Source organism: Squalius cephalus, assembly GCF_949319135.1.
Source record: "Squalius cephalus genome assembly, chromosome: 2".
Lineage (NCBI taxonomy): Eukaryota > Metazoa > Chordata > Actinopteri > Cypriniformes > Leuciscidae > Squalius > Squalius cephalus.
Window position 1 is genome coordinate 55,032,936 of NC_137123.1, and position 71,688 is coordinate 55,104,623.

The 71,688-nt window shown below is 38.1% G+C and overlaps 3 protein-coding genes across 3 annotated transcripts; 2 read left to right on the forward strand and 1 right to left on the reverse strand.

Annotated features, from left to right (window-relative positions):
* The first annotated feature begins 251 nt into the window (after positions 1 to 251).
* ttyh3b (tweety family member 3b) lies at positions 252 to 33,814 on the forward strand. The gene is made up of 15 exons (XM_079853748.1): positions 252 to 701; positions 1,022 to 1,168; positions 9,696 to 9,865; positions 17,650 to 17,761; positions 20,160 to 20,380; positions 20,732 to 20,827; positions 22,589 to 22,661; positions 22,975 to 23,050; positions 24,281 to 24,336; positions 24,424 to 24,516; positions 24,639 to 24,731; positions 25,669 to 25,805; positions 27,851 to 28,030; positions 29,349 to 29,424; positions 31,811 to 33,814. The coding sequence occupies exons 2-15, from the start codon at positions 1,034 to 1,036 to the stop codon at positions 31,982 to 31,984; spliced, it is 1,692 nt and encodes a 563-aa protein (XP_079709874.1). The 5' UTR covers positions 252 to 701; positions 1,022 to 1,033; the 3' UTR covers positions 31,985 to 33,814.
* A 3,671-nt stretch (positions 33,815 to 37,485) lies between these two features.
* On the forward strand, positions 37,486 to 40,333 carry LOC307148809 (QRFP-like peptide receptor). Its single transcript, XM_079854663.1, has 2 exons — positions 37,486 to 37,733; positions 38,410 to 40,333. Exon 2 carries the CDS (start codon positions 38,785 to 38,787, stop codon positions 40,120 to 40,122), a length of 1,338 nt encoding a protein of 445 aa, XP_079710789.1. The 5' UTR covers positions 37,486 to 37,733; positions 38,410 to 38,784; the 3' UTR covers positions 40,123 to 40,333.
* A 22,484-nt stretch (positions 40,334 to 62,817) lies between these two features.
* LOC307149464 (uncharacterized protein) lies at positions 62,818 to 64,405 on the reverse strand (the record flags this gene model as incomplete). Its single annotated transcript, XM_079855808.1, has 2 exons — positions 62,818 to 63,715; positions 64,119 to 64,405. 2 exons carry the CDS (start codon positions 64,403 to 64,405, stop codon positions 62,818 to 62,820), a joined length of 1,185 nt encoding a protein of 394 aa, XP_079711934.1.
* Positions 64,406 to 71,688: the final 7,283 nt, after the last annotated feature.

Sequence of the window (71,688 nt, forward strand, 5' to 3'; positions counted from 1 at the left end):
ACATTTGATCACTAAATTAATGTCAGACATTTTTAAAGACCAAGGAGAAGTTGTTTTCATGGTTTCACCTCCAAACATTTGGTGTCTCTGAAAAGGCCTGAATGTGCTCTTTACAGACACCCATGTGACATGGTGTCAGAGAAATTCACTAAAATAATGTCCACTACTTTGGACGAAAGTCTATTCCTGGATCCCAGGAGGATATGATTTGAATTTGCGTAATTTGGCCACCAGAGGTCTGTAAGCACACTAATCCATTTGAGGATTGAAATAGATGGACGTAGATGATTGACATTAACGCCCGTTTGTAGTCTTCCCACAAATCACTAGTTCATCCTCGTAATGCGTGATATTATCGCGTATTTTATACATCTCAATTTTTAACGCAACAGAAATGCACAAGCGCTAAACACAGGCGTCTACTGGAAGAAAGCAGTGCGGGACAACCTTAAAACAAAAGCGCATTGGACATGAAAGGCGTTTAAAGCTCTGGCTTCAGTTCCTGTGAGCGTATCGCTGGAGAACATGCAGACGGCAGTGACGCAGGGCAGCGTTCGCTCGGTTCATGACTGCTGAGTTCAGATAAACCTGCTTTTGTTGCTTTTCGCCCAAAACATCGAAGGACAGGAGCCATTTGTCTGTTGTTGAGATCATCGCAGGTTTTTTTTTTTTGCTGGAACTATGGTTTAGGCTGATAACGGGTAAGAATGGATTCCCGATAACAAAAGCATGTCGGAGCAAATTGCGGTTTAAATCCTAGTATATAAACAATTATGTTAATTAATACAGTTAAGAACAAATCTGTATTATCATTACAAGGGGTGAGAGTTAATCACAAAATTCTAGGAAAATCTAGCCATTTGTTTGCTTGCTTGTCTTTGGTGCAGATTTTTAACCCCTGCTTAACTGCAGGTATGTTAGCGTGTAAAGAGACACTTTAAATGCATTTGATGCAATGCGACGTGATGAAACAGTCGAAGTCTAGAGTCGGCTGCTGAATGCATCATTGTGTCTTTTACAGTCAGAGATCTGGATGAACGCTATGGCTGCAGTGATGAATTATTCTCCGCCGTGGTGGGTTAACCTTTTCCATCGCCTTCCACACTTAAACCTAGAGTTTCAGCTGACCAGCAGCGATTTCCGCCCGGAGGACACCGAATATCAAAAGGTAGGTCGAGTTCAAGTGCTAACGCACATGATTTTTGGAAGTATGTATCATCAAACATCAAAGGCTGTTCTCAAGCATGACGTCACCCTCTGAAGGCTTTTACTGCATTGTGCCAACTAGTTTTGAGGTACTAGATTGTGTTGTGCCATTCAGAGTGTCACATATTTGACAGCTAGTTATAAATAATAAACACAAAATGTGCGATTCATACGTAATTGTGTTAAAACATCAAAGAGTTGTCCAAGAATAGACAATGATAATGCAGTAAGACAATGCATTTCTATTTAAAGCAGTACAAATACTTTATTTAAATAAAGCACTCCGGCTAATGCCTTACTATCTTTGGTCAACCAGTCTTTTTTATACTGGTTAGTAGCATGGTTTTGTTGATTAGGTAGCTTGATCAGTACTAACCAGTTTAAACTACGATGAAAATTCCTGCTGGTCAAGCTGGGACGTCTTTTACGCCTAAAGAGTGGCATTGATTTGTAATCGGTTTGAATGACTTCATCTTTACTGAGCTTCTCGTGTTGCACATGAGAACAGACTGTCCAATCACTGAGCAGTTACTGTTCAGAAATGATGTTATGCTTAAGAGCTGTGTGGAGATAGTCAGTGTTTGTCTATTTAACCACCCACAGAAATAGATATCAACACCCAGTAGGAGACATTATGAGGATGTGCATAGGCTGTAATGCATTTCTACATGCAACATTTGGTCATATAATGTAGAGGCATTTGAGATTACTGTATCTCAGTCACTGTATCTCAACTGTGCGTAGTTTCCCTTTCAGATGCAAAATTTATAAGAGGAGAGTATTTAAATGAATCATGCAGGGTGATTTACTAAGGTTTGCGCTCGTCAGTTTACTGATATTTGCGCCATTATTTACAGCCCCAAAAAAGCAAGTTTTAAACCAGATGCTAATTTGCGCTGCTCTTGGTAGATTGCGTTGGTCATCATGGAAATGATCCGGCTGAGTCTCTCTGTTTTTTAATTTGCGTGTTGTGAATAGATCATGTGCAGAACTTTCTCGCTTTTATGGTATTGCGCTCTCACGCTAATTTACAGTTTAGTAAATCTGGCCCATAGACTTCTTTCAGACAGAGATGAAGGTCACAGAGACACTTTTCAAGTTCAAATGTCCACTTCATAAAATGACGTTATTTTGTCAAAGCAGTCATTCTCCAGAGGACCAGTAGGAAATAGCATCCAGCTGCGTGAAATTGCAGCCATGGTTGCCTTTGCTCACCAGCTATAGCTGTCAGTGACCACATCCAGAGCACTCTGTGTGGTAAAAATGACCAACAACAGTCACTTGTTCCCAAAAAGAAATATCTGCAATTAAAAAGATACTCAGAGCTGCAGTAATAGAAATTGATCTCTCAGGTTCAATTGTTGTTTGGAGAAATCGGATGAATGCAATACAGTGCTGCCATGTACCATCAACTATCGTTTAAGAGAAATGGGTTCACTTATCACTGCAAATTCAGTTGAATACAAATACATTTTCTGCTGTGAATAATTTTCCATGGTCAAGACATATTATATGTGATTACATTCAACTCAGTGCTGAAAGACGAGTGAAATTTGTATGTGCTTGAATGTGAAGGTACTAACATCGTGGAAAACATCAATAAGGCCTGGTTTTCCTGGGATGTTTGTGGATGAGATTGGCCTAGTTGGTTGGCTTGGTAGGTACGAGGTCACAGGAAAGCCACGGGGTATGTGGGGGTAAATCTGTATGAGATGAGGTCATGACAAGCCCTTGGGTCTGTCTGGCCTGGCAAGAGCAGAAGGGAAGAGAGCGAGGGAGGGAGGGAGAGGAGAGGAGAGGAAGAGGAAGGGGGGTTGGGTGTTGTTATTCTCTTTTTTTTATAAAAGATGAATGCACCCCTTTCTGTGGGCTTCTGTGAAAATGGGGTTTAATCCCTAATGTATCCCAGAGTGCTTTGCTGGCATCCTTTTGTCAAATGGACACATAGTCTTTATGCCAGTACCCCTTCGCTCTCATTCTCACACTCTTACACATGCATGCTGGGACATATGGGGGTCTGCACTCGTTCACACCGACACATAGGGAGAGCAAGCAAACTACTTGATTTTAAGATCACATGCCAGTACAACAGTTCTAAATGGAGAAATGTAGCCTGGAAGTTGATACATAAAATGAATTCATAGTTTTAATATATTAAAATATAATTAAATAATACTATAATGAAATTGAATAGAATACATCAATGATAATTCATGTATATTATAATAAACATTATTTTAAATAGTCTATTATGTTGAACAAGGCTGCTTATTTGATTAGTTATATTATTTTAAATGTAATGTAATTTATTCCTGTGGTGGCAAAGCTGAATTTTCAGCAGAAAGGGACAAAGAGGCCACATATGCACCCGAATGAACTCGGACATACACATAGCCAGTGTCATTTCAACATTATTCAGCCCCCAAGGCCTCCCTTCAACCACCTTTAAAGCTGTGCTTACAACCTGGCACTGAGAAGAAGACATATATTTGCACTTTTGGATTGAAACCATCTGTGTGGCGGAGGGTTTGCTTGGATCTCAGGGCACTCAGTACAATTGTTTGTCTGGATCTGGCCCGCCAGTAGCTGCCAAAACGTGTCAGCACTTTGTCCTACTCTTTTCTTGGTACTTTAATGCCACATGGACCTTATCCACAACCAACAATGTGTTTTCTTATGTCTTTCTATTCAAAAGATCATCGCGATTGTTCGATTCGCTAATGGATCATTCATTTGAATCAGTTCTTTGTAATGATTTGGTCAGATCTATTCACAAAGTGCCTGTAGTTCACTTGACTTCAAGAGTTTTTACAATCTGTGTAACTTTATTGAGAACATGAATATAAACACTAGCATTTTACTAAATATTTAGGAGTTTCACAACAACACAAAAACATAACCACACAGGGACTTCTGGGAATGCTGTTAAAGGGCTAATTCACCCAAAACAAAAATGTACTCGCTCTCATGTCACTCTAAACGTGCATGATACTTTATCGTCTGTGAGGATATTTTCCAAGAACTGTTTTTGTTCATTCAGTGAAAGTCATGGGATCAAACACTGGTCTTCACTGACTGTCATTTGTATCTTTTAATTCAAAATCTTTTAATTTCATCTTTTATAGACCTTTTTCACAATATTTATATATATATATATATATATATATATATATATATATATATATATTATATATAATATATATATATAAAATATTGTGAAAAAGGTCTTCTTGAATGAGAAAATTTTCTTCTTGAATGATCATTTTTATCAAGCTTGTATATTTAAATTCAGTAATTTCACTTAAATGACAATGAAAATTACCTATTAATTGTCATTTAAGTGAAATTACTGAACTTAAATATACAAGCTTGATAAAAATGATCATTCTAGAAGAAAATTTCAGATGGCGCTTAGAGGCTTTTGCATCTGAACTCTACATATATATATTGAGGGAGTAAATAATGACAGAATGTTCATTTTTGGGAGAAGTAGCTAAACTAAATATGTAAATTTTCCTGTATTTTATCTGTATTATTTGTGTCCTAAAAAAAACTCCCTTTGTCCACCTTGGGCTAGCTGTCTACTTCCTGTAAATGGGAATAGCAGATGCTGTACATATGTTTTAGTTGGTATCAGGCTTCTCAGCGCTACTGTAATAAAGGTCTCGGCACAACTTTTGTATGTTCCGTGTCAAAAATGAGAGGTTTTTACGACTCTTTCTAACTGCAATAGTTTGAGAGGATTTCTGTTTGCTTGAGGCGGCTCGTACAGCTGTGTTGCTATTTCTTGTTTGACGTGGAAAAAAGCACTAGGGTTTTTTCTCAGCAGGGAATGCTGGGATAATTAAAAGCATATTGGGCAGGAAAGGGGCCCAGCTGGCAGGAAGTCACGAGTAGTGCCGATGAAACGATTTACACCAGAACACTGGGCTGTACACACAAAAACACACGTACTAATGACACATAAACACTGAGCTGAGAGGTAAATGTCATTGCGCTTAAATGACTGTGATTACTGTTTTAGCTTAACCATTATTCTCTTAGCACAGATTGAGGTAATATGGTGATTTACGTGTTCTGTGGTTTTGCCAATAGCAGTGTGTATTACTGAGTAAAATTGTGCTGTCATAGACCAGATCCTAAAGATCTGTCCTGTAATTTACAAGCACATGAATTAAATGATCTGGGTTTACCTTCTGATTCAATTGAAAACACTGAGCTGCACAATTAATTGTTAAAAGATTGAATCTCGCAAACACCCTTGCGATCTTATTCTAAAATGACAACGATTCGGCTATGTCTATTAAAACTTTGACAAGTACGATCACAGTAGATCATTAAAATGTGCCTTCATGCTATCACTGGGATAAACGTTTTTAGTTTGGATATAAATGCTAGCGTTCAAAATAGAGTAAGCCACTTCAAATAGTTATTGTATCAATTACATAATTACACCAGTAGGTGGCGACATGTGACTGTTAAAAATGTATAGACTATTTGCCATTGAATCATTCATTCAAGTTTCTTTCAATAACATTGATTCATCCAGTAACAAAATGAGTCTTTATGAGTGAGTTATTGAATCATTCATTCAAACCGATTAAATGAAATATTTTAAAATGAATTAAATGGTTTTTAAATAAAAAATTAACATTTTGTCAGAGCCTCTAGTATTATATTATTTTGTTTAGTTGTCTATTTAGAATTGTGGGAGAGTTCTGGGGCCGTATTCACAAAGCATTTTATCTTACCACTAGGAGTACTCCTAAATCGAACTAAAAGATTTTAGCTAGGAGTTTTCTCTTAAAAGTTATTTACAACGCCTTTCATACCTACTCTTAGTAAAGAAAAATGACAACTCCTAAACTAAGAGTGAGTCTTCGTTGCTATGGATGACGTCATTACTCATGCACGAGCTTGACTGAAGTGACCACCTTGATTGGCTGATGATTGTAACGCGGGAATGATTCCTAACACCTCCCCTACGATGATGAGTGACAGGTGACAGGTCTGAGAATGCGTGCGCTACACAAGTAGTGCGAAGGACGGAAGATGATGAATAACTGAATAAATAGCCTAAATGAATAAAGAGTAAGGCAACACAAATAGCCTAGTAGCCTAATGAAACATATGGATTGATGCAATATCTTTGCAACATTATTGAATTAATCTGTCACTATATGCCTCTGCCTACGTTTGCAAAGAGAAGAACATTTTAATTTGATTCACAATGAAACGTTACAATTAGTTTACATGCAATGAGTAGCCTAGTTTTGGTTGTTGTTGGTGGCGTTATTGCATCCTTATGCCTACAATGCAAAATTGTTCCCTCGCGATTGGAAGCTCCTGTAGCCGCCGCATACGCATTTCAAAACATTGCAACGTGAAATGCCACAAAAAGCGGTTTGTGAATAGGTCTTAGTGAGTTAGGAGTCCTCTCGACTTCTTTTAAGCTATCCCAGACTTAGGTGCTACTTTTAGGGCTAAAATGCTTTGTGAATTACTCTTAGTCAAAAAAATGAGGAGTCCTAAAGTTACGAGTGACACGCCCATTATTTTTAGGAGTTGCTCCTAAATTCGCCAGTTAGGAGCTACTTTTAGCCTTAAAATTCTTTGTGAATACGGCCCCTGATCTCTATTTAAAAGAAAATCGTGATCATTTATACTTGAAATTCACATTTGAGTTTTTTATTATTTGTATGAACAAATATTTTTATTTTATGCTATGCTATTAGTTTACAAAATATTTGCTGTAAATTCACATTTGAGTTATGTTTTCCTATTTTACACTATTTTAGACCGTATACACTTTTAATTAAACATTGTGAACAAAAATTAAAACAAATAATATAATTTAACAAATAATTTTTTTTTTATTATACATTTATCTAAACTATTAGTCTCCTAGGTACAGTAAGAAAGGATATGCTAAAGAAACAAATGTATTATTTCTGACAGTGCTGTTAATATTGCATATCCGCTTATATTTACCAATTCTGGTGCTTCATAATGATTATAGAAGACATTTGGCTTTAAAAACATATTGGATTCATGCATGCACATTCATGAACTATTTGGGTTTGGTTTTAAGGCATTCCTGTAATTAGATAGTGCCAACTTCCTGCCATCCTGCTCTTTATTACTACTGAGTCGCCCAATACAAACTAAAGTTCAGTCTCTCCCTCCCTGTGTGTGTCTCTGAGGGCTGCTAATAAGATAATTACATTTGAGAGTTTTAGACTCCCTCCCCCACTCTCATCTTCTCCTGGATTATTTAAACAGTCTCTTCTCTTTGGTCTTGATCACTGGTTATAGTCTCATTTTGTGATCACATTTTCTGTTGCCTAAACTTCATCACTTTTCTAAGAAATCTCAGCTTCATAAACTTGGGTTTGAGTTAGTGTTATAGTAATTATAATAAGATTTATATAAAAACACTAAAAGTCTCTGATATATCCTCATTTAGATTAGCTACGTGTATGTGTGTGTGTGTGTGAGGGGTGGAGAGAGAGCTGATAATTAATTCTCTCTAATCTCTTTACGAATGCTGTCAGTGGTGACTGACTCAAATGAGCTTTGACACATCAACAGATAGAAGCTGACATCAACTCGCTCATAGGTCCCTCGGTCTCACAGATGACCAGGATCGAATATTAATGTTTTAAATATCTCATGACACCAGCTCTAAGCCATAGCACTAACAATAAAGCATTTAAATGTAACTTTAAGGGTGTAAATGACAGCATTGTGTCAGCATCCTGCCGTGATGAGCGTCTGCACTGGGCCGGATCTGACTAGGTCACTCTGGGCATTTGAGGAGAAATTAGTGATCCTATATTTTCTATATAGGATTTTATATAGGATATAGGTTTGCTATATTTTGCAAACCTGGACTTGTGAATATCAACTGTTTGGAGCTCTTGCTTTTACTTTTATTCCCTGAACTGTCTTTTTAGTAAGGGTTTTAGAGCAGAGGTTATCAACCTTTTTGACTCGAAGACTGTCCAGCACAATATTAGAAGTCCCCCATATACTGTATGTGTGTGTGTGTATTTATATAATATTGTGTTTGTATGTATGAGCTATATTATATTATTTACAGAAACTATTGGTATTGGACAATTTATTTTGTTGCAAGAACTGGATGTATACTATATCAATAAAAAAAGAAGGGATTTTAGTTGATTTCAGTTTACATCTTGATTGTATGTTTTTTTTTTTAGTTTTTTTTTTAGCATTTTAATCAAGATTTTAATCATATAAGATTTTAATAATATAAATATTAATTATATTAGTACTAATAATTCATTCAAATAAATTTCAATCATGCGGCCACCTTGGATGGTTTCAGTAGTTTGTCACCTGGTTCCACTGTTTTAAAATATATATTTTTTGTAATTAGTGGTAGAAGAAACTCAGGGATGGGATGTTGACTTCAGTCATAAGCTCCTACCTACAGTAGCTACCTCTCAAACACCCTAGCAACCACTTAGCAACTATTGCAATGCCCGCAACCACCCTAACATGTTTGCATGAGCAAGCACCTCTCGATTTGACTTAAAAAAAAATAAGAACTATGGTAAGAAGAATAGTATTGATATGAAGATTGTACTGCAAGAATAACAATTTAAAAAAGAAATCCCCATTGTATTCCTTTAAACAAATGATCCTATTTGTATTCCACTGTTGGAATGCTGGAAAACACAACAAAAGATGTATTATGATGGAAAACACAAAGAAAAAGTCTGAAGCCAAACCCTTGTTGGCTATATTTTTAAAATGATTTACCCAAGTAGGACATGCTTCTGGATCAGCATCATTGTTAGTGCTGGATGAACATTCAGAAGATCATTTCTCTGTGATTTTAAATTATGGTTGGTAATACCTTTCGGACTGTGATTCTGATAGGAACGTTGTTCCAGGACTAACAAGGGATGTTGATTCAGTATCATGTCCTAGAAGAACTTGGCACCATGTTGTGTGTGTGTGGTTAAGCAGACGTGTATACAGTAGAACTTCTGAGCTCTTACGTCACAGCTCTGAGACCAAAAGAAGTCTCCCGTGTTCAGCCTGACCTACATTTGCTGCATATGGAGATTTTCATGGTACACGGTAGCCATGGATTAAAAAAAAAAAAAATCTAGATAATTCATGACACTTCTAGTGCAGTGGAAGAGCCTGTGGATGTAGATCTGAATTAAAAATGCACGACTCCTTCTGAAAAGGTCTTCTAGAAGAGCATATCACACAATCAATCAATAAATAAATAAATAAAATATTCTTAAAATGATGTTACTCCAGATTTCAATAAAAGAAAATGTGATACCGTACAATAACAAAAGATTGTGATTGGAAGACCCAGCCTTCAATAGCCTCACTGTATTCTTTATTGTTGTCGGTACATTTACGGTCTCTCTCTCTCTCTCTCTCTCTCTCTCTCTCTCTCTCTCTCTCTCTCTCTCTCTCTCTCTCTCTCTCTCTCTCTGCAGTCTGTGTTGTTGCTAGGTGCAGCTGCATTGGTGTGTTTGGCACTGGACCTCCTCTTCCTCCTCTTCTACTCTTTTTGGCTGTGCTGCCGTCGCAGGAAGAACCAGGACTCTCCCAATGCGGACTGCTGCTGCACCGCTTGGTGTGTGATCATCGCCACGCTCGTGTGCAGGTCTGAGAGTTGCACTCTTATACACTTCAACACAAAACACTCATCACCTCATAATGTGGCAATACACGTCATACATTCAAGTCAATCGGACTTGAACACAAATACTCAAATAAAACTGATTGCAATCCATTCATCTGGGTCTGTTCCAAACAGCTCCCTTGCCGTCCGCTGTCAAAATAGGCAGCAAACTGAAATGGAAGCTCGTAGTTGGCTAATCTTAAAAGCTCTTCAAGTGCGCGAGAGACTAAGTGCGTGTTCACACTTGGTTAAGATTAACTCTGGTGCAATTGCCCTGCCCTGTTAGTCCGGTTAATCTGAATAAGTATGAACGCTGCCATCCGAACTCTGGATTGAAATTCGGTTCGACTGAAATATGAACGCAATGTGATATCACAAGATGCAACCCTAAAAAGGACATAATGCTCAAGCATACCTGTTTTTCTCATCATATGAGCTACGTTGCTCATTACAGTTTGGTGCAGGCATTGGAAACGCGTCTCCTTGCAGCATCTTCGTTTGTGTGTAATGGAGGAATTCCTGGTGTTATTTTGACTCCTTTACACATTTTATAAGCTCTTTTTGAGTTCTAAAATACTGGTATAATGGTAAAAATACCATCATATGTACACACATACAATGAGCGCATTTAGCCCATAACACAGCATTGGTTTAAATGTTTGGTAAATTTCGTTGCAAAATATACGTCATAAAAGTAAAAAACAAATTTTTGTTTTGTATTTTATATTTGGTGTTAAAAATGACAGTGTGAACGTAAAGTGAACCAGGACAAAATGTATCATTTTCTTTTTTGGTCTGGACCAAAAGAAGCAAGAGAACCAAATTACAAGTGTGAACACAGTCAAAGGGTTAGTTCACCCAAAATGAAAATTGCTGTTCCACAGAAGAAAGTCATATAGGTTTGTAATGACATGAGGACATTTTTCGGTACGTTTACACGACAACGATGTGCTAAAAACAGAAAAGTTTTGTCTTTGTACAGATAACAACATTATCAAAACGATTCCCGTTCACACGGATCTGCAAAAACGAGTAATAATGCTGTATTATGCATGCCAGACAAGTAATTGGTGATGAAAGACTACGCACCTGCGGACATCTGCACTCATTTACCACAGTGCCTTTGAGCCGAACCCACATGCTTCTGAAATTACACAAATTTCACAAATTACATAATCTATTTTTTTTTTGTCCAATTTTCATTCTAATGATGCTAATCTCTATAATACTGTATAATTACTTTGTCTTCTGGGTGAATTTCATCTTCGCAAAGGCAGAAACATTCACTGTAATCCCATTTTTTGAATGTTCTCCTCTAATATAAAGTCGCTTTTTACTTGCTTCAAGAAAATGTCAAAACCTTTGAACACAAAGTCTTCGAAAACGTATATCATCTTTGAGTCTGTTGTAAGGAACCTTTAATTTTTTATGATGACCAAATGTTGTCCGTATGCCCCCCCCCCCCTATTTCTTACTGTTAATATCTGTATCCTTTCATTTGCACAAAAAAAAAAAAAAAGTAAAAATTAAAAGTAAAAGCCTAAGACTAAACATGTAATAGGCCTACGCATGTGCATGCCGTCACCGTTGTCACAGATTCACGGTTTTGTAGTTTACACAGAGATGATAATTTAAGAAGTTGCTCTATTTGTTAGTTTGATATATTGCATGTTCAGATATTCATACAACAAAATACTCTGGGAGCCATGAAAGATTTGTGACCAAAAATGACCAAAAATCCTGGCGATGGCTGGGAAAAAAATGCTGATGGGGAAAGAGTTAACAAAAGCCTAAAACTAAGAACAAAAGAGCTCTCAACTAATAGCTGTATGACACATAATTCATGCAACGCATATGGCAGCTTATTAAACGCCTAACCCACGCTGATGAGCGCCGGTGGCCATGATTCATATGAAATAGTAGGTGTGTGTTTCTCCTTGCGCAGTGTGGAATGGACGGTAACTCATTTGTATTTTTAGTAATAATCCATCCATGTCTGTATCTCAATGTACACCTGACAGCATCCTGCACACACTCGGTTGTGTTAACCCATTCTTGATTAGGATAGTTAGGACATTGCTGGAACATTTTTCATAATCCACATGCTGTCACATCTGACAGTTGACCTTGACAAATCACCTCAACATTTTAAACCATTTCTTTAGATTGACATGGTACTGAATTTCATCTTCCTTTTAAATGTTTAATCCAGTAAATATTGAGGTGTTTATGTGCAGTTTAGCTTGTTGTGTACATTTGGTCTGTGGTTAAAACGTCTTTAATTATTCCTGTCAGATCTCTTTAAATATAGAGAGAGTTGCGAGGTCAGATCAGGCAGGCAGGCGTCGCACACTGAACCCTGAACACCAAGGTTAAGTAGTTTAATCAAGAGTCTGCATTAGTTGGGGGTTAAAATGATGTCGGCTGAATTGTCCTGCAATGACCCTGTTTAATAATACCAGCTGCTATTTTCTGTGGTCGTGATGTAGAAATAGTGGATTGGTTTTTAAATAAAAGCTTCACGGAAATACTTTGATTTTTAAATGGGAGTCTTTGCTGTTCACACTTGGTCAAAAATGGGTTTCAAATTATTTTAGGTTCTTTCATTTATGTAAACCATAAATGTGCGGTCACATTTACAGTTGCTCTGTGAAATTACGCAGATGAAATCGGGGAATTTCAATAGGAATCCATGCATTTGGGTGTCCCCCATGCAGATTCAAGTAATCTACAAGTCTATGATTTTGTACATCAACGGCTTTTGGAAGTAATCATAATGTTATCAAGTTATGTTGAAAGGAAAACTCTTTTAAATCAAACAAAGTTATTCTAATTTGTGTAAATAATAAGCCATCATTTTGCATATTAATTTTACATAGTTTTGTTTTCGTTAACTGTTACTCGTTATTGTTCTAATTGCTTTTGGGTTTTTGCTTTCTTTGTCTTCTGTTCTAAATATTTTCTGGGCACTCCTCCCATTTATCCCCCCACAAGGGTCATCAGACGATCTCCTCCTCCCCTCTGTTCCACCCCTTCTGCCTTCCCTCCCTCCTCCTTTCCTCTTCAGCTCATGTCTGTCCTATATCTGACTTCATGCTCTGCCGTTCATGCTGCGATTGACAAACAAAGAAGAGATTATTTCCCTTAGCGAGAGATGGATGCAGAAGAACCAGAGAAAAGGACAATGACGACTGATTGATTGAGCGAGATGCAGATAAAGCTTAACGGAAAAAAGAGAGCGAGTTGCGGATCAGACTGAGTGATGGGTCCATGGCAGAGATGAGAGATGTCATGCTGATATGATGGCTCAGATGAAACACATTGTGCCTCATGCATCATTAAGTACATCAAATAGTGCACACACTCATGGGGTGCCGAATAACGAAAACACTTTAGCTCTTTCCTAAAAAGCTTAATCTCACTAATGTTTTGTGTTTTTTAGCTTTAGTAGCTCAATGAATGTTCAATCAGAACCATTCAAAATACTGTAAGCAAATCATTTTCATGACATTCAGTTCCACTAAAAGAATATTCCGGCTTCAGTACAAGTTAAGCTTTAACAATGTTAATCACCACAAATTTTTTTTGTGAGCTTTCCCAAAAGTACTAAAAGAACCGTTATTAGAATCTTTAAAGTTGCTCTAAGCAATGTCACGCGTTTTTTAGGCCGAACCATTTTTTGTCACATACAGCAAACATCTCCTCACTATCCGCTAGCTGCCTGTCCCCTGAACACACTGTAAAAAAACGCGGTCTCTGTAGACAGCCCAGGCTCCACAAACGGCAAGAAAAACAAACTGGCCCAGCCTGGACCACGAAACATAACAAACAGTGTTCCAGCCAATAACCGACAAGAATGATTTGGGGGTGGGGGTTGAGGGGTTAGTGCACGTGCACATGAAGGGGGAGTGTGGGGAATGGAGGAGAGAGAAGCATGAAGAGGGAAGTTAGCTAAAGGAGAGATGTCCTAGACAACGACAAACGTTGGAATTATATTCTCTTGAATTTTTATGTGGCCGACACACGGCCAAAGAGACAACGTTCCAATGAACAAATAGCAAAGAAGAGGGAAAAGGAGAAGGAATGCACAAAGTCCCGAATTTACATTGGAAAAGCCTGTTTCAGGAAGTACGGGGGGACGGGATGAGGAGGAGGAAGGGTCGAGCTAGCCTCAGTTTTGTTTGACAATACTTCGAACGTGAACAAGAAGTAACATCACCCAACATCGCTTAGAGCACCTTTAAGGGATCAAAGTTGCTAGTTTGCTTAATTTGAATCGCTTCAAGTCAGAAAAATACAGAAATGCTTCACTTGGTTGGTTGTTCCCTATGATTCAGATTTAAGGGCCATTTTCAACTAAAAACAAAAAAATTCTGCTTTTTGGCCGTTCATTTAAACAAGGGCCTGAGGCTACGTCTACATTTATCCGGATACATTTGAAATGGCGTTTTCATTTCAAAATGCTCTCCATCCACACTAGTGTTTTTACGTGTTTTCCAAAAGTTTCTCGTCCACGCTGAAATGTTGGAAAACGCAAAATTCACCTTACTGTGTATGTGTAAACCCTCATAAAAGCTCACTGAGATGCTACAGATGGAACAAGATATAAAGTTATCACGCAATTCTTCTGGCAGGATCATTTTATTTAGCAAAATATCTCACTATTCACTGATGCGTCCGGGTCGCACTCACTCACCATTATACTATGTTTAGTCTAAAACGCATCTGCTCATGTTTTGCCACAGGACAGCAAATGCGAGTAAATTATCTGTCATCTTTGTAGGACTGCGATATGAAGAGTGTACAAAGTAACATATTTTAGCAGCTGTGTGAAAGTGAATAGCATATAACAGGCACAATAGCAGTATAAAGACACATATCTATAGGTTCAATATGCGTCACATGACTAAACATTCTTCATCGTTTTCAAATACCTCCATTTTGACAGTCCACATTACTATGCGAAAATGGCTTTTTCAAATTTATCAACTTTGCAAAGCAAAAAAGCTTTGTTTTCGTTCATAAAAACGCCATCTTAGTGTGGATGGATGGCCAAAACCGGAGAGAAAAAGATGCGTTTTTAAACGAAAACGTATTAGCGTGGACAAGGCCTGAAAAGGCAAACTTTTGAAAATGGGTTTAAAAGTGAAGGTTTTTGAAAATGATACCGTTATCGTCTCCATGTTAACAACAAAACTACGAATTTGTGAAAACAGTGACGTCAAGCGCATGCGTATTACTTGTTCAGTCTATAGGCGCGTAGTGTTTCTTTATAAAAAATGACATCACCAACTAGTGGCCTGGCTGCAGAATACAGCGTTTAGTCGTTTTCGCGGATCCGTGTGAACGAGGATCGTTTTGACAACTTTGTCGTCTGTACGCGAAAAACGCAAAGGAAAAACTTTTCCAATTTTAGTACATCGTTGTCGTGTAAACGTACCCTTAATTTTGATATTTATTTTATTGTTTTATTTTATTTCCATTCATTTATTTATTCTTTTAATTTTATAATGTTTTTACAGTATGGACATTTTTTATATTGTTATACACTGCAAAAAATGTCTATTAGAAAATAAGAAATAAAATAATGCATTTAGTGAGGTTTATGCTTCAAACTAATGAAAAATATATTTAAGAAATATTCAAAAACATCTTGTGAATTCAAGTCTTATCTTATGCAGTATTGTTTCACAGATGCTGATGTTTTGACATGTTTACTGGAGAAAATAAGACAGAGCTACTGATGATAAGAATTGGTGTTTTTAGCAGTGTGTGTATGGTATTGTCCTGGGCTAAAGCGACCCGTTTCGGATAAAAATATTTTTTTCCTTTGCATTACATTCTCTCTTTTTCCCTCTGTCGCCCTCACGTCAGTTTTTTCCCCTTCTCTCCCTGGCGCTGCTCCCTCGGTTCCTTGGAGATGTTGCCATAGCAACAGAATCAGATTTTGAACATTGAAGCTGCGAGATGAATAATGCACTGCAGGTCTCTGCCAGTGTGTGTGTGGGGAGGCTCTGCATGTGTGTGCCGTAGCCGCATAGTCATTATTCAATATCTCTTATCTAACAGTGCCAGATTCTCACGAAGATGTGTCTGGTTGTATCTTTAGGTATTTGGGTTCACTGTTTAATTATTTGAAGTCATTTTGCCTTGGTTTATGTATAACACTTTGGCTCAGTAATTGACCCATCAAGCCAGAATCGATTCTATTTAAAGCAGCCAGGACTAAAAAAGTAATGGCTTATTTTCCACAATAATGACATTTAACTGAGTTGATCTTGTTAAGGTTGAAAGTCTAAGGCGGCTTGTCCTGACTTTTCACATTTATGTTTGAAAGTGACCCATATATGTCTGTGCCAACTGCATCTCTGAATGAACCTACATGAACTTCACAAAATTCTGTACTGAATTTCATGTACCATTGTGTTTATATGATACTTAAAAAAATTATTCTGCTAGTACCTTTGCTCTTTTTGGTGCTTTGTTTTTTTTAAGTGTGTTAAGTGTGATTAATAATTCATTCAATATCACATTACCATCTTAAACCAACACTGTAGCACTTGTGAATCAAATATTTTCATACTCATTATACTTTAACAATTAGCTTTGGTAACAGTTACTATTATCCTTCCAACAGAACTGTTAACATATGCCCACTCACACGATCTAACAGATAAACAAACAAGCCAGTGATTGTGGTCAGTGGTGTTAGAGTGAGGGTTTCTGGGTAAGAGAGGGAAAGCCTAGTTGAGCCACGTGACTCCTGACCTTAACAAAGAATGACAGCTTGACCTCTCTCTCGATATCTCTGTCTCACACACTCTTAAGCTTATAAGAGCTCTCCTGCCTAAATCCTCTTGTATTTGAGTGACAGAGACAAAGAGTAACACATGCAGGAAAATGTGCACGTGGCATCAGATAAAACCCTCACTCTTACACATTAAAACTGCCCTGAGAATAATGTACTTTAAATAAATGCGCCATTATCTCACATTAATTCCGTTGTGTTAAAGGGGTCATGAATTAAGAGATAAAAAATGTCCTTGATCTTTTGTAAGAGGTTATTGTAATATAAAAACATCCTGTAAGTTTCAGAATTTAAAACTTCCTTGTTAGTCCAAAATCAGCTTTTATATATAACGTTATATATAATATATATATATTAATTTCATGGCTTGGTAGAATTCTAATGTATGCGGTCTGTTATTTCTTGATAACAGACCGCTGCTAAGTATAACACACCGTTGCCATGAAAAACAGAGCGTTGCTATGGACACGGAACAGACTATTTTCTTTAGCGGAAGCAATACAATCGTTTTTAAATCAATAAACTCCTTTTTAAATCAATAATTTGTGTCAAATTATTGATTTATTTGGTAGGTAGCCATGTAATAAGCGGGATATATGTAGAGCGAGGCGGTTGTTATAGCGAATACAACCCCTTCAGGCTGATTCAAGACCCCTCCGCTTCGTGTCACTCTACATTATCCCTTATATATAGATAGATAGATAGATAGATAGATAGATAGATAGATAGATATGCAAGCTGGTCATTTTAGGAAAAGCCCATGGTTCTGTGTTTTAATGTCTTTATAAAAGCAAAGACCACAAGTTCAGATCTGCAAAACCTGGTCATTTTCAGGGTCTTCAAGAGTTTTTTTGTAGTCTTAAGATTTCAGAATAAAGACATTTGCTTGTGATAGTGTTATTACATTCTATATAAAAGAGTGTCACAGTCACATGAGCTAATTCCTATTTTCCCGCAGTGCTGGCATTGCAGTTGGTTTCTATGGAAACGGCGAAACGTGCGATGGCGTGACACGACTGACATATTCTTTGCGCCATGCTAACCAAACAGTGGCAGGCATCGACAAACTGGTGAGTCATTCACGATTTTGTTTGTTCTGAGCTGTGGACAATTTTCAGTATCCAAGTGTTTAAAAGAGACTTAAATGCCCTTCTGTTGCCAGTGATAAACACTTTGCTTAACACTCTTTACATATTTTCTTTTCGTTTTCTATTTTACAGCCGTAATTAATAGTTGCATGGCACACCGATACTAAAGTACTGTTGTACCAAAAATCTACCGCCGCCTCTACTAAGCTTCCCACTGCTGTTGCTAGAGAGTCCATTGCCCTTTGATGAACACTTTGAATAAACACTACTTCTCTTGCCAAATACTTCACTGCACCTCCATGGCCACAGCTACAATCCCCACCATGCTTGGTTGTTAAATGTTCATTATTTCATAAGGTCATGAGCGCAGACAGATGCGTTTGGCGAGTACCACTATCTAGTGGACTTTGTTTTCAGGCGCTCAAGTCACTGGCTTATGCGCTGTTGTATGTTGTTGTGCGCGGACCCTCCTGACGTGGTCAAGAATACGTCAGAGGACAAAGTTGGGCTTTAGAGAACCAGAGAGATCATTGAGACTAGTTATGCACTGAAATGATTTTTTTTGCTGAAACACTGAAACGGAAATAGTTTCCATTTAGCCACAAACCAAAAATTGTTTATTTGATATAATTGAATAATTAGTTGTAAATAAGCATTTAAATTGCTCACAATGCATTTTTATTAGTGCTGGGCAAAGATTAATCGCGATTAATCGCATCCAAAATAAAAGTTTGTGTTTGCATAATATATGTGTGTGTACTGTGTATAATTATTTTGGATATATAAATACACACATATGCATGTATTTATTTAAGAAATATTTGCATGTATATACTGTATATATATTTATACATAATTTATATTATATATAAATATAAATAATTTATATATAAATAAATAAAAATTCTTAAATATATACATGCATATCTGTGTATTTATATATCCAAAATAATTATACACAGTACACACACATATATTATGCAAACACAAACTTTTATTTTGGATGCGATTAATCGCGATTAATCTTTGCCCAGCACTAATTTTTATATAAACTTTATAATGACATGTTTGTACTACTATTTGTTGTTGAAATATATTTAAACTGTGGTTGCAATAACTTGTTTTCATGACAGATTTATTCAAAAAACAAACATACGATAAAGGCAATAGGTTAAGTAAAAAATAAAATGAATATGTAAATATACTGCATATATTTAGCAAAATGCTTCTCTCTAGAGTTATTTCTTTCTTGCTGACTAATGGACAATGAATGGCTTTCCTGAGGCAAATGTAACATGCCGGGACATATTGTTTACAAGATATTTTATTTCTTTGTCTTTCCTTGGTTGAAACACTGAGGGATTACATAAGACATTTATTTATACATGCCATGACATGAAAACAGCATAGACTGAGCATTTTTAGACCTGAAGATCGTTTGCTTTGCTTTGTTTCTGAAACAGGGACTTAAATTGTCACAATGTTGCATTTTCTTCTGGGTTCTGATCGATTTTACAAGGCAACATCTCAAAGCATACCAAAATGTGCTTATGCAAGTCACATGAGAGTAAAACTGGCCTCTTATTGGTCAGAGTTTCCTCTGCGTCATCCATCAAGATGATTGGACAAGTTCACTCAACAAGCTTATTGTGGCTTTATCTGTAACTGTTCAGACACACACAATCACTTATACGAATGTAGCGATCTAGGAGTGATTGTTTTAGTGCGGATCTGAATGCAATAGCCATGTTCATAAATGAACCAAACTAAGGGAGAAAACCATCAGGTTCTGAAACAAACGCTCCAAATGAACCAGGTGTAAAAATGCCCTAAAAGATAAGTTCATCAAAATGAAGATTGATTAAAAACATCAATATTGACATTGTCAACAAAACTGGCACATTTGCCTCTGGTAGCTTATCCACATCGTGTGCACGAAATGACACTCACACAGCCAAAACACACGTCGGATGAGCGCTAGTTAAACTTCACTGTATGTAAATGGGATTTTGGTCCCTTTGAACATAGCTATTTTTAGGCTTTTTTGCCTTTTATTTAGATAGGACTGTAGGTAGACAGACAGGAAATCACGGAAGATGAGAGAGGGGAATTGGACCAGGACAGGACCTCGAGCCAGGACTCAAACTCTGGTCGCCGAAGTGCAACCGTACCATATGTCGGAGCACTTGCACACATGGCTGTGGCACCAACTGTTTTAACATTTCTTATACAGTAATCAGCCAGGCATAAAATTCTCCAGGTCCTGGTCACTAATTATATCATTGTAATCTACCTATTTGATTCAGGTGGCAGAAAAAAAATATGGATCTGATGTATTGAGCCTAACGTATTTCCTTTTGTGCGCATGTTTGTATTTTAGGTATCAGAGAGCAGCAGCAGTCTGAATGAAACCCTGCAGGAGGGTTTGGTGCAGCTGGAGACTGTGTACTCCAAGCAGACAGACTACCTGTCCATCGTCCAGAAACTGCAGGGTCAGCTGGATGAGCTGATCAATCTGATGGTGGAGGTGCCTTTCTGGAGCGCTACGGATCTCTCTTTGGATCACTTGGCATCCATTACTGAGCAGTTTGACTGGTACAGGTAATTATAAAGTCCAGTCAAGTCATCTTGCTCTGTCTAAATTTGTTTCAAAGGTATTACAGCAGAGAGTGGTGGTTTCTTAAATCCTGTTTTTACAAAAATGTAGTCTAGTGTGATTTGTTTGCAGATTTGCTTAAAAAAAAAAAAAAAAAAAATTATTCGGTGGCTTTCAGGCATTAGAACGTCCAAAGACGTTACAAAGTAGAGTACACAATAGAGTTATTCAATAATAAAGTCCAGACCTGTTCCTACTTTTGGATAGTTATAAATAAATGTCCAGCCACCTGGAAGTGATCGTGTGTGTGTGTGTGTGTGTGTGTGTGTGTGTGTGTGTGTGTGTGTGTTTTGTAGGTGGTTGGGCTATCTGGGCCTGCTGCTCTTTGATGTTGTTATCTGCCTGCTCGTTTTGGTTGGTCTCATACGCAACTCTAGAAGCATCTTGATCAGGTGAGTGCAAAAATGATTAACACGTTTTATTTAATATCACACACAATAGCCACCCATGTAATCTATCACAAAAAATACCTTTTATGTACCTTTAAGAAGAAGTGACTTTTGGTCAAAATATAGCATTGGTTTTTATCATTTTTAATTTAATTTAGTTCCAAAAAATATGATAATTTTTTTTAATCCGAAAATGAAAATATACTATTTAACCCAATATATGTGTGTTGTATGTGTTTAATACTTTTTACAGTATCACTGTATAAAATAATTTTTATTAATAAAGCCGAGATAAAATAAAATATAAAAACTTAAACTAATTTCAGTTCAGTATCTCAGTTCTAATTTTCTTTTTCTAAGTACTAAAATGATTTTGAAAACTCAATTAATAAACAAAACTGAATACATTTTTTTAGAAAAAACAAAAGCTAATAAAAATCACACGCACATAACAAAATTACTGAAACTTAAAGTTGAAAACTGAAAAAAATAATCAAAATATTAATAAATATGCTACAATAGGATATAAATGCTACTAAAATAACACTTTGTTTTTTAATTATGTTTGTGGGCATTATTGAATTCAGCAGGGCGGTTTGAGTTGTGACATGACAATGTAGGGCAAAGAGCAAAATAAAATTGGAATATGACCCTGATTTGAACTCGTTTCAGTAGAACTTAAATAAATGTAACTGACTTTGACTATCACAACAAAGAAATATTGAAGTATAAGAAAAAAGAAAACTGGATATCAGTGTTGAGCAAGATCACATGATCTTTCAAGATAAATCATAAGGGCCTTTCTTGTTATCCTGGTGCATTGCAGGACGTGCCTCAGGATAAAATCCACTACCAGACTTTACAGTTTCAGTTTGGAAATTTCCAGGTTGAAAATCGTTGTGTGAAAATGCCTATTTTTAGCCTGTAACTATGCAAAATTGAGATCCATTCTCCGAAAGCCTTTAGAAATGGAGAGAGAGAGAGAGCACGAATCAGAGGGAGTTGTCAGTGGAGAGATGGATTCAGGCAAAATAAAATCTATTTAGTATACAAGGGAGGGTGAAGATCTCCCCTTGATTCACTCTGACTCACTTTCTCACTCCTTCTGCTGCAATAAGACACCTCTTCTGTCGCGTGTTGTGTACATGTGTGTGTGTTTGAGGGTGCATGTGTATCCAGAAGCACATTTGGTCGGTGGGAGGTTGTTTTAATCCCCAGAGATGTTTACTAACTGGGTTACTCACCATGAGCCTAAACAAGTTTAAAAAGAAGCGAACCAGAAAATATCCATAAATAACACAGATGTATTTAGGCTATGTTCACAGTAATAGCATTAAAAGATAACTCAAATAGCACCCATTTTTGTACAGTTTTGTGCATTTAAATGAGCCGTATCATGCCCTTGATTTTGTTTTGGGGGTCTACTAGAATAGGATTTCACGCTTGAATGTGAAACACATTATTCTCCACATATTTTACATTGTTGCAGCATCTCTAACGCTTAGTTTCGGTCTCTATGAAGCCTCTCCTTCTGAAAAGTACAAGGTGCTCTGATTGGTCGGCTGGACCAGTGTGTTGTGATTGGTCAGCCATCTTCAAACATGTTTCGGAAATGTCATGCCCCTTTACGATAACCCCCGAGTTTCAACACACTGCTGAGCTTCCAAAGTCTTCTATTGTATATGTATGACTGTAAACACTGAGGGATGAGTGCAAATTATTTTCTATCGTAATCAATAATCTTTCTCTATTTCTTTCCTTCAGTGTTTGTTTGCTTGGTGTGCTGACGCTGGTGATCAGCTGGGCTTCACTTGGGCTGGAGTTTTCTGTTGCTGTGGTGCGTAAATTAGCAGAAACATCTTCAATTCTTTTCACCTTTATGCTGATATTTCTGTTTTAAGCAGTCTAAAGAGAGTTTGAATCATAAAGTAGAGCCAAATTATGTGGAGTGTAAATCATAATGCCCCCAAACTTTTGAACTGTAGTGTATGTTTGAAATGAGAATTATAGATAACTTAACAAACAAGTATGTGGCGTTAGGCATTTAAATGTTCATAAACATTTGAATATTTGTGTCTTTGTACCTGAATTTGAGTGCTTGTGTCTTTGAGGGTGTGTAGACGTGCTTCATGTCTTGTTCTCTTCCCTAGACTGCCAGTGATTTTTGTGTTGCCCCTGACTCTTACATCACCAAAGTGACACGCGAGAACGCCGTTATCAACCAAGGTATGTACTCCCCAAGTCAAGGCCAGTTTATTTGTCTTTTGCACAGTTTACACAGGGTTCACTGGGCATTGAAATGCTTGTGACTAGGCTCAGATCACAAAAATAGACAATTATATGCAGACAGACGGTGCCATGCATTTTAATCTGTATTTTTTTGTGTTTTATTAATTACATCATACACTGATAATTCAATGCATATCAATGTGTATCAAGTCTTGAACTCAATACTCCTCAGAAAATGTGTATGCTGACAATCGCTCTCATTCATTCATTGCTTTAAATGTTCTGAAGCATTGCTATGCAGAGGAGGTTTTCTTAAAGGGTGTTTATGTACAAAGCAGGTTTTGTATCCTGCACTCAGACCTTGGCTTTCCTGGACAGACGTGAATGTCTTTGCTAATTAGTTCTCACAAGCTGAAAATTCAGCTTTTCATCACAGGAATAAATTACATTTTAAAATATATTAAAATAGAAAAGAGTTATTTTAAATAATATACAAATAGTTTGATATCATGTAATAATAGCAAATGATAAATACACAAAATTACCGAAATTAAAGTTAGTTTACACAATATTTATTCAAATTCACTCAAACATATTTTAAAGTGAAAATGATGTGGTTATATTGTTATTCTTACGGTGACTTTTCATGATTTATTCTCTATTTTTACATCTGCTCCTGTGATGATTTAGATCCTGAGGTTAATTAATCATTAAATATCTGCCTGAGGTCAATCCACTGCTGCTCCTCTCATTCTCTCCTTTTTCCTAGCACACAAACCTAATATTGTTTGCAGTAATGTGGTTCAGGTCGATCCAGCGTCTTTACAGTCATCTCTCTCACATACACTCATACTCGCATTCACACAGAAAACAAACTTAATATCCTAACAAATGAAGCTAGTTGGCATTGCCAGTAAAAACCAGCTGGCTTAGTAAATAATAAACTAGTGGGTCACAGTGACTCATGAGAGGCAGACGCATGTGCTGCTACCAACAGATTTACTGACAAGGTTTGTTAGTTTGCATCAGCTGTTTATTTTTTGGTTTATTTGTTGAATTATTTCAACAATAATTCCATATCTAATCTAGAATGATCTGTTTGTTGACCAACGGAAGATGAGAGGAATGTTGCGGAAACCTGTCGTTATGTGATGATGAGTAAAACAATTATCATATTTATTGGAATTCATATGTATTTATTATTATTATGCTCTATGTCTATGTTAGATATCCTGCAGTATTATCTGAAGTGCAGCATGGGACAGACCAACCCATTTCAGCAGGTACTTAATTAATCTCTCTCTCTGTTCTCTTTCACATTATCTCGTTCTCTTTCATGAATTATTATAAATGATTCTTCTGATTTGCAGAAACTCTCCGGGAGCCATAAAGCTCTTGTGGAGATGCAGGATGATGTTTCCGAGCTCTTGCGTTCAGCTATCAGAGAATTCCCTAAGACAAAGGTGTGAGATTGCGGATGTAAAGAGTAAAAATCGGATCTTTAAGAGTAAAACTGAGCATGGCTTTACTCCGTATCTGGATGTTTATCTGTTTGCTCTTTGTCTCTCTCTGGGTTGGTTATCAGAGTAAACTGGAGGAGATGCAGGCGGTGTTAAACTCCACTGAAGTCAGCCTCCACCACCTCACTGCCCTGGTCGATTGTCGGAGCCTGCACATGGTACGCGTGTTTTGTGTAGAGCTTTTTTATGGCTCATCTCGGTATACAAAATGTACTGACAAAATGATATAATTCTGAATGTTAAAATGTTGCCTCTGACCCCAAGTTATCTGTGTTTTACACACAATTTTATTTATTTATTTATTTGTTTCACTATTATATCTTTTATTTCACTATTATTTGTTTAGATTATCATAAGTAAAATGTGATTTTTAGTTTAAAAATAAAGTTTAATAGCGTAAAAATGAAAATATGGGTCTGGGACAAAGTCAATACGTAAAATGCTTTTTGAAAAATAGCAAACATAAATGATGGTAAAATGTTTAAGACATACACTATCGTTCCAAAGTTTGGGGTCGAGAGAGAGAGAGAAATGAATACTTTTAACCAGCAAGGATGCATTAAATTGTTCAAAAAGGACAGTAAAGACATTTATAACTTGACAAGTTATTTTATTATTCCATTTCAAATAAATGCTGTTCTTTCAAACTTTCTAATCATCAAAGATTCTTAAAAACCAAATCAGCCTATTAGAATGATTTCTGAAGGATCATGTGACACTGAAGACTGGCGTAATGATGCTGAAAATTCAGCTTTGCCATCACAGGAATAAATTACATTTTTAAATATATTCAAAAAGAAAAGAGATATAATAAATGCTTTTGTGAGCTTGAGACTTTTTTCAAAACCATTCAAAACATCTTGCTGGCCCCAATACCCCCAGTATATTTCAATGGTAGTGTAAAAGAAAAAGCGCTAGTTTTAATAAAAATCAAGCCCTGGGACTGAAGTTGAAGGAACGCTCATATATTGCTTCCCACTATTGTGTTTGTACATCCTGTGCAAAAACATTTATGCCACTTCCTTTACAGTGTGCAAAGACTTCTGAAACAAGAACAAGTTCATTTGACTCTTCATCTTTTTCTTTGTCTCACAGGACTATGTCCAGGCTCTAACTGGACTGTGTTACGATGGAGTCGAGGGTCTCATTTATCTGGTCCTTTTCTCATTCGTCACTGCGCTAATGTTTAGCTCCATCGTTTGCAGTGTGCCTCACACCTGGCAGAGCAAGAGGTGAGCGGGCAAGGGTCAAAAGAGAGAGGGGGGGGGTGCAGGAGGGCAAAGTACCTAAAACTCAACTCCAGTAGATAGACAAGGACTTCATTTCATGGACATAGAATTGACTGCCAGTCACGTGTGTTTAATGCTTTTTTTCACACATGCTCCTTCTGTTTTCACATATTAATCATCTTCTCATGACTGTGTGTAGTTTCTGTTGTCTTGTCCTTCATTCCTTTTTGTGTCATAGATTTGGAAAACCCACTGCCCCATAGTATGTGTAAGCGACACGCTTGCTTTGGTAGTGGTTAGGGGGTTATCTAAATATAGCTTGCAATTGAAAGAAAAATAGTAGTATATTTTGAAAGGAGTAATTTGAATAAGGCGATGGAGGTATTTGCTTTTTGACTCACGGTGTAGCATCTGTCTGCGTCAGTGCGTGTGTTTCTCTGCAAAGGGAAAGAACAAAGAGACCCTATTTCAAATTCTGTGCAAAGGCAGACTGATATTTCTGTGGAAGATGTTGCCTCCCTTTGGACTATTATGAAATTGCAAGCAAGGCTGATGTGCATTTGTAAAGAGTATCATCATCATTGAAACTATGTTGGTGATGTGAAACTGTTCATTCGTCTAGATTACACACTCGGCAAGGTGGTTTGGAAAAGGTCTGTTAAGAGTTACACGAACAAAAGATATGTTGATCAAAGTGGCATCCAAATCTACACCTTCACAGATCCACTTTTCCTTTTTTTAATTTCTTTCCTTTAAAATGCGTTCCTCCCCTCCCCCCTTTGTTATGTTTCAAATCCGATTCATAGTGGGTGTTTGTTGATTTAATGCATGACTCAAATCACTGAGAGAACGTTCAGTGGTTACTGAGGACAATCCATTGGACATGCAATGGACATCCACAGTAGTTTTTGTGAGTTTTAAGTTCTCTTGAATTGCTTCTGACTAGCATCATTTTAGTACTTTTACTTTCTCTATGGCTGTAGGATTGTTTTGACTCTTTATTTTACTTATTTATTTTTTACATTGACTATGCACATGTATTAAAGCAAAGACAAACAAAAAATGAATGGAGACGCTGCCCTATTCCAAATTGATCACAAGTTTTTTGTTTGTTTTAGCATCCTGACTGCCAGTTTTACATTTAATCTAAAAATGCCCTGATGTCTATGATTGGTTTGGAATAGGTGTAATGAGCCTAGTTTTTCCATTAGTTGGCAGATAAACCATTTCCTAATTCGTTCAACCACAACATTCAGTAAGCCATTAAAAATCATGAATAAAAAAATCAGTTGAGAGCATCAAGATTTCATGTACATTAGATTTCCCACTCTGAAAAGTTATTTTAAATTATTTTAATTCAACATTTTTATATATATATATATATATAAAATATATAATATATATCTAAAATATAATAATGTACACTACCACTCAAAAGTTTGGGGTCAGTCATTTTTTTTATGTTTTAGAACAAAATCTCTTATGCTCACTAAGGCAGCATTTATTTGATTAAAAAAAAGTAAAAACAGTAATATTGTGAAATATTACAATTTAAAATAACTGTTTTCTATTTGAATATTTTGAAAGTTTAATATGTATTTTAATTTAATTACATTTTTTACAGCCATATCTCCAAAAGCATATTGCTGCTTGGCTAAAAGGTCTTGAGAGGATTTTATTTGTTCTACTCACTGTAAGTGTGGAGTTGAATGAGATCAAATTGAAATCAAATCTGAATGCATATAATTCATTTAAAACATGCAATGACTCTAGCTTGAGTAAATTGGGATTTTTTTTCTCTCCAAAAAATAGGCCTATATTATATATATATTCCCTCTTAGTCATGAAAATTCACTCTCAATGGAACTTTCCCTTTCGTCATGTTAACCGACAGAGATGAAACTGGGAAAAAAACCTAAAGCATTTGGTGTGAAAACTGGTTTTAAAGTTGTCTTCACCAAGTCTAGTGAGAGGAGAGACTTTTGCCTTGCCCTGCCCTCCCCTCCGACCCAGGGGCACGTGTTTGACCTTTGCTAATTTGTCTGAAGGTCTGAGGAGGAGGATGGCGATGAGACTACGGCCACACTCGGGCCGCGAGCACCGCACGATAACCTGTACCGCGTGCACATGCCCAGCCTGTACAGCTGTGGCAGCAGCACCTACGGCAGCGAGGCTAGTCTCCCCGCTGCGGCACACACTGTCAGCAACGCACCAGTCACTGAGTACATGTGAGTGTAGCCACGCTAAACTCATCCTAATGCATGGGCTGGATCTGAAGGACCGTACCGGTATTACAGGTCCTGTAGTATAGGTTCGCAAGCATAGATTACTGCATGGGCTTTGCTGTATTTACCGTAGGTTTTCAGATTTCAGTTGTTAATACTGCATGGGTTTTACTTCTTGATTAAAGTTATTATAAATATAGAATTGTAAACTGCGTGTAGAAACAAACATATTATGGCATGGGAAGTATAAGCAGATTAGGGCTGCACAATATTGGAAAAAACCGACATCGCGATATTTTGTTTTTCTGCGGTATATAATGCGCGACATGAAAACTATTTCACCAGATGACTTGAATAGCTCTATTTGGATAGAATTAATAATTCTAGAATGATTGGGATGATTTTGTAGTGAATCTGCATAGAATATAATAAACAAATTGCAAGCATAGATAAATACAATAGAACAAAGATACAAATGAAATAAACAGTGCTTTGTTTTTCAGGTGAGTCTAACAGTATTCAGGTACAGAAATGTAAAATAAAACTGCTTAGTCTTCACTGTATAAATTAAATATAATTTTCTTTTTGTATTTTGTTGTTTAATTAACATTAATGACTAGTGTATTAGGCCGCTGTCACTTTAAGATGGAATGCACAGATCCAATATAATGATGCGCATCTGTTTTCTTTCTCAGTTGTTTCATGTTCACGTAAGCCATAAGTGACTATTTACGAGGATACTCAGCGAGACAGGCTCAAGCACAAATAGACGTGAAAGAGAACTAAATTCAGTGTTCAAGTGTGCGCAGCTCAGAAAACAGTGCGCAAGTTTCAAATTGAGTTCTCTTTCGGTTCGAATGGTTTAAAATAGCTTAAATGTTTAAACTCATAGGACCTAAAACAAGTGTACATAATAAACCTGCGCTCTATGATGGTTAAACTTCGCAATAATTCTGAGAATCACATGCCTGGTCCGTATGGATCAACTACGATCCCTATACTTTACATACGGATACACACATCTCAATATCGATGCTAAAACAATATATCGTGCAGCCCTAAAGTAGATAATTCAGCTTGTGCAATTAGTTTTACTCTGTAAATATAGATGATGTTTCACACATCCTAAGCGATATCTATAATGTACCTCTATATATATAGTGGATTTGACTTAATATAGTGCGTAGTGGTATCACTCAATGGCTTTGCGCATTACTCCTACCCTGCAGTTCAAAGCTTTGTAAAGTTTAGTGCATCGCGGTGTGGAAATCCCTCCCATGAAGAGGGAGTCAGAGTAACTGGTGTCTCGTTTGTGACGCAGGAGCCAGAATGCTAACTTTCAGACCCCTCGGTGCGAGAACACGCCACTCATTGGCAGAGAATCCCCCCCGCCGTCAGTAAGTGCACAAGCACATTTACACAAACACACATGTCTGTAGATGTACAGTCGCTTTTTAGCGTACTGTCACACATTCAGTTACTCTTTTATTAGATAGCATGGATATTCCTGCAACCCTGCCCCATGATTGACATAACTGATTTGTAGTTGCCCTAAGTTGCTTAGATAATCCAGAAAACAGGATGTTACAGTGGTAGTATTTATGCCTGTCTCTTACTGATAAGTATGTAATTACCAGCTTTGACAACTGTCAAACTTCGATTTTAGCATAGTTAAAGTATATTGATGAACACTGTCAACTCAAACACATACATAAAAAGAGTCTGGAAGGTCATTTTGGCAGCCTGTATGCGACACTAATTACAAGTCGTCTGAATAATCGCCACAAAAAAGTCCTCACAAAGAACAAGGTGAGATGGCACGAGCCAAATTTCTGTCATCATTTGCTTATTTTCTTCCTTTGAATTTGATTGATAGGTTCTCTTTTCCATACAATAAAGCCAATGGAAATGACATGGCCCAAATAAGACAAAAAAGCACTGTAAAAGCTATTTATACAACCAGTGTAGTCTTACGATAGCTTTATGTGAGGAACAGACCTAAATTGTAATTTTTAGATGTAGTGTTTTTACAATACCTTGAAAAATATTGATATTCAATACCATGGGGAATTATTATTATTATTAGTAGTAGTAGTAGTAGTAGTAGTAGTAGTATTATGGCAGAAATATATTACTATTGTAACGAAAAAAACTTTATATTTAGTATATTCATTATTTCACTTCACAAATGCAAATGGTTTACAAACGCTTCTCACTGCAAATCTGCTTGAAAGTATGAAATTCTATAATCATGCCCACAAAAATCTGAGAGGAGAGTGAGCGTGTACCAGTGTATCGGTGCTGCGGAAAAGGAGTATTTTTAATAACGCTAGGGAAGCTTCTCTGCAAATAACTTCCATTTCAGTCTGTTCCTCACACAAAGCTTTTGAATGGCTTCTGAAGACTTGGAATATAATGCATGGTTTGTATAGACTACTTTTAGGGTATTTCTATGGTGCCTTTTTGTCTTTTTTTTGGTCCATTTCCATTCACATGCATTGTATGAAAAAAGGACTGCATGAACATTTTGCTAACTTTCTCCTTTTGTGTTCTTTGGAAGAACATTGTATGGGTTTGGAATAAATAGTAATAGATTATGCATTTTTGGGTAAACCATTAAAGCATATTCTGAGACGGCATTCATTTTTCTTATTATTTTCAAGTCAAGGCCCCTCATTGAGTGGAAGTGGGTTTTGCAATACTTTTCAGAATCCTGGAGTTTGCATGATTGCATGTATAATCAATGACGAGACCAGAGAATGCCTCTCTTGGTTCAAGTGCGGTGAATAGGGGAGCATGGTACTCTTTTTGAAGTAACAGCGCAGCTCTTTTAACCAGACTTGGCATGCAAGGGCATCCTTCATCCTCCTATTAGTTAGAGTTCAGAAAACAAGAACACTCCGACTTCTTCTAAGCGTCGTGCTCACTCCGTTTTACTTTCTAGGTGTTTTTTTTTTCCTTTTGAATCTGTGTTCATGGGCCCTGGACGTGACGCATGCGTATTCAAACTCCAGACTGGAGAGACCACCCAAGAAACCATGTTTCTTTGAAAGGATGTAATCTTATTCTCAATAATGTCATGGTCCAGGATGCTGCTTTTTGGTGCCTGTTCATGCTGGAATTGGAATAGCCGATATATTATGGAATAGTCTCTCCTTCTCTGGATTTTATGATTCAAAATATGCATGAATTTTGTCTCTTTCTCACCCATCTGAAAAACATACCTCATGCATGTCTGTTTTGTAAACTGTCTCACATTATAACCCCAGCTGTTAATATTCCCCCACATATAGCTGCATTTTCTGTATCTATGTGTCATTCTCATTCACTGCCGTTTTCTTTTCCTATTTGTTAGTGTCAATTTCTATTTATTTTCACATTATTTGCACTCTTTTTAGAGGAATTTGCACTCAAAAGCCGATCTCGAGGAGAAAAGTACCTTAGCGCTTAATGTTAATGTGCATCATCACAGTAACTTTTGGCTTTAAAAAACCATCAGGCTGTCCAAATGACTGTCAGTTTGTCTGTGAGTGAGTTAGCGAGAGCGACAGAATGAGGTTCATATTTATATGTGCTTCATGTTTGTAAGACGCTATGGCTATACTCTGTCCTAATGGCCATGTAGACGCTGTAACTTTTCCTTACTTTGACTAAATGATTTTATGAACCATATTCTGAAAAAAAAAGTTTTGTAATGTACTGTAAAAAAGAAAACAACTTTTTCAGAATGATGTGATGGTGTTTTCCCTCCCCTTTTCCTTGTTTTCTCACCCTGTTTTGCAGTACACCTCAAGCATGAGGGCCAAATATCTGGCAACCAGCCATCCAGACCAGTCCAGGCCATCAGAATCCCAGAACGGTCTGGAGCCCAACATGCGACCAGACTTGATCAGCCGCTCGGCTCCCAATAGCCGACCAAATTCAGCTATCCACCGACCCCACTCCGCCATCCATTAACCATCCTCAAATGCGTAACCAGTATTCATCTACCTGTCAAGTCCACCGGTACAAAGTTTGTCTCCACCTCGATGTTCAGACATTTGCTAGTAAAGAAATTCACCCTAACATCTTTATCCGATTGGAATCAGCCATCCATGCTTATGTACTCTGGCTTTTTAAAGACTCCATTCAACCAAACTTTTGTTAAAACTGCCAGTTTTTACTCCTCTAATCGCACACAATGCATCACAGCAACTACACTGCCCTCTTCTGGAGGACTCCTCTCAGTTGTCTGCACAGTAACTCCCACACTTACCCTCACAGAGAGTCTCTCAGGGCAGCCATATTGGCAAGGACTGCAGGACCACATTACCACAGCAAGATAATGGTTTACACCACTGTCATTTTTAAGAGTCTTGCCGTGCTGTGCAAGAAATGTCACTATATGACATTTGATTTTATGATGGAGTTCTATTTTTAAGTATTTTGCAAAATTACACTTGTCGATATAGTTTAAGAAGGTTTTAACGATGCAGCTTTTGCGCTTTCTCTGCAGTTCCTGACAATATGGCGGTGTTCTACTAGTACAGCCACAATCCAAGGTATCCATCATTGCAATTTAATGTAAACGGAGATGTTTACAAATGTTCATGAGTTCACTGCATACTTGTGACTCTGTGGATTAACAAATGTTTCTGTCATTGAAGGCCATTCTTTGTATTTACAGTACAGTGTAATCTATGGTGTTCTACAGTGAATTGACAGCCATCAAGCCTTTGAGCCATTATGCACATTCAGTATCTTATTCTAGAAGGGAAACAATTGCACAGCGCACTAACAGTGTGTTTGCGTGCGTGGCATGTTTGCCTTGTGCATTAGTGAGTGTGTTTTAACTCGGCACAACTCGCGAGCTTTGCTCTTTGTAAATAGTAAGTGTTTTTGTACTTAAAAATGTCTAAATGATCAACACTACAAACTCGGTGCACTAATCTTCTGTGTAACAGTGCAGTGCAACATTTGCCGTGGCTTAAAGCTGCAGTGAAGAAGAATACCTGTAAAAAAAATTGTCAATGAACTCTGTGATGAAATAATAGTACATGTTTTGTAGACATTTCACTTGAATTTGTGAATACACTTGTGGGTGCTTGTGTGTATGTGCACACTTTAAATGTGAATATTTCTAACGGAGGAAAATTTGCTCAGTGGAAAAGGAGAAGAAGGGATACTTGGACAAAAAGAGAAATGCCTCCCCACTGCCCCACATGTAAATCTTTTTCTTTTTTTTTCTTAGTTGTCCAGGCTTTACATTCTTTAGGAGATTTTTTTCTTTTGTCTTTTGTTTTGTAGTGAATCAGATTTGATTTTCACCATGGTCAGCCTTTTTCTTTATTTCGGTTTTACATCAATGGGGAAACACTTCTCTATGGTGTTGATGAATCTGCAATATGGACACTGGACGTGTGCCACCAACAGGACTTTTGTGGTTTCGCCTCCTTTCCACTACAGGATAAAGATTTTAAAAATGTAAAAAAAGAAATGGATAGGGAAAAAAAAACTGATGGGACAATGAAACTGAGGAAAGTTCCTCCTTGTCATGCAGTCACTAAGTAAGACTTGTGTGGATGTAGTGTAAGATAACCTAGCTGTCTTTACCAAGTGCAGTATTGTTGGTTTCATTTACTTGCATCCAGTGTCATAACGCTTTAATAAGTGTTTTGTCATGACGCCAATCAACCGCTAATGTTATCATGCGTAAAATGTGGCATCCAATGCCACTCTCGAGACATCGCGATTCTTGAACGTAGGTGTTTATGGATTCTTTTGATTTGAATAAATATCATAAATTACGTTAGCAGGTAGAAATGTCATTTCAAACTGGAAAATGCTATAATGCTGTATCTTTTCTGACTTTGTGACACCCTCAGTCTATTGAGGTTGCGTGTTGTTTGAATAATCTTTGTGTGTAACAAAAGTGGATGCTGTGTTTGGATGCAAACAGGAAAGGGCTTGTATCCCTAACCCTTAAAACTCATGCACAGATATGCTTTGACCATGTAGTGTCAGGCAACCACGGTTACAATGCTAGAAAAACACTCGTGCACAAAAAGCAACACTAAACGTTTCACATAAACACAGAATATTACAGAAAAAGTCATAGTGGATAAAAATGCACCTTACCACTCAATAGACACAGTGTAAAATTGCTCTGAAATATGTGAGTCAGTATTTCCATGTATTCAACCACTAACCATTATATAGAGACAATCCAAATGTTCAGATCTATGATTCTGTACCATATGATGCAGTTGCATGACTGAAGGAAATATTAGGAAGAAATATTCTGCCTTTCTTAACATTTTCATACAGTAACCTTTCTTTCTGTAAATGTACACATTTTTTTTTCTAGCGTATTGTCAGCTTTCAATTGTATAGACCATAACAAATGAGCCTACTCACTCCTTTCTAAATGTGAATAATGATTTGTCATAAATTGATGTTTTGATAACAATTCTTATGGATTTTTCATGTTTTTTATTTTATTTTTTTCATTTGTGATTTAAGATGTTGTACATGTCAGGAAAATTGATTTTTCTGAGCCTGGATTTAATGTTTTAATAATATATTAAAATGAACTTATCTGGTGCAGGGTGTTGAGCATCAGTGCCTGAAGACAGAAAAACACTTGCATTTATCAAGGTATGCTCTTAAAAAAAATCTTGGCCCTGGAATTTTTGATGCTTAAAATGGAAAGATAAGCTATGAACGTATGCCAAAGTACTTGAATAGAGAATTTGTACACTTGTTTGTTTGAAAACTGCATGAAGTATGTGAGCAGGTGTACATTTAAAAATAGATAATGTTGTAGTAGAACAACAAAAAAATGCAGTTGGGCTGTTAATAAACTGCTATATGTTTAAATGCCATATAGAAAAGTAGTTTAAACTTGTGTGTTGTTCCTGGGATGCTATCCAAAGCCATTATAATAACATGCACTAGACACTAAAGTAGGCTACATTGATATTGCTTGTAGCCTAGACATTGTTTTAGTATTAAAGGCATGGTTCGCACAAAACGGAAAATTATTTTTTCATATTGTCGTTCTTTTTTTTTTATCATGTCGTTTCCAGGATTCCAGAATTTCCAGGGCTCACTCAGGCTGCTCTTTTTCATATAGCTTAGCCTACCGCAATGGGGAGTTCGGTTTACAAGCAACAAAAGTTGCAACCAAATATATTTATATTTTTATGAATGAAAACAAGTCTGTAATAGGCCTACATATCTGTTCCATAATTGTCTGTTTTCAGTTCCGTTGTCACGTCTAATTTTCGCCACACGTCTTCTGGCTCTAGGATTAGATCGTTGGAGAGACGCATTTTTAATATTGCGCCAACTGGTCGATACGCAGCCTCATTTTCATTGAAAAAAAAAAAAATACTTCTAGGTTATTTTCAGGTAATGTTACAGAGCCTGTGTAAAAACTATTTAATTATCAAAAAAAAAAAAAAAATTCTCTTTCATTCATTTATCAGTTGTTAATCAGTTTAGGTGAGTTGATCAGTTTAGCGCGCGTGGAAGTTTTGTCCGCTTTAAAGTCCTCATGAAACCAAAATTTAACTTTTTTGTCTCTTAGTATGTTAGCCTAACTGTTATTTATAAGCCAGTTTGCTCCAAAACATATAAATAAATATAGGCTATACATATATAAACCGATTTAAAATGTAGGGCCGAGGGGGCGGGACACTTCAGATTCTAGAGAGCATTATAGGAGCAATATAGGAAAGGTCTGTGATATATATAGGCCTATATATATATATATATATATATATATATATATATATATATATATATATATATATATATATATATATATATATATATATATATATATATATATCACAGACCTTTCCTATATTTTCTGTCCAATTAAATGCTCTCTAGAATATGAAGTGTCCCGCCCCCTCGGCCCTACATTTTAAATCGGTTTATATATATGTGTGTGTGTGTGTGTGTGTGTGTGTGTGTGTGTGTGTGTGTGTGTATATATTATATTATATTATATTATATTATATTATATTATATTATATTATATTATATTATATTATATTATATTATATTATATTATATCGGTTAAATCATTTTCATATATATAAAAAGGCTAGGAGACCAAATTTGTTTGAACTTTTATTAGACTGTTGTAGAGGCTCCAAGGACGTTATTCGAGTCTTGGTTGTTTAGTGCGTCCAGGACATTTATGGACATTTTTTTGCTAATGCCAACTGCATAACTTTTGGCACAAGTGTGTATTTTTATTGGAATTTTACTATTTCACCCCCATTTCCTTTAATAAATCTATTTTACACTAGGTACACAAAACAGTTACACTTAGGATCTGAAGAACAAAAATGTCCCGATTGAAACCCATTAAAACTGCAATTTTTAATCCCATGATACAGCCTTTGTTAATAGGCTTTCATTCTGTTGGCAAGGCTTCAAAATAAACATGTTTACTTTTTTTTTTTTTTACCAGATGGTGCCTTTTTCCCAGTCAAATCACTTTATTCATGGTTTCGGCTTCTGCATTGGATAAATTATGAAGCTATAATTTTTTTAAATGAGACCAAACTTTAGTGCTCCAAAGCTTAAAATTTTTATGAGGAATTTTTTTTGTTGTTGACATTTTTGTCCTCTAAGACCCCAGAGTAACTTTTTCAAATTGGTACACAAGGGTTAAATTATGATATGGTGTATTGTAATTGCATCTATATCACAGGGGTTATACGAATAATGGCCCAGGGTAATTGCAGTAGGCACAGACGGAGCACAGAAATTCTGCACAGATGGTGTGCCAGAAAATGGAAACTCTTCAGTATAATGAATTCAGAAAAAGGAGAAATATCACATGAAATGTGCTGACAGGTGAAAGTAACATTGTCGTCCAGAACAGAGTGTGAGTTAATTAAGGGATGAACGGGTGCAGATCTACAGTATGTGAGCTTGGTTGCATAAAGAAATTCTTCTTTTTTGGCCCCTTAACATGTTGCAACATGCAATATTAGTTTTTATATGTGTAATGATGAAAATAATTTTCTTTTTTTTAAATTGCAATTTATTTAAGGAAGTAGCCTACTGATTTTAATATATATATATATATATATATATATATATATATATATATATATATATATATATATATATATATATATATATATATATATATATATAATATTATTATATATTATTATATATATTATAATATATTATTATTTTATTTATTTATTTTTTCAAATCACTGTGTCCAGACTGATGTATTTCAGTAAAGTCTAATGAGAGTTAATTTTTTTATGGTAGAGCAGAAAATGACTGGGGTGGGCTTCTATCATTAATTTCATTCTATTTACTACATTCCATCACTTTACAACTTAAATATTTAAATGATTCTGCTATCTTAAGCATCTGGACGTGCTCTTCTTGCCTCAGGAGGAAAGCACAGCTGGTGACCGGGGGTTGTGTCAGTGTCTTCATGCTGCCGCGAGGGGGCGCATGTGCGCAGTGATCGAACACAGTAAAGACAAAGCTTCAGCTTGCCTCGAACCTCAACCGATAACTCACTCTTCTCCTTTACCAGAGGTCGTGAACAGGTAACTGACGCCTCACCGCGTTGGATTTAATGGAAGTCTGTTGGAAAATGTTCGTTGATCTTTACCTGGAGGGCATTTATTAACTTTTGACCTATTGGAAGATACATCCGAGCGTTATGATCGTTTGAGTGAGTAGCCTTGGCTTTCCATTTCCAAATTCATCTGTGTGTAAAAGCTGTGTTCTGTGTCGACTGCTGAATATGTTTCGTCACTTTAATGTATTACATATATTACATATTTTATCTCCAATTATTATTGATAGCAATAATATTTATATCGAGGGCATAGTGTTTTAATAAATTAGGCTAACTTATGAATCGTGTATTTCTGCTTTTTTAATCTTAAATGATTTACCTTCATCGGCATGTATATTATTATAAAATATTATGTTTTATGTTATTTTATATTCATAAAATAATACAATATTTGGTAACCAATAAGTACAAGAGTTTTTATGAATGGATTTAACATTTGCAACACCATTCATGATTATACATCAGCATGACTGCAAATCAGTTTGACAGGTGAATTGGGGAAAATAAAGCTATTGATTTACACAAAGTAAAAACCTTTCTGTCTTATTTACTGCTGTTAGCACTTATATTTAATATGGGAATCTCAGCTTCCCTTATACACACACGCTATGCAGTGTGAGACTGAAAGCATGAATAAATCAAAGGATTTGGAAAGCTTTTACTTGTTCGTGTTTGTGGCTTTTCTACATTCTTTTAAGGGGTATGTGAATAAATGTGTATGTCCGTGGCGTGTACATCCATGTGTGTAACTGTCTCTGTCCTTTTTCAGGTCATACATGAAGATACAGATGACCTCAAGATGTGAAGGAAGAAAACAAAGGAATGAAGACGAGGTATACATATTAGATAAAGAAGAGGATCTTATTTGCTTTTGTTGTCATCTATATTGTCTGGGGAGGTAAAAGTGAATTGTGTAGTCAGTACTGTGTGGAAGAAGAGATGCATTGTCTTTGAGTTAGTGAAATGACAAAAGGAAAGAATGGATTTCACATCATCTGCTTTTTTCTGTCATGGCCTTCAAGCTTTTTTGTGCATGAATGGAAACGTTAGTACCTGAAAAGTAAAGTAAAACCTGTTAACATGTAGTTTAGTCATGACGTAGTTCTGCCATAGTTGACCCACTCAACATCACGGGAAAACCACTATGAATCTGACCCCAGATCAGACACCAACCCAGTTCTACGCCCTTCCCAGGGCATTGGACCTTCAACGTGAACCTCAAAACAAGAGCAGGTCGACTCCAGCCAGCTTCTTCAACAGCTCCTTCTTCTTCCAGGATAATGCTGCTTTAGAATGGCAGCTGTTCCTCACCATCCGAGAGCCTGGCACCATTATATTGACTGTCCTTTACTCTATTTCCTTCCTTGTGGGTTTCTTAGGAAATGTCATGTCCCTCAAAGTCCTACTTGGCCAGCATGGAAGCATGCGTCTGTCGGGTGCGAGCGCCACCCGCTGCCTGCTGATAAACCTAGCGGTGTGCGATCTAGCAGTTGTTTGCGTGTGCATGCCTGTCACCCTGGGCCACCGCATCTACACACCATGGGTGTACGGGGACTTTCTGTGCCGCGCGGTGCCATTCACGCAAGCGGTGTCAGTTTCGGCCAGCGTCCTGAGCATCACTGTCATCAGCATCAGCCGCTACTATGCTGTTCACTCGCCGCTACAATCCCGAGCCTACTTCACTCGTCGACGCATCCTCGCCTCCGTCACAATCGTGTGGCTCGTCTCCTCAGTGATCTGCATGCCCGTTGCAATAGTCACCAGGCGTGATGAAGTAGCTTTGATCGAAGGGCTGGCCATCGTGCTGCCCGTCTGTGGAGAGGTGTGGCCTCAGCCACGCTTGCGACAGGCGTACAACGTCCTGCTGTTCAGCGCACTCTACTGCCTACCTGTTGCGTTTAATCTCACTCTAGCCTTCCTCACGTGTCGCCGGCTGCGCAGCACTGGCACCGAGGGTCAGTTCACAGAGCTGGACCCCCGTTCTCAGGCGCTTCATGAGACGAGGTTGCAGGGGCGCAAGCAGATCGCACGTATGGTCGCAGCTTTGGTGCTGCTCTTTGCTCTGTCATGGTTGCCTATGTACGTGACTGATATCTGGCTGGACCGCGAGCTGCGCCATCCACCGGACTGGCTCCTACAGACCAGGCCCTTTGCACAGTGGTTGGGCCTCACCAATTCTTCTCTCAACCCATTTTGCTACTGCTTCATTGGTGACCTCCACCGCTCAGCCAAGGCTTTGCGTTTGCGCCTCTGTGGCCCGTCCCCAGCCTCGGCGCTGGCTCTGGCCTCCCTCCCAAAAATATTCAACCTGCAGAATCAAGACAAATCTCCAGGGAGCGCCGCTCTCAACACAACCAGCTCCTGTGGAGAGGATAATGGAAATCTGAATCTGTCGATGTGGTGGACTCAATCTCGCACGTGTGAGTCTGTGAGCTTACCTTACCACTTAGGAATGAGCGAGGCGATTGCACTGGATACATAGCAGGCCTGATGCACTGCTGTGGACATTCGCTCTCAGATGTGTTGTGCTTTGTGCTTCTATAAACCCTTCATTCCAAACCTCTTTGACTTTCTTTCTTTTGCAAACAGCCTTGGACCCCATTGACTTTCATTGTATGGACAAAAAATGATTTTGGATTCCACAGAAAATAAACGAAGTCATACCGGTTTGGCTGACTCCTATGGAAGCTTGTTTTCGCCACAGAATAAAAAATAAAAAAGCTAATTGCGACTTTTTATCTCGCAATTCTGAGTTTTTATCTCTGAAATGCTTGATATAAAGTCGCAATTGCGAGTTATGAAGTTAGAATTGTGAGAAAAAAGTCGGTCTTTTTTTCCTTAGAATTTGATTTTATAACTTGCAGTTGTGAATTTATATCTCACAATTCTGAGAAAAGATGTCAGAATTGCAAGAAATAAACTAGCAATTGCGTGTAATAAAGTCAGAATTGCGAGATATAAAAGTTGTGGCGAAACAAGCTTCCATAGACTCCAACGACACGAGGATGAGAAAATGATGACTGAATTTCACTTTTGGATGAAACATCTCTTCATGTTTTGAAAAATAGCTTTCAAGGTTTGAGGAAAAATTGGCAAACAATTATTTTGTGGAATATTCTCAAGTGGGAATGGGACAGTCATGTGTGAGCATTGAGCATCTTTTTAATCATACATCAATTGTTTAACTGCATAGTGATTAAACCATTCATATTCCAGTTGGAGTAGATGTAACTCTTAGCCATGTTTAGATCTTCTGTAAATGTACTAATAATATGTAATAAATATCTTGCCATTTACAACTTAGGTACCATGTAAGAAATCCATATCGTGAAGGAATAAAGTGGTTCAATGCAGAATGTATAAGGTTATGCTGCTAAGTTTTGCCTAGAGCAGTGTCTAAAAATAAGCCAACCGTCTAGCAGAGCAGCAATTAAAATTATCATCCGAGTGAAACATAAGCACTCACACCTACAATCTCTGGTGAAGAAACGTCATGGAAGCGTCTTTCTGTGAACACACTCACAGCTTCTCACCTTCTCTACTAAATGTGGAAACCATCTGCATCTCAAGTCATCACCCTCTTCTTAGTGTTATCTTTCTGAAGTCAGAGCAGAAACTTAGTTTCTAAACTACACTACACCGTCCAAAAGTTTAGGGTCAGTAGGAAAGAAATTAATACTTTTATTCAGAAAGGATGGATTAAATTGATCAAAAGTGACAGTAAAGACATGTGTAATGTCACAAAACATTTCTATTTATTTTGAACTTTATATTCATCAAAGAATCCTAAAAAAAAGAAGGTAAACAGCAGCAACTGTTCAGTATTGATAATAATAAGAAATTGTTTCTTGAGCACCAAATCATATTAGAATTAGGGATGCACAATATATTTGCCACCATATCGGTATCGGCCAATATATATTAATTTTTTTATGTTATTGTTATCGGCCTGATAAGAAAATTTAGATGATATATTAAAGCCGATAAATAATGGATTATTTCCTTCAGCTGAGACACTTCATATTCGCACTGTTCGCCATGATGGTTTTGAATTGCTTGAAATATGATTAGAATCACTTAAAAAAAGGAAAATACAGTTAAGTGCAACATGTGCAGCACAAGTCTGTCATATAGGCTACATAACATTATAATGAGAACATTATAATTGTGTGCTTGAGACATGGATTTTAATAGCCTAGAAATCTAGACGCACCCTAGCGGCAGCAAAATGTATTTTGCAGCCAGGGCAGTCTAGCAACTCTCCATTGACTTTCGTGCTGGAAAAACCTAAATTGGGTCAGGCCAATCACGCTATAGAGTAGGTGGGGCGGGCTTAACATAATGACGACAGAGTTGCGACGGTTCCCTGTTACTTGAAAACAAAGAAGAGCTGCTACTGGAGAACAGTCTTTCAAATCGGCTTTGGCCGCGACTCTGGAGGACTTGGAGTTAAGTTCTTCTTTGAGAAAAGAGCAAAGAACGGCACTTAAGTCATTCTTAAAAAAGGAAGATGTGTTCGTAGTTTTGCCGGCCAGATTCAAAAGTTGAATCTATCAACTAACGTTAGCTCCGCTGTTGGGAAAACGCTCTGGTTGGTTGAAGCGCTGTCCTATTGCGTGCAGAGGGAATTTGAAAGACAGCCGTTTATCCCGCCCCTCGGATTGAGCCGTGTCTATGGTGAGTTGCCAGACCAAACATCTTGATGTAGGTCTGGCTTGCCAGGCTAGGATTTGAATGGTGAGACCTTTGTTTTTGTAATCAGGCAAAAACATTTTTAAAAAAATGTATCGGCCAGTATATCGGTTATCAGCTTTCAAATATAAAGAATTATCGGCTATCAGTATCTGCCAAAATTTTCATATCGGTGCATCCCTAATTAGAATGTGACAGTGAAGACGGGAGTAGTGATGCTGAAAATTCAGCTTTGCATCACATGAATCAATTCCATTTTAAAATATTATAATAGAAATCAGTTTTTTTGTGATAATAGTTCACATTATCACTGCTTTACTGTATTATTTATTAAGTAAATGCATCCTTGGAATGAGCATAAGAGAGTTCTTTTAAAACCATGTAAAAATGTTACTGGTAGTGAATGTAGAAATTACAGTGTCTGCAACTTCAGCCTAATGAGACCAAAATGATGTTTGGATAATATTTTTGGTTTAATAAAAAAAAAAGCTGTGTAATGTCTGTCACTATGTCTTAAACATATTCTGAGGAGAAATGCCCTCTGGTGAAAATGCTCAATATTTTATTGACTTGAAATTTTATAGCAGCAGTTGCATAAGAAACTACAGCAACTGAAAAGAAATTTGACGGGTACGATTGAGGGAGACCTAAGTCAAATAAAAAAACAGATATAAAATGTACAGATTTTTAAAAATATATATATTTCAGTCATTAGCTTACAAAAATACACTATGGCATTATAGTGTATGCTGTTATATAGGCTATACTTCCCGGTCCTATTTATTTATTTTTACACACACATTTATACGGGTACATATTTTCCCATGAGTTCTGTAAATATTAATTGTTTTCTGCTATATAGACATGATATGTGTCTTGTGTATACTAGTTCCACTATCTTGGCATTGCTATCTATGTTCAATATATATTAAGCAATCAATATAAAAGCATAATGTCTCAGAGAGGACATGACCTCAGATTTGTAAATAGAATTTATAATAAACAACTGCATTTCATTTTGTACCAACTGCTCTTGCTCTTTGTACCCACCTTCTCTCTCTCTCTCTCATGCTCTCTTCTAATCAGCCAGAAGCTTTCAAGTGACTTGTAGTGGAGTCAGTGCACAATTGATCCTGACTGACTGAATGTGGGTCGTGGTACCTGATAACATGATCACATAGAGACCAGACTGTTGTGCTGCGGTTTCTCTACGCATGTACATGCCTTATCTAGTTGGAGGAAAGTGCAAAAGCATTGCATTTATAAGACGCTGTGTCTTCTTCTTTGTTTTTCTTTCTGTTCCATTCTGTTGCGCTCCATCCACCTCTTAGCAGTTCAGACAACCCACCGACTAGGTCATTTGGAAAAGAATCTTCCTTAGGCCCCTGAATACATTTAGCCATTAAAACTGCAGTAGGGATTTTTCTGCATCTGTTTTCTTCACGCTTACTGTTAGGTCTTGTGAGTAGTAAGCACGACACTGTATGTGCATATCTTCAAAGACCTTGTATTTATTCTAAACAGTAACTTAATGTTTAACACTAAGCACACTTCTTCTTCCCTCTTCCACCCACTTCTTCTTCTTCTTACAACACAGCGTCTCTAGAGGTAGCATTAGGAATTATACTACATGACACAACATTTCCCCTCTTTGTAAAAACCAAGCGTGCCGCACAAGCCCTGAAAAGTGAAGCCAAAACGTCTCGATCCCCCCGGTGACTGGTCCTAGTATAGGTCATAAGCCCCGCCTCCCCGTGTTATTCAACGGAACGTGAGACCAACTAAACAAATACACTTCAAATATCTTTTTTCTAAAGGTGGTTTCTTTCATTTGCTGTCGTTTTTATCACGCTGATGTAAGTTCAAGTGTCTGTTTCAAAAATAAGTTGTTTTTTAGTTAGTTTCGTGATGCAGTGGTGTAACGTCATGATTGACAGCTCTGATTGACAGGTTCTCAGAGCGAAGTAGTCACTGAAGCACCAACGGACATTTTTTTTGTGATCTTCGGAGGAATGAGGAGATTGTATTTACTATATTTTAACAAGCCTCTTGTAGTACTGCAATCAATTTTTAAAAAAGTGTGCAGAATGCACTCTTCCTGAGCGCATTCGGCGAGAGTGAGGGCGGAGCGTTGATTTCGCGGCTTTACTTCCTGCTCACTACTGCGCAGGTCTGGTCCAGAGATCGCTACAGCGCAGACTCAAGTTCCAATATGTCAGCGCCATATCGGGACACTGGCGGCTTCAGTTCTCATCAATGGAAGAGAGCGAAGGGGCGTCGTCCATCTTTTTTTACAGTCTATGGTAAAAACCATAGACAGTAAAAGAAATGGACACAGCGACCCCATAGACTTCAATGGAGAAAAGTTAAGCAAATTAGAAGCACTCACTTCCTGACGGCTGAGCGTAGTGCGCAGACTCAAACTGAGCTTGACGACGTAGATGTGACGTGAGCAACCTGTCTTTCTTCTAGTAGCTGTGCCAAGAAAAATCTGAATCATTCCCTTCCCAATCTTGCAGAGACGGAGAGTGTGAGTAGGAGCTGTCCATGAGCTAGGAGCAGGAGCAACTTTATGACTCTCTATGGGCTTCTCCCTTGACTTTATTGGATTTTATGCCTCCACCCCCCCCTGACTGACTGCGAGCTTCTCCTCCTGTCTATACGGTAATTTCCAGAGAGTCGCGTGGTTATGACGCAATCGTTTGCTTATTTTTATGAAAACTGCTTCTACGGGGCCATAACGTAAGATACAAGGTAATGGAGCCTTTTATACATTGTTGTGTTTCTTTAGAAATAAACAATGGACAAATAGAGTCTTTAAACACCTCAGATGTAAAGTTAATCGCTGTCAAAGTGACGCCAAAATGAATGGGAGTCAATGGAATGCTAACAGCAGGTGATGGCTTGTTAGCCAATGGCGGCCCCCTGGGATGGTACGCTTTCCGGGTGCTGGATTACCCCCCTGGTAAAAACATTCTTCTTAACTCAACCATAAGGAAACATGTACTCTGAATAAAATAGTTCTTACAACATAGCGTCTCTAGAGGTAGCATTAGGAATTACACTACATGACACAACACTTACATTATGTAATTATACAAACCTATAAATAACTGCATCTCCGTTGCCAAAGTGGTGTACCGTTGACAGTATTTCAGTTTGATGTAATGCAGGGGTGTCCAATCCTGCTCCTGGAGTGAGGTACAAAGTCATACGAATTCGTATGATTTTTGCTAAATCGTACATATTTTACGAGTTGCCCAATTCGTATGAATCAGTACGAATTACCAACCCCTGACCCCGCCTCTAAACCTAGCCAGACAAATCGTACGAATTGGTCGTGAGATAGCGTCTCCTTGCAGCATATCTCAATTTATGTGTGTAACAGAGGGTTTCCTGCCGCTGTTTTGACCCCTTTACACATTTTGTAAGTTCTTTGTGAGTTCTCAGCTGGTCAAAATACCATCATATGTATGCACATACAACTGGCGCATATCCAGTACACAGCCTTGTATTGGATGATTGATCATTTCTGTTATTAACATTTTATATCTTTCAATGTTAATAATGACAGTGTGAACACTAAGCGAACCAGGACTAAATACATAATTTTCTTTTTTGGTCCTGACCAAAAGAACTAAGGGCCCGTTCACACCTACCTTGTTTGGTCCGGATTTTCGGACTTTTCAGAGAACCAAGAGAACCGAACTAAAAATGTGAACAGACCCTAAAAATACTCAAAGAAACACAAGGAGTTTGTAAATACAGCAGTATTGATTTAGTTAATTTTGGAGTGTTTTCTATTTCATCAATCAAATTCTTTGATAAAGCATGCACATACATATTGCATCTTAAAATTAATAATGACTGTCAGTGAATTCTGCAGTCCTGGCTTTCTCATACATTATTAATGAGTTCATCTTCATCAGCACAGTCTCTGTGTAGATTGATAGTGACATTTTTCCCAAGGGATATGTGGGTAAATTTAGTAGTTGTGTGTGTATTAATAACTATGCACATGGCCAAAAGTATGTGTACACCCAAACACACCCATATGAGCTTGAGAACATTTAAATTTTTAGGATTATTTTTTTAACAGTTTCCATTTTTCTGGGAAGGTTTTACACTAAATGTTGGATGTTTTGCCAAAACAGATTTGCTCCCATTTGTACACACGAGCATCATTGAGTTCAGGCACTGATGTTGGGTGACTGGTCCTGACTCGCAGTTTGTATTTCATTCCAAAGGTCTTCAGTGGGGTTCTGATCTGAACTTTATGCAGGCTAGACATGATTTTGATCTTGTCTTAGAACATTATTTGGCAGTATGCATTATTAGGTGCATTTTTTGAAATGTGTATGCAAGTATCTGTGCATGCACATACTGTAAGTCTGACAAATGACGTAACCAAAGTGTGTGTGTGTGTGTGTGTGTGTGTGTGTGTGTGTGTGTGTGTGTGTGTGTGTGTGTGTGTGTGTGGTGTACCTGCTGTGGTCCTAATTCTGCCTTCCAGTCTCACCATCAAACAGTCAGTGTTGTGTAACTGTGAGGTTTGTGCAGCTAGTAACACAGGCTACTGATAATTTAAGGTAGTAAGTAACTACACTGGCTCAACGTAGGGTAAAATGGGTAAAATCTTTTTTAAATATATTACTATCAGATTGTATTTTTCACCTCTGCAATCAAATCTTTGTTCATATGACACAAGTTATCTACTCAACAGAATCTTGGCAGATTAAATATTAATAAATACAACTGTTTAGAATCAATTATATATCAAATGAGCAGCTTGACAGTGCATCATTGCATAAAAAGTGACTGCAAATAGATCATATAAAAATGTAACTGATTAAAAACAACTAGCAAACCGGTACGTGAATTATTGTGTAGTTCTAAATTTTTTAGTTCCAGACTTCCAGACAAATTATAATACACTAAAAGTTAACTAAAATGTAAAAATAACATAGGCTTATTTGAAATGTACATAAATATTTTTTTAGCTCCTATACTTAGACAATGTTTAAACATTTAACAATGTTTAGCAGAATCAAAGTTGATTTGATCTGATTTGGATAATTAGTTGGTAACACTGAGTTAATATATATATATATATATATATATATAAATTGATTTATTTTCATTTCATTTATTTCATTTATTTGTTTATTTTACAGGGACAGTGCTCATTAATTAACAGTAAAATAACTGTAAATGAGCCAGAGTTAGCTCAACAGGCTAATGTAACTGTAACTTTATATATATATATATATATATATATATAAAAAATGATTTAACATAAATTTATGGATATTTAAGTTTATACAGTACATGAATGTAAAAGAAAACATGTATCATTTTTGGATACAGAGACATGTTAGAGGATACACGACTACAACATCAACTGATATTCTAAAGGCTGATAGTATTCACATCAAGAGAAAGAGCTGCAATGCCATTTAAAGGTTAAGGTTTCATGAGTCTTGAGTGAGAATGAAAAGTTGAAAATTGCCTCTACACTTTCAAACACAGGCTGGCATCAGATATACAGCAATTATATTACTCGAATCAGCCTATTTAAAATCATCAGTATACACAAAGAGAGCAGAAAGTTTGATTGGGTAGTTTATAATGCATTCAATATCGACGTCACGCGTTACTTTAAAAGATTGTCTCGAGACTCTATGGCTTCTTGTATTCTTTCAGTCTGTCTAGACAATGAAAGAGAGTGAGAGAAGAGAACGTGTGATCCATATCCCCCATAAACACCACAGCTGTGAAGTCTGTCACAACTAATCATATAGCTGCCAATCTCACTATACAATACATCAGCGCTGTATCTGAAAATGATGCACACAAGATGGAGTCTGATTACATCTGAAAATCCAGCAAATCGATGATGATGATGGTGAAGTGCGTGCTTAAGCTGCTCTGTTCTCTATATTGATCTGTGACTGTCGACTCAATATTTCTCTTCAGGGAGCTTTCAAAGTGTATTTTCGCTTTGGACTGATTAAACTGGTCTGTCTTGTGAAGTTAGAAATGTAATTAAGATAATTACGCAAACGTTTTTTTAATTCAGCAAAATTTTGTATATACTGTTACAAAATATTCCTATTTCAAATAAATACTGTTGTTTTGAATTTACTCTTCATTAAAGAATCCAGAAAAAGTGTGTCCTGGTTTCCTCAAAAATATTAAGCTGCTGTTTTCAACATTGATAAAAAATAAGAAATGTTTCTTGAGAACCAAATCAGCATATCAGAAGGATTTCTGAGGGATTGTGTGACACTGAAGACTGAGTGATGGTGCTGAAAATTCAGCTTTGCCATCACAGAAATAAATTACATTTTAAATATATATTAAAATCGAAACAATCGTAATATTTCACAATATTATTCTATTTTTGATGGAATACATGCAGCCTTGGTAAGTATTTTTTTCAAAAACATTTAAAAATCTTACCGACCCCAAGTGTGTGTTTAGAAAAGCAAATGAAGATAATTTAAAGACATGACGATATTATCACAAAAACAAAGCGCAGGGGGACCATTAAAAGCTTGCAAGTTAGAGCAAAATTACTGAACTGTTAATTAAAGTTTTCTAAATTCCTCAGGGCATGCTGTGTGATCTCAGCATTTCTCACTTTTTAAAAATCTGATGAATAATGATCAAATTGGCATCCAGCAGCATTTTGATTAGGTAAAAACAAAACAAAAAAAAACTTAGCTGAGTACTTGGCTCAGCTAAAACAGAGTTCTGCTATGGGCAAAAAAAGAAAAAGTGTCCACAGGACCTCTCTGTGTCTCAAACATAAAAATATAATTATTTCATAAATAATCAGTAAAATGATAAAGTGAATCTGAATGGTAAAGTAAATCTGAAAATATAGTCAATTTAAGTGACGTCTTGCATGACAAACACTTTTATTTATTAAAGGTGTAAGTTTTCACTCACCCTCGTGTCGTATTAAACCTGTATGACTCTTTCATTTGCAGAACACATATTTTGAAGAATGTTGGTAGCAGCCAAACAGAGTTGGTGACCATTGATTGACACACTGAATGGACAAAAAACACACAGAGGGCCCTATCTTGCACCCATCGCAATTGACTTTTTACATCGACGAATGTATCATTCCTATTTTGCACCTGACGCACAGCGGACTTTTCCCTCGACAGACGCACGTTGGTAAATTAGGGAATGAACTTGCGCTCCCGGGGGCGGTTCAGCAAAAAAGAGGAGGCGTGTTCCGGCGCAAACGTTTCCTGGTGCTATTTTGCAGTTTCAGAAAACAATTCCGCCACAGACCAGGAAAAACCTAGTCTAAAGTCAGTGGCGCGTTCAGATGCTATTTTAAAGGGGACATATCATGCTAAATCCACTTTTTTAGCCCTTAAATGCATTTTGTTGTATATTTGGAGTGTTTAGAAGTACAGAAAAGTTGAAATTATTCTCTTCAGGTGCTTCGTTGATATCTTTATATTCTGTTTTGGCCTTATTTTTCAACCTGTTCCCATTTTTCTGTTATCTATGACGTTTTGTGAACTATTACGTCACAGTATTTGCAGCGGAACTGCCAAATAAGGACATTAGCCGTTTCTCAATGTCAAGGAAGGATCCTCGGAAGCCAGAATTTCGAGGATGCTACGTCATTGACATCCGTCGAAGGACTGTTCCAATGTCGAGGATCCTCGGAATTACAACCAAGGACTGAGTCCTTCGTTCGAAAAATATCCCATATACAGGAAAGGATGCATATGTGTAGCCTTCGCGCTCTTCGCGCTCTCAAATCACCCACAATCATATGCGCGCAGCTTTGCTATCTTTTTCAAAAAATTCTAAATGTAGGATGTTAACGGAGTCGGAGCGTTAACGGGGCAATATGCTTTCAAATGTAAATTTTATTTATATTTTTTACGTTACCAAACATTTGTTTAAAAAAATAATTACATCCATTATGTTATGGGTCAAATTGACCCGCACTGTTTAAACACACTTGACAGTCAAAGAATCAATATGATTAAAAAGGAGTTTATTGATTTAAAAATGATTATATTGCCTGAGTGAACAGAACTACGCTCCATAGCAACGCTCTGTTTTTCATTTTCACTGACGTAATGACGCAATGACGTGCACTTGCTAGCCTGTTCCAGAGCCGTTGAAAAACGTGTTCTCCGAATGCTAAAGAGGAGCCTCGCCTAGCCTCTGAAGGAAGTGACTTGGAAGGACCAGTCCTGCCAAGGAAGTATCCTTGACATTGAGAAACAAACACCTATTGACTTCCAGCCCAACACTTCGAGCAATCCGCCATTTTTGTTTCTCGCTGCAATTTTGTAGTCCAAGCTAAAAGATGCAGAAGTTACGAGAGGGTAAGTTCAAATGTTCGGTTGTTGGATGTAGTAACCCACACGCTTCATTACACCGTCTAATGTAGATGAACTGCTGCGCTTGTGACAGGGCGCATGTTTAACTGAAAGAACGAGCAGAGAGAGAGACCCGGTCGCGCGCACGCACTCTCTCTCTCTTCGGAGCCAGGCGAAAATGTAAACAAGACACCAGGTGTTTCTCAATGTCAAGGATACTTCCTTGGCAGGACTGGTCCTTCCAAGTCACTTCCTTCAGAGGCTAGGCGAGGCTCCTCTTTAGCATTTGGAGAACACGTTTTTCAACGGCTCTGGAACAGGCTAGCAAGTGCACGTCATTGCGTCATTACGTCAGTGAAAATGAAAAACAGAGCGTTGCTATGGACGCAGTTCTGTTTACTCAGGCAATATAATCGTTTTTAAATCAAAAAACTCCTTTTTAATCATATTGATTCTTTGACTGTCAAGTGTGTTTAAACAGTGCGGGTCAATTTGACCCATAACATAATGGATGTAATTATTTTTTAAAACAAATGTTTGGTAACGTAAAATATACTTACATTTGAAAGCATATTGCCCCGTTAACACCATGGTTAACGCTCCGACTCCGTTAATGTCCGACATTTAGAATTTTTTGAAAAAGATAGCAAAGCTGCGCGCATATGATTGTGGGTGATTTGAGAACGCGAAGAGCTCGAAGGCTACACATATGCATCCTTTCCTGTATATGGGATATTTTTCGAACGAAGGACTCAGTCCTTGGTTGTAATTCCGAGGATCCTCGACATTGGAACAGTCCTTCGACGGATGTCGATGAAATAGCATCCTCGAAATTCTGGCTTCCGAGGATCCTTCCTTGACATTGAGAAACGGCTACCGTCTCCAAACTAGACGCTGTCTTGCTCTCTCTCCCTCGCACATATTAATCAAAATAAATCGACACGGTGGTAAAAGGTCGGAAGACCAAAGTTTCATGTGTAAATACAGTAACTCACCATTGCGATACATCCATATGAAGATGTTGTTCTGCAGGTTCGTCGTCTTCATTTTCATCTCGCTCCGGGTCTGACTCTGGCTCGAACATGTAAGGCTGGCTGGACAAGTCTTCCGTTGTTGACATTTTGTTAATAACGTGTGAATAAAAAGTTTCTGTGCCGCTAGATAATCGTATCTCTGCTATCAAACTACAAAAATGGCCGAACGGGGTGGAGTTGAACCGAGTGTCACCTCTGCATCCTGGAGAGGGGGGCGTGGTATGAAGTGTCTCAATTGTATTTAAAGAGACCGCACCAAAACGAGTTGCTCTCAGAAGCACATCAGAAAAGGGGTAGAAAAGGGGCCTGTGGAGCTATAATAATGAGGAATTCAGACCCAAGCATTGCAGTTCCGCTTTATATAGACTACAAATGTATGATTTATATGTAAAAAGGAACGATTTAAAAGCATGATATGTCTCCTTTAAGGGCGCATGCTTGGCCATAATGTAGCGTGTGCACAACACGCATACACTTTGCTTCTTTCATACACACAGATGCAGCAGTTGCCATTTTTGCAAACCATACATAATTACAAGGAAAAAATATTCCACACGAGGGAAATCATTGTGGTGTCCCTGAAGATGTGAAAAAATAGCCATAAATCTAGCTTACACATTTACCAAAATTATTATACACCTGTTTACCCAAAGCTAATTTGGGTGGGTTTCTCCCATCCCCATACAATGTCACTTCTCTGTCTTTTACGGCCCTGACGAGAACGTCGGTCTCCTCGGCTGTGAACCGCTCCTGGCAAATCCGCTGTTATAATAGCAATCTGCCATGGAACAAGCGCTGCCTGCTTTTAAAGGGAATGTGAGATGATGCTCTGATTGGTTTATTTCACGTTACGCCCAAACCACACCTATGAGTAATGTAGCTACAGACCAACCCATTTTAGATTTGCGAGATCCGCCCACAAAGTTACTTGCGTTTCCTGTTTGATACTAGCCTATCATTATTGTGATGACATATAATCATTGTGAAACATATAGGCCTTTCACTGTATTCCAGGTAAATTACCGCAAAATGAACAGTATGACTTTTCTGGTAAATACACAATGCTGTTCACACAAGCAATGGCGTTCTGTCTTTTTGCCGGTAAGATAGTTTACTGGTATTTTTGTACTGATGTATGAATAGCCTATGTGATGCAAATCATTAGAAATGATTTTAAAATGCTGAGCCGATTTCTTCATCCTCATGGATGAGGAAAAGTGCTTTAGTTTCACTATCTGTCCAGTTTGACTACATATTTACATCGGAGTATGACCACAAACCAAACCCGATTTACTTGTATTTTTAAATCCTGTTCACACTTGATCCAGTGGCATGCAGTGGTGTCTATATATATCAATCAAATGTAAATTCAGTTCAACTTAATCTTGTCACATTTTCCTGGTTAAATAAACATTACTTTACATCAAAAAAGAAACCAAATACAATTCTAGTTCTGTTTATTAAAACCAAGTATAAATCTCAAGTTAAGCATTTTTACATTTATTCCAAAATAATTACTGAAGGCAGTTACTAACATTTTAAACAATGTTTTATTTGTGTATTGATGTTCAGCTGTTCTTTTTTAGCACTCAGCCTATTTTCCGATTAGCATTCATGCTTGGTAAACGAAGATGTATCTTTAATTTCACCAAGCTGATTGCTCATTAACGGTAAATTACCATTAAAGACTGTATGAATGAAAGGGGCTATATATAGACTGACATATTACATCATTCTTTCTTTGAATTTCAATTGACAACATGTCTTTATGTCAGTGTAGTGAATATGGCACCACAGGTCAAACATATTTCATAAGGTCTGTTGATGGGGGAAGAAAACCTGAACCTGTATTCAACACTGTCTCTTGCTTTAGTGCTTTTTAAAGTAAGTCTTGCCATTTCAAACCCGTCAAGAGGAAGCACTGAGCCAGTCACAGGAGGCGTTCCTGCCATCTCTGTCAGCTTGGCCCTTTTAAGATGAGGTGACATCAACCAGCTCTGTCTCCTCAGGGTGTAAACTTTATCTGGATGTGTCTGCTATCGTGATCACAGCTCCTGCAGTCAAGTCTCACGAGTTTAAGGGTGTAAGATTGGCTATTGTTGAACACTGTTGTTGTGCGTCACTAAAGCAGAAAGTTATTCTCTGTAAACTATATCACAAAATATTCTTCTTGCTCATAAGAGAATGGAGATGATGATTAAAGGCTTCTGAATATGCTCTTATGTAGCCTAACAGGTAGGCCTACATCCATTTTTATTGCAAGAGGGTTTGATTTTTGAACATTATTGGATTATTAGATTTTGATTAGCTAAATAAATACATTTTGAAGTTTAATTTAGAATATATTATTGTTTATATTGTAAAAGTAAAGTCAATGTTGATCCATATAGTATATTTCAAAACAACAGAAGCTGAGGTTGACCCAAATTCAAAAAAGTAATATGAGGGAATAAATGGTAAAAATAAACAACCAGTAAAATAACAAGTAGGCCTATGTTCATTCTTAAAATTATAATAATAATTTTCTTATGTACAAATATTATTTATAACATCATAATGGCAATTATTAATAACAAATAATTGCAAAAAAAAAAAAAAAAAAACGCTAGTCATAGTATCAGATGGTAATAATAGTAATTTGATATATATCATTGTACTGTAATCAACTTTATTCAAGACACAGAGGTCCATAGAGACAACACAGCACAGATACACTCACCTAAAGGATTATTAGGAACACCTGTTCAATTTCTCATTAATGCAATTATCTAATCAACCAATCACATGGCAGTTGCTTCAATGCATTTAGGGGTATGGTCCTGGTCAAGACAATCTCCTGAACTCCAAACTGAATGTCAGAATGGGAAAGAAAGGTGATTTAAGGAATTTTGAGCGTGGCACGGTTGTTGGTGCCAGACGGGCCGGTCTGAGTATTTCACAATCTGCTCAGTTACTGGGATTTTCACGCACAACCATTTCTAGGGTTTACAAAGAATGGTGTGAAAAGGGAAAAACATCCAGTATGCGGCAGTCCTGTGGGCGAAAATGCCTTGTTGATGCTAGAGGTCAGAGGAGAATGGGCCGACTGATTCAAGCTGATAGAAGAGCAACTTTGACTGAAATAACCACTCGTTACAACCGAGGTATGCAGCAAAGCATTTGTGAAGCCACAACGCACAACCTTGAGGCGGATGGGCTACAACAGCAGAAGACCCCACCGGGTACCACTCATCTCCACTACAAATAGGAAAAAGAGGCTACAATTTGCACGAGCTCACCAAAATTGGACAGTTGAAGACTGGAAAAATGTTGCCTGGTCTGATGGGTCTCAATTTCTGTTGAGACATTCAGATGGTAGAGTCAGAATTTGGCGTAAACAGAATGAGAACATGGATCCATCATGTCTTGTTACCACTGTGCAGGCTGGTGGTGGTGGTGTAATGGTGTGGGGGATGTTTTCTTGGCACACTTTAGGCCCCTTAGTGCCAATTGGGCATCGTTTAAATGCCACGGCCTACCTGAGCATTGTTTCTGACCATGTCCATCCCTTTATGACCACCATGTACCCAACCTCTGATTGCTACATCCAGCAGGATGTCACAAAGCTTGAATCATTTCAAATTGGTTTCTTGAACATGACAATGAGTTCACTGTACTAAAATGGCCCCCACAGTCACCCGATCTCAACCCAATAGAGCATCTTTGGGATGTGGTGGAACGGGAGCTTCGTGCCCTGGATGTGCATCCCACAAATCTCCGTCAACTGCAAGATGCTATCCTATCAATATGGGCCAACATTTCTAAAGAATGCTTTCAGCACCTTGTTGAATCAATGCCACGTAGAATTAAGGCAGTTCTGAAGGCGAAAGGGGGTCAAACACAGTATTAGTATGGTGTTCCTAATAATCCTTTAGGTGAGTGTACATATATAAATATAAAACAATACAAAACATTTAAGAATGATGCAGATGAGGCATCATTAAAACATATACAGGCTTCGGGTCCAATGTTTCCAAAAGCAAGATGTGTACCTTGTGTCACTCTTAGAAACATCAGCTATGGACACAATGCTCATATTCTTAGACCCTGTCAGTCTGCACATGAATCTATACATACAATTTCTTAAAACAGCGTTAAAAGTGGGCACATTGTTAGACACAAACATTTCACTGGCACTACTCCACCTATGAATTTTTAGCACAATTCTCAGTGCATCATTATAAGCCACTTGAAGTTTTTTCATTTTCGACTCACTAAAATTACACCACAGGTGGGCAGTATACAGTGTAGAGTGCGGATCGGGCCGAATTTTTCTGTCCGAGCCCGGCCCGCGTCCGACAGAGCAGTAACCGAACCCGACCCGAGCCCGACAGGCATAAAGATATTTATGTCCGAGCCCGACCCGAGACCGACAGTTAAAATCCCATTTTTTTCTTATACTAATGACACATGTACGTTTGTTTGTGTGGAAAGCCCGCTTTTATTAAGCAACTGTATGAAGGCATTCGGAAATGTCAACAGGATGAGTGCATCAGCGCGCACGGAGAAACAAGCGCACTTAACATAGGCGCGCATGCACGTGTTTGGTTGTCACGGCTACATAAACAAATTTGAAATTTGCGCACACAGGAAGACAGATGTTATGGTAAAATTTTACATGCATTTTAATCACAGAAACGAACGTTTGCATCAAGTGAAAGCATCAGGCACATTGGCTAACGTTACCTACATAATAAGCTGTTTTAAATTTAAAATGTTCAATGCCTTATCGCGCTGATGTGACCGAGCCCGACCCGAACCCGAACATAATTTCTAAATATCTGTCCGAACCCGACCCGGCCCGTCGGGTACCGACGGGTCCCGTCGGGCTCGGGTCGGGTATCCATCCTCTGATACAGTGGAGTGCAATAGGTTTTGAAGAGTGAGATTTTAACATCAGGAGTGCACATGTGGAAAGAGAGGTCATCTCTTATCACATGTCCCAGTCCCAGATATTTAACTTTCTTTACAACCTCTAGTGGTTCACCTGCCAATGAGAAAGAAGGATAGACACACTTCATATCCTCCTTGGTTCTGGCGATCAGTACCACACTCTTCATTGAGTTAAATTTTATATCAAACATTAGTCCATATTGAGAGCATATTCTAAGAAGCTGCTGCAGGCCAGCACTGGAGGGAGATAGTACCACCAAATCATCAGCATAAAGCATAAATGAGACTATCCCCCACCAAGCAGCCAGTTCTACAGACTTTTAGCTCCCTAGATAAATTATCCATGAACAGATTGAATAGCAGCGGAGACAGAATTCCGCCCTGCCGCACTGCATTGGAGACATAGAAGGGTGTTGACAAACTCATCCCCCACCTGACTTGCATAGTTTGGTGATAGTACCAGAACTGCAGTATCCTGATTAGGTAAGAGGGGACACCACGCTCATGTAGTTTACCAAACAGTTTCCCATGATTGATACGATCAAAAGCCTTTGACGCATCCAGGAAACACATGAAGACTGTGCTATTGCGTGATCTGTACCTATGGACAATTTCTTTACGTGCATAAATACACAGATCAGTTCCATGCTTGTTCTTAAAACCAAACTGATTATCTGTTGACGCTATGTATTCTGCAAGCCTATCCATAAGGATCCCTTCTAGTACCTTGGATAGTATACTTGCAAGTGCAATAGGTCTATAGTTATTGATACCAGTCAATTTACCAGTCTTATTTTTAACTACAGGTACTAGCAAGACAGATAACATGGATCCAGGAAGTATGACATGCTTCATTAACCCAGAAAAGCATAGAGCAAGTAAAACTGAAATACTTTGACTAGCGTATTTCAGATGTTCTGCTGTTATTCTATCCCGCCCACAGGCTTTGTTCATTTTAAGTTTGTCAATAGCATAACATACTTCCTCCGGTCTGATGACTACACCATCACTGAGGTATCTCTCCTATGTTAAACACATCACTCTTCACACAGTTAAAAATATTCTCATAGTGTCTCCTCCATAGCTCTGCAGTGTTTTCAGGTTCAGTAATGCAGTAATACTAGAAGGCAGTGGCATTTTGCTGTTGTTCACCTCCTTCCAGAACTCATAAACATTATTAGTTTGTAACTTTCTCGCCATAGAGTTCGCCCTCATAGTCTGCTCATTTATTTTTATAAAACGCACAGCATATTTGAACCTAGCATTAGACCGTACCTTGTGCTCACAGACTGGGCCATGCCTAGGTTTGCCTGCTAAGACCCATCTTCTAAATGCATCTCTTGCCTCCATATGAACATCATGGACATAGTCATTCCACCCTGGTCTTACTATATGTTGTTTCACCACTTTACTTCCTAGTGGTTCACTTCCATCAACTAAACAGTTCACAATTCTATCATACATTGCACATAGGTCATTATTGTGACTTACATTCTTACAGCTGCTATCCACACACATAATTGCATCAACAGGTAACTCAATATTTCTCAAGTGCACATCAGTCAGTAACTTGTAATATTGCAGGTCGTCTTCTGTGAGCCTTGTCCAGTCCAGTATCTCACCTGGTTTATGGCTGTCACTACAAACAAGCTCAGGTAGACCCTTAATATTAATGAACATAGAGACAGGAATATGGTCTGCTGTGGCCAAACCATATAGGATCTCAGCCTCCTTTATACAATCATGTGCATCAGCTGTAGATATACAATGGTCCAACCAGGATGTAGTATGCCAAGCTTCACTCACATGTGTATAGATATCAGCTGGCAGTAATTCCTTAGTGGACAAAATTACCTTGTTATCTTTGTAGAATTGTGTCAAGTGTTGACCAAAAAGTGAATTAGTATCTGATATATCAGCATTCAGATCCCCCAAGACAAATATGGATGTATATTCACTTTCCTTTATGTAAGACCCTATAGAACCAAGCTTATTTAAGTACTCATTTTCATTTTTGTGACATTCATATGGAGCGTATACATTTAAGATTATAAAAACATTCTTATTATGCACCACCTTAATTCCTATGCACCAGTCCACATCTAACCTGATCACAGTGACCAAAGGGTCAAGTTTCTTGTGCCAGAATATGGCCACACCTCGTGGGATCCTGCCACGCAGAATTCTGGTGTTTAGGTCTGTCGTGGATTCCCCTGCCCCATGGAAATCATTATGCACAGTGTTAAAGCTGCCGTCGTCAACATTTTTTTTGATCATATTCAGTGAAATCGACACTATAATCCGACAGAACAACATAAATAAGGTGGTTTTAGAAAAAACCCCGAGCTTCTAACTCCACCTGGAGCGTGTTGTTTGTTTTGCAAAAATCCACCGCTCCCGGATCATCGGGTCCAATCAGCGCAGGGTGTGAGATCTGACTGTCAATCACAGGTCGTGCACACGCCACAGATCCCCCCTCCCTCGCGCACATTACAATAACACATGCACACGACACGCCTGAAGTTCGCCTGAAGATTGTATGAAGCGTGATGGCGGAGAGAAAATCTACTAACAAGCTTCCAATTCCTCGGTTATTGCTATCTATGGATAGATTAGCCAGGGCAGCCTACCTCCGAGTCTATGGTGTTGATCGATGCTGAAGAGACGGACGCGTTCACAGAAAATCTGGTGCACACGCACTGACAAGCGCGACCTCGATGGGCGGGTGCTCGCTGGTAGTGGGGGAGGGGCATGAGAGTTGTAAACATTCAAAAGTTTGGCTAAGTCGACCCAATCTGCCAGACTTGCCGACTGCAGCTTTAAGTTTATCCAGATCTTGAATAGCTAAAAAAGTCTCTTGCAAACACACCACATCAGCATTCTCAAAGAGCTTGTCAATAACAGTGCGTTGGGCTCTCGCTCCAGCATCCTGTCCAAGCTGCAGACCACGGGAGTTATAAGACACAACTCTCATAGCAGTTTATCATTGTTTAACATGCATGGGACGCCCTTGGCTCAGACGCACTCATCTTTGTGTCAAGTGGTGCTTTAATACCTGTCCTTACCGCAGCCCTAGGCTTGCGATTCTCATAGAAGCGCCTTACATAGGTCTCTTCTGGCCACAGCTGCGGTGCATACATCTCTGCTACTTCCTTGCATTCAGCTGTAACTTTGAAAGAGCTGTAGCGAGTATACTCAGTGCCAATCTTCTGACAAGTCACATCTCTGGAAAGTTGTTCTTTTAAATAGCCAGAGTCTCTGAATCTAGGTCAGGAGCAAGCTTTGTCACAAACACACTCACCAGCTTAGTTGTCACTGCATGTATGTTCTCCACTGCACCAGTTCCAACTATTCCATAGGTCTTCTTCTCTCTGGGAGGATTCAAACTAGCCTTGTTCTGTACTGCAGCAGTAGATCGTTTTCCAGAACGTTGCTAGCTGTCTCCTAAATGACGGGCAACGCCGAGGGTCTGGGTGCAGGCTCCCTGTGACTTGGTCCATGGAGCTGGGCCTCCTCACTGGCCATGGTTGTGGCTGCATTCCCCTTGCTGGCACTGGGTTGCTCAATCACACTCAGTCGTTTGCTAATGTCTGTAGTTATTCCACGAAGGTTCTCACATTCAGTCTACTGCTTACTCACAGTATTTTTCATGGAGGCCAACTCTACACTTACTGTGCGTTCACACCGCCGGCGGCGAGAGCGTCAAAGTGGCCGGAAGCCATTCATTTTCAATGAGAGCCGGCGGCGAGCTCCGGCGAGGGCGGCGCGGCGCGTCTTGGACGGCGAGAGCGGCGAGAAGAGTTGAAATCAAGTCAACTTTATGGTAATAAGCTATGACGCGGTTCGGCGGCAACCAGCGGCAACCAATCGGAATGTCGAAGTCCTCCGCCTGAGAGGACACAAGAGAACGCAGTCCTGTAAACTTTAGTTCCGACCACATTAGTTCCTAAGCAAAATGGAGGAAAAATTAATTATTTCTGTTGCTGGTTTCCCGTTATTATACGACTTGTCCCTGTTTACATACAGGGACATTAATAAAAAGAATGACGCATGGAACAAGGTGTCTGAAATTGTTGGTGTTTCTGGTGAGTTGCTGACGGGCATTAACGTTATATATTTTCTAGAAAAAAGCGGGAATTGCATGATAACTTTAGCGCCATGTCACGCAAAACAGTTGTTTATGCAAATCAGTCAGTAAAGTTAATTTTACGATTTTTACAAGATCAGTTTTTGTCTCTACATAATTAAATGTGCAACTGTGATATGGCAATTTACTGATGCTGTACAATAGCTACTTTAGCCTGCCAAATTTCATTAGATGTAATTATCAGCTGTTATAATCATAGTTATCTAATTTTGAAGTACAACATATTTCTTACATATTTCTTTCATATTTCTTACATATTTAAAATGAAAGCAGTCACTTCTGCCTTTTTTTAATTAAAAATAATTCTGCAAGGAAAAAACAAGTGTACTATTCCTGTTCCCCTTGTGGTATTTATCTACAAATTGCTTAGCTGGAGAAAATAATGATAAATGTCATTACAGTCACATATTGAATAAATAAAAAATGTCATCAGTCACATATTTAATAAAGTTTCATATTGTCTTTTTACTAGCGGATGAGTGCAGGAAAAGATGGAAGTCCCTTAGAGACACGTTCAGAAAGGAGAAGAGGAAGGAGGCAGAGAGGAATAGGAGTGGGGCAGGCGCAAGCAGTGTCCGGCCATGGCGCTACAGTGGGGTCATGGGCTTCCTCAACCCATTCCTAGAAGATAGGTTTACGTGCAGTAATATGGTAGGGGGGGTTGGGGAAGACCTGACCCCAGAGGAAAGAGAATATGCCATGGCCGGGCACAGTCAGGTAGAGGAGATGCGCACACGCAGTCATCAGTGTGAGTCCAGCCTTCAAGGACAGCCAGATGAAAGCCAGAGCCATTCCAGCCTTCTTGGACAGGCAGGTGGAAGCCAGAGCCAGGCAGGTATAAGCCAGGGACAGGCAGGTGGAAGCCAGAGCCAGGCAGGTATAAGCCAGGGACAGGCAGGTGGAAGCCAGAGCCAGGCAGGTATAAGCCAGGGACAGGCAGGTGGAAGCCAGAGCCAGTCCAGCCTTCTTGGACAGGCAGGTGGAAGCCAGAGCCAGGCAGGTATAAGCCAGGGACAGGCAGGTGGAAGCCAGGGACAGCCCAGCCTTCAGCCCTCCTCATTGAGGAGAAAGAGACCACACCACAGCTCCAACTTTGATGAGCGCATGCTAACAGCTTTGGAAGCTGTTAGTAGAAGAGCTACAACCAATGAGGACAGTGACAGCCTTTTTTTTCAAAGCCTCGTGGAAGACTTCAGGTCGCTGTCTGTGAGGACCAGACAGGACCTGAAGTTTAAAATACACAGGCTTGTGTATGAGGCTAGATGTCTGGAGACTGAAGTTGAAGAACACTGGGGTGAGAGTAACGGGGGGCAGCTGACAAGTCTGTGAGGGGTGATTGTAAGCTTATTTCCCTCACAGTCTTGTCAGCTGCACCTTGTGCTTTCTCCCTTTGTTCTAACAGTGTTAAAAAAAAGTGTTCTGAAAGTATTAGTTCAAAAGTACAAAACTGTTCTGTATGAAAGTATTGTATGAAAGTATTAGTTCTTGTAAAGTACAAAACTGTTCTGTATGAAAGTATTGTATGAAAGTATTAGTTCTTGTAAAGTACAAAACTGTTCTGTATGAAAGTATTGTATGAAAGTATTAGTTCTTGTAAAGTACAAAACTGTTCTGTATGAAAGTATTGTATGAAAGTATTAGTTCTATGTTTAAAACTTTGTTATTCATTTGTATCTCATTTTTTTTTTACATTATTAGTAAAAGAGGCAATAAAATATTGTCAACATTTCTGGTTATGTGTGTTTTATATTATAATATACACTTAGACACTTCCATAAGTGTTTTTAGAGCAGTCTTGCTCAGTCTATTAATATGAACTTAAATTTGAACTAAAATGTTGTTTTTAAAATATGGAGAAACCATGTTTATGAACCGAGATGTGTTTTTAAAATATCGAAACACCATGAATATGAACTAAAATGTGTTTTCAAAAAATCGAGACACCATGAATATGAACTTAAATTTGTTTTTAATTGGTGGCTCTTAAAAGAGCCGTTTAAAGGCATGGCTTATGCCACAGGTTGCCAGGGGACAGCTCCCTCTGTGGAGAAATAGGTCATGAATTTCTCCCGGACACGGATGGACTCCCTTGTGGCATTATTGCTGCCCACTCGGCTGACCTCCTGTAGGCCAGCAGCTTCTCTGTCTCCAGCAGATGGTATGGGCGTCCTGGTGATGCTGGTGGACCTCCTCAGGAAGTTGTGGAGGACACATGTAGCCTTCACACAGGCGTCCACGTTGGCAGGGCTGATTGCAATAACTCGCCTGTACATCCGCCACTGGGCTGTGAGAATGCCAAAGGTATTCTCCACAATCAGCCTTGCCCGTGACAGCCTGTAGTTGAATACCCTTTGTCTGCCGGAGAGATTGTGTCCTGGGAAAGGCCGCATGAGGTCCCGGCGGAGTGGAAAGGCCTCATCAGCCACAAAAACATGTGGCTGTGGTCCCAAATGCTCTGCACCTGGCAGCAGAGCATCTTGTGGCAGGCCAAGGGTCCCATCTCGCAGTGCCTGGCCGAAGGTGGAGTTAGCCAGCACACCACCATCGCTTGTCCTCCCGTAGCTGCCAACATCCACTACCCGGAAGCAGTACTGTGCGTCCACCACAGCCAGGAGGACAACAGAGTAGGTCCCCTTATAATTAAAAAACAAAGAGCCTGAGTTGTCAGGGGCCCTGATAACAACATGTTTGCCATCGATGGAACCAAGGCAGTTTGGAAAGTTCCACCGATGGAGGAAGTCATTGGCGATGTTTTGCCAGTCCTCAGTGGTGGGGACTGGCATGACCTCCTGCACCAAGGCATCCCATATTGCCCTTGCGACCTCTCCAACAATACCTGCCACGGTGCTCACTCCCACACGATAGCTAAAAGCTATGGTGAGGTAGGAGTCTCCAGTGGCCAAGAATCTGAAATAATAATAATAATAATAATTACTTAAGAAAAATTATCAAACAAACAAAAAAAAAATCTGTGGTGAAAAGAAGCTAAATACATTTACTTTATATTTTAATAAATAATAATAATTTTAATTAATGCATGAGTAATAATTATATAATAGTATAATAGTCACAGTTCACTTTTCCTGATTATACTTGTTTGTATAATGTAGCCTACAAAAATATATACTTGTTTGTAGAAATGTTTAGACCGGATTATACTTTTATAAATTTTTATTTATAACAAAAAATAGCATTTAAAAACCAATGAAAACAATATTCAATATCCAACCCATTGAAAATACAAAACCAAATACTTATAAAAATATAAAGAAACTAATTAAACCATAAAGAACAAAAATCTCGAACTCACCGTAGACAGATTGCGAGGCGCTCAGCCGCATTAATAGCACGCCGATAGTTGGTATCTTGCCTTCCAATTCGCGGCCCCACTTTTGACAGCAGGTTGTCAAACTGGTCCCTGTCCAGTCTGAAATATTGCTGGAACCTGCTGTCATCCAAACGCAGCTCCTGCACCAGCCGGTGATATTCACCAAGCTGCTGACGGGCATGGAGAATATCATGCACCCACACTGATCTCTGACGTCTTCTCCGCAGGTAGAGCAATGCCACACCAAACGCAATAACTTGCTCATCCATAGTATTGTCAGTTTGATTAGAAAAAGCCGCGCAATATTATTTATAGGCAACATTTTCGCGCTAGAACGCTTGTTTATTCAGCGGGAATGCAATTCATTTGGTCAAAATAATAATGATTTTGACCAATTGCAGCTACAACCAGGACAGTTATTGTAATGTAGATTGCACACAAATGAATGTTATACCAAGTCTATTAAACATCCTATTATCTGCATGTTGAAATTAGACTCATGAACACAAAAGCCAGAACACACAAATGGATTTTTTATTTTTTTTTATTTTCGTTAGCAAAATAACTATAATTGTTAAGGTCTTTCCATCTGCCATTTTGTTACTTTCAAATTTAAAAGATTTCATTAGGTTAACTTATACCCTACGTGAGGCCACTCTGCACAAAATATGATACTGATTTATGTTAAGTTCTTATTTGCTTTGCGGCCCCTTTAAATAAAGTTTAAAAAAAAATCACACATTCTAATCTACGTCAGAGCGTCAGAGCGTCCCCGAATCTTTCTAGGCGTCGGTTGCAGGGCGGCGAGAGCGAATTTTGCCGCTCTCGCCGGCGGCGGTGTGAACGTACAGTTAGGCGATCAATCTTACTAACCAGGCAAGAGACATCGAGGCTATTAAAAGTCACTGATGGTAAATCATCCAAGTGATAGGACACAAAGCGAGGAACATTCTCACCAACCTCATTCAGTAGTTTTAAACAACTCTTAACATTGTTGACATCTTTCAGTTGCCCTTTGTGAGCTACACAACGCTACCCTGTGCCAGGACACAGTTCAAACAGGACCTTCTTGGAGATTTCAATCCACTCTGATCCAAAGTGATTTACAGCCATCAGGATAATGTCATCCTGAGGCACAGTCTTCAGTTTGACAGAAAGGAAGCTTAACAGTTCATCTTCCACTATAGTTTTGCCATCAATAGTGGTGTAAATCTCAGGTTTAATCCTTTGTTTGATAACATGCCGTGCTGCTCTGTCATCGGCAGCCATCTTGGATTCTGGGCCTATGTATGATTACCATATCCCACTTATTGGTATGTACATATTATAGTACTCCAAAGATTCATGGTTCTACCATTTAAAAACCAGGTGTAAATGTGTAATTTGTTCTCTGTGGTTGTCCTTGGATTTTTGTGATACTTCCTGTTTTCTGTCCCATGTGCCATTTTGTAGTCAGTTTGTAGTTTTTCCCCTTGATTGTGTTCCCCAGGTGTGTCTCGGCCTTGTGTTTCTCTTGTTGCTCGGTCAGTCATTGTTTTGCTGTGGCTCTTTAGATGGTTCTTGTTTCAGTTTCCCTGGTTCTTGTGTGTGTATTGGTTAGGTTTATTTTTGCTTGTTTGTTTATTTCAATATAACCAATTAGAACTGCATCTTCGCCTGCCATCTATTCAAGCATCATTACAAAATGAGAGACAATTTTTTGTCCAAAGTAATTATTATTATTATTATGGCGCTTGTTAATTTAAAGAATAAATCTGACATGTTTCTCTTTATTTTAGATATTCTATTAAAAAAAATGCTATCATTAATGACTAGGTGGTGTATTTCATCAGTCATTAGAATGATTAGACTGCATTAATGATGAGGTCTAAACAGGTGTGACCTTCAAAATCGCATACATTCCTTACTATATAGTAGGTGAAAAATATTATGTAACGAAAGAAGTATATATGAATTCACAGTACTCATAAAAGAGTAGGCAAAAAGTACATGGATGACCTACTTCTTCCGGAGAGATTCTGAAGTGTGCATACGATGGACACTTTACTATCCCATGAGGCCACAGGAGAGGATTTAAGAATGGCAGTGAAGCCACATGATAATGACAACATGGCGAATAGATTACATTCATACAATATAGAACATACCATTTTAGCGGTCGTGAAGTAATTACTTATTCAAAATAAGTTCTCACTCTAGAGAGTATGTGATTTCGGTTCTGCCTCATCACACTTTCAAATGAGACACCTTCCCACCTGTTCAACCATTCGTTCGTTGATTGCTTGGAGACCCCAGACTTCCTCTTCAAGATTATCATGGATATGCGTGAGTGGTGTCCACTTTTGGGTAATTTGAATCACAGCAAATACTGCAATTCACTTTATGACAAATACGACTGATAAACACAACTGCACCGATACGAAATGATCTTGATTAAATGTGACGTGTGCTTCCCCTTTTGCAGGACAGAAAATTATGGCATTGATAGACAGGTTCGTTAGGTAATGTTTTTTCACTCACTCATTATAGGAAATTTATGTAGATTGCCTGTGACAGATGATGTGTGGAAATCCAGAAATCCAGAGAGGAAAGTGCAGGAATATTTCACCTGAAGACTCAGATTCACACGATTCATACATTTCACATTGACAGGAACATTTCAATTTGAAGGTATTTGTGTCAGGGATATTTAGTTATGTTTGTTTCACTTTCATGGACTTTTAGTTAGTATTCATTGGTTCCTGTTTTCCATTGTCCAGCTGCTCCTTGTTTGTGGAAGGACATCCAGCGAGGAAAGAGCGGGAAGATTTCACCTGAAGACAGACATTCAAAAGTATATTTGGAAGCAACAGAGAGTGTGCCATTTGTTTTATATACACACTACCGTTCAAAAGTTTGGGTTCAGTTAACTGAAATTAATCATTTTATTCAGCATGGACACATTATCAAAAGTGACAGAAAAGACATTTAAAATTTTACAAAAGATTTCTATTTCAAATAAATGCTGTTCTATCGAACTTTCTGAATTCTGAATAAATGTATCAGAGTTTCCACAAAAATATGAAGCGTAAACATAACTTCATATTTTTATACATTCTCGCCATGTAACTGGGAGTGGTTTCCTTGGCATGCCATGAAAAGAGTTCTTTCTTTGATTTGTTAAAAATAATTTGTGTGTGTTTTGAGAATTAGTTGATAAACACCATGATTTCCCTTATTTCCTTTCCTCTCAGCAATCTGTTTTCCTTCCTGCCTGTTAAAACACAAAGATTTACCACTCTACCTTTCCTTGATTCAACATTTTCCTCTCTCTCTTTCCTGCCTCACTGGTTGTTTGTTTAGGAAGGCGCCTACAGCTCCGTCCGCACTGGTGTTAAAGCATGGTAAGAGGGTGAGCATCTAATCGCAGCCTAAAGAAACCTGAAAACAAACACACGGCCTCAAGACATCACTTCCCACACATTTCAAAACGCATATACACTTACCCAAAATAAGCCTGAGACACATTCTGTCACCACAGTCACCCGACTCACCAGTGATAACATTTAAGGACAGGAAGCAGTGAGAACCACCCAATGACCATCCAGAGCCCTCAGGCTTTGTCTGGGACGGTGTGCTGCCCTTATCTTCTTCATGATCACTCAAGTGAAGCATTACCTGGCACGCAGGTCTCTAAATCTTGTCAGTGTTTATATTGTCTTTTATTCGCTTATCTTCATTCACAGTTTTGGTTTATTGGTGGATTTATTTCTCAGTATCACCACTTAAAATTGATGTGAACAATCTTCATGGTAATTCTAAATAAGACTATTGCCGCAAAGACAACGTAAAACTCTAGAAAGAGCAAGCCTCTGACGTGAGTTCACGAGAGCGCCACGACGCATGCACGAGAACTGAGAAGAAGATGCTTACGATCATTTGATGGGAAAGTGTTCATTTTGCAGCATTGGTAAGGCACTTTTACGTTTTCTCGTTGGTTTCTCACGATTCGGACATCCAAGAAATGCACACTTTAGAACCATTTTAAACACTACATCGAGACCCATCTGCGTCATCTTCTCAGTTCTCGCGCATGCATTGTGGCGCTCTCGTGAACTCACGTCAGAGGCCCACATGGAAGAAAATGAATAGTTGAATAAAGTCGTTATTTTTTTATTTATTTTTTTCGCACAAAAAGTATTCTCGTCGCTTGATAAACTTAAGGTTGAGCCACTGTAGTCACTTGGACTATTTTAACAATGTTTTTACTAACTTTTCTGGACCGGCAGAATGAAATTGCCTGGAAGCCTATGAAGGAGTGAGACAGCTCTCAGATTTCATCAAAAATATCTTAATTTGTGTTCCGAAGATTAACAAAAGTCTTACGGGGTTGGAACAACATGAGGGTGAGTAATTACTGACAGAATTTTCATTTTTGGGTGAACTATCCCTTTACCCATCCAAGTTAGAGCACACACATTAGGAGCAGTGAACACAAACACACACACACACACCCAGAGCAGTGATATTTGCCGCTGGCTCTGATGTCCCTGTTGTGGTTAACATGAGATGTAATTCGCTTTGAGTAGCCTAATATCAAACGAGTAATCTTTGGTCTCAAAAATCTATTATTTGTTACCGGGCAAATCGTTTTGGCTGAGGGCAAAGTTAGTTCATAACCTGATATTTAGAGCACTAGGCTACCTTTGCACTTTTCACCAAATTGTTTGCTTGTCTTTATTTCCTATTTTAAAAGCTTCTTATAGGCTACATATAGGCCTACTCTTATAATAGTTATAATTGTTCATTAAAATCTTTTTTTTTTTAAACGAAAACAAAAAGAAGCAGGGTTGTTTTATATAATACTTTGTTTTATTGTAAATATTCATTACAAGATTACTAAAGTAGGCACGTATATAAGGAAGCCTGTTTCCGCCACAGAATAAAAAGTAAGGTAATTGCGACTTTTTGTCTTGCAATTCTGACTTTTTATCTTAGAATTGCACGATATAAAGTCGCAATTGTTTGTTATAAAGTCAGAATTGCATGATATAAACTTGCAATTGTGAGAAAAAAGTCAGAATTGCGAGATATAAACTTTTTTAAATTGCCTATAAATGTCAAAATTAGCACAATGAAAACTTCATCATGACAATATCTTTATAGAAAAATCCTAACACTAAAAATGTCATTATTATGACTCATATTTTTGTTGTTGTCTGCCCTATAGCTCCCTCCAAACCTATACTATAAATGTATGTAAATATCTCTCTGCTAAATTACTACAGTAACTTTACAATATAATAATAATGTCCTTTAGCATACAGTATTTAGACCAGAGTAGAGTAATGGGGTGCTACTGCTTACATGAATTAGCATGTTACTAACTGTTCTAACATGTTGCTAACTTGAATTAGCACGTTGCTAGCATGAATTAGCATGTTTTAACACTGCTAACATGAATTTGCATGTTGCTAGCATGTTTAAATTTTGGCTCAGAAGAATAATAATAAGCTTAAAAATAGTAAATCAGTATGTTGGCTTTGTCAAACCAAAATAACAACAACAACAACAATTATGTCCTATGTAATACTTTGAATATAACTAAAATACATTTAGGTTATGTGCAAAAAATTACAATGAGGTGGTTGTTTTGCAGCAAGGGGGAGACACTTCTGTTCATGAAGAAGTGACTGGTACAAGAAAAATACTGAAAAAAGTGTACAAACACTCACACACAAAAGGGAGAGAGACAGAGAGATATCAGGGAAAATAAAGAGAAGGAAAATGGAAGTGAATGTGCTGTTCAAGAGATAAACTTTCATTATTTTGCACAGCCTGAGGATTTAAACCTTTTTTTTTATGTGATGGCCATACAAAAAATAGGGTTGTCCATGGTTCCAAAATTTGTTGTGGGTATATGGGATGGCCTGGATGATTGTGAGATTTCTCTGCCTGAAATTTTGTCCCAGTCCAGCCCTGGAGATATAGACATGTGATGTGTGTGTGATTTTACCCCCCTAACATATAGCCTATGTGGAAGAACATAAATGTATGCCGCTGATGTAAATGACTTGGGACACCACTACTTCTAGGCATGGGATTTCTGCTTCCTGTTTTTCAAATAATTAAAATGCTTTATAGAAAAAAAGGAAAGGCCCTGAGGCCAGTGGTCACACAAAGCACACATACACACTGCATACTTGTTCTATAACTGTTGCTGACACATAAGCAGGAAAGCACAAGAAATGTACGTCACTATGTTGAAGAGGTAAAAGAGCAAAGTATTGATTCTGTCAGTGCACATTTAGTTGCCCTGAAATCAGGTCTGAGTGGCTTGTTTCTTTAAATGGTTTAAGGAAGAGCAAATCTCTTTAGGTTGGACTAACAAGACCCTCATTTGATACTTCCTCTCACAGACACAAAGTAACATCAATATATCTGTTTTATATTGAAAAACATCATTTTCTTTAATTCTCCTCATCTAATAGTAGCATTTATTGTTTTTATAAGTAATAGCTATAGCTACACAATATCATTTGAAACAACTGTCACTGTACCACACACAATATAGCCTACATGTTCCTGTTATTGCCTTCTGTATAGGAAAGTACTTGGCAAGACATGAAATGAAAATCTAATTTAAATTGAGCTATCCGAATATGTAAATGTTAACCTTTAGGCTTTTTTGTTTGGTTCCAAGAACAGCCCTGTTTTTTTCCTAACACAAAAATATTTTATTAATGGTATTTGTGCTTATATTTACAAATGACTTATGGCATTTGTTGTAAGTGTTTGATTACGTTTTAATCAATGTTTCATCACACTACACTTCAGGCAAGGCAAGACGAAGCAGGAGCACTGAAGGTGTGTTCACGCCATGTTGAAATTACCATGATTATACAAAAATTGGAATTAAAGGATTAGTTCACTTCAGAATTAATTTACTGATAATTTACTCACCCTCACGTCATCCAAGATGTTCATGTCTTTCTTTCTTCAGTCGAAAAGAAATTATGGTTTTTGAGGAAAATATTCGATTTTTCTCCATATAGGCAAGTGGACATCAATGGGGTACAACCAGGGTACAATGGTTTGAAGGTCCAAATTGCAGTTTCAATGCAGCTTCAAAGTCCTCTACACGATCCCAGCCGAGGAATAATGGTCTTATCTAGCAAAACGATCGTCCATTTTCTAAAATAAATAAACATGTATACCTTTTAAAGGGGTCATATAATGCCATTTTTGTACAAGCTAATATGATTCTTTAGGGTGTAAATTAAAAGTTTGTAATATACTTTTATTAAAAATTCTCATTAGTATTGTAAGAAAACACTAATTTTACCTGGTCAAAAACAGCTGTTTTCAGCACGCCGTTTAAGTGCATGTGTCTTTAAATGATAATGAGCTTTGCTCACCCCGCCCCTCTGTTCTGTGCGTACACGTAACACAATAACCATAACGCGTTGTTCATTATAAACGTGGGATTATGAATTATATTGAGAACGTCGTATATAGAAAACATGCCGTATTGTACCCTGAGTGTAAACAGCCGCATTCATCGTGAAGCGTG

Coding starts and splice junctions, on each gene's coding strand:
- ttyh3b (XM_079853748.1), top strand. CDS start 1,034: ATGAACGCTATGGCTGCAGTGATGAATTATTCTCCGCCGTGGTGGGTT. Junction 1,169..9,695: donor AGGACACCGAATATCAAAAG/GTAGGTCGAGTT, acceptor CTCTCTCTGCAG/TCTGTGTTGTTGCTAGGTGC. Junction 28,031..29,348: donor GCACCAGTCACTGAGTACAT/GTGAGTGTAGCC, acceptor TTTGTGACGCAG/GAGCCAGAATGCTAACTTTC.
- LOC307148809 (XM_079854663.1), top strand. CDS start 38,785: ATGAATCTGACCCCAGATCAGACACCAACCCAGTTCTACGCCCTTCCC.